The sequence below is a fragment of the Martes martes genome, assembly GCF_963455335.1.
Source record: "Martes martes genome assembly, chromosome: 1".
NCBI lineage: Eukaryota > Metazoa > Chordata > Mammalia > Carnivora > Mustelidae > Martes > Martes martes.
This window is the reverse complement of record NC_137888.1, coordinates 71,726,601-71,798,689: the sequence shown is the minus strand read 5'-3', so window position 1 is coordinate 71,798,689 and position 72,089 is coordinate 71,726,601. Positions and strand designations below refer to the sequence as shown.

The 72,089-nt window shown below is 36.3% G+C and overlaps 1 protein-coding gene across 1 annotated transcript; it reads left to right on the top strand.

Moving 5' to 3' along the window:
- Nucleotides 1–39,166: 39,166 nt before the first annotated feature.
- On the top strand, nt 39,167–58,848 carry LOC308350535 (phospholipid scramblase family member 5; the record flags this gene model as incomplete). The annotated part of the gene is made up of 8 exons (XM_080815915.1): nt 39,167–39,179; nt 44,423–44,586; nt 48,956–48,998; nt 50,251–50,471; nt 52,649–52,810; nt 54,766–54,927; nt 57,346–57,429; nt 57,511–58,848. The coding sequence occupies 7 exons, from the start codon at nt 39,167–39,169 to the stop codon at nt 57,382–57,384; spliced, it is 804 nt and encodes a 267-aa protein (XP_080672041.1). The 3' UTR covers nt 57,385–57,429; nt 57,511–58,848.
- Nucleotides 58,849–72,089: the final 13,241 nt, after the last annotated feature.

Below are 72,089 nucleotides of genomic sequence, written 5' to 3'. Positions count from 1 at the left end.
CCTTGAAAATGCCAACATTTCTCAATTTAATAAGGAAGCAAGCAAAGTTTGTTTTAAAGCAATTTTATCTGGATTAAATATAAGTTGGTTTGAAATTTTATAGCAATTTAGAAATGTATGCATTTACTGAAAAAGTGATAAACTGGTATAGTATTTTCTTTTAGGAAATTAGTTCTCCCAAGGATATATAATGAGGCTCATATTCATTGCCAGTACTGTCAAAATAAAATAAATATGTTTTTGGATTTAGAGAAGTATTCTTATCAAGAGGAAATCCAGGATTTTTACTATGAAATAAAATACCTACCATCATAGAGCAAACCAAAAACGTGACATTATAATGCCCCCTATTGTTTAAAATGTGATATGCATTAGAAATAGTTCCCGAATTATATACAAATAACTGGACATTTTGGTAACTTGTGGTGACATTCAAAGCAACTACAAACATGGGGTGGGGGAAGTCATCTGGACTCTTAAAAGAACATTTCCAAACAGCGATTTAAGATTCATAACTTGAATAATCTGCCCACAGAAAGGAGAATTCTAAGAGCTTCAGAAGATACATATTAAAATCCCATTGTGTGAGAATAACAGTAAACTTAAGTCTATTTTAAATTAATAGGCTTAAATATTTGTCATTTCATTGTAATAATGACCCTAACAGACACCATACCTACCTCCAAATACTCAAGCACCATATAAAAATAGCCATAAACTCAGGTTAACCCAGAGGAAAGAGAAAGATGTGATAGATGGAGTGGCCACATGATGGCAACATTTCACCATAGAAATGCAAATAAGCAAGAATTTGACAGTGGAAATCCCCTTGATTTAAAGAAAGTGCATAAAATAGGAAGTAAATAAAGGCCCACTTCCTCTATAGCACTTTATTACTTTTATAGTACTACTTTACTGTCTCTGTAGTAAAGGAAATATTATCTAAAATCATACCTACTGTCTCTATTTAAGTATGGAGATATTAATTTTATTTTGCAGCTGAGTGTGTCAATTCCCACATGTAATCTGGTTTACATGCAACGCATACTTTATTTCACTTTTACAATGTTCTATTAAATTTAAATTTCAGTGTGTGAAGGATTTGTTAATTTTCTTCTTCTTGAAAGAGTTACATATTATAGAAGATTATTTTAGAGCAGCCCTAGCTCCCTAATCTATTCCAAATCTATAACCCTACTCAACTACTCCCTGAAACCCCTCCCTGGTGGGAGAATCCTAGAAAAGCCTTCTGGACTCCACAGCTGTTCCTGGCATCCAAACTTCAAATAGCCCTAGGGTTGGAGGGAATCTGATTATGCTTTAGTGGAAACACCTATAGTGGAGAAATAAGACATTCCAGTTCTCCTGACAGCTGGACCCAGAGTGGTTTCTAAGAGAATCTTCAATTGTCTATGATATTATTGATAATTAAATAATTAGGTCTACAACATTTAAAAGATCCAAGAGCTAATATTTTATTAAATACTGTGATAAAGATAAAAGCAAGCGATATACTTTTCTACTAAGGAGGTACCCTCAAGTCCCATACTTAACTTTTATATGCAATGGAGGTTAAACAACCCATATTCCGAAGTGCCCTAACATATGTACTAGTTGTTCACGCACTGATCTGTGAGATGATAATGGGTGGTAACTTCCCTGTTCATTAACATATAAACCAAATCAAAGATACAATACTCTTGGAAATTTATTAACATTCTTGTATTCTGTGCTCAGAGAGTAGAAACACAATCCTTCCACAGATGGGTACCCTGAGTCATTAGAAAGAGACAAAAAAAAAGAGCATTTTTTTTTTTTTACAAAATTAACATTTCTATTAGAAGAGCAAACCAACCACCACATTCCCAAAATGCTGCTATTGGTCAGTTTACAATGTTTACAATGAATGTAAAAAATAAGTATAATTAAGACTAAATGACAATTGTTTAACAAGTTAATAATGGTTAAAGAAGGTAGTATTGCATTTTAAGGAAATCATTAGATATGAAATAGTTATGATTTACCACATATCAAGTAATTTAGGCTACCGTGAACATCACAGTGAAATATACATATGTAAATATATATTTGTAATATATACACAAACATATAGTTGAAATTATAAAGCAAAGATAAAAGAAGACACGATGAATTATTTATAAAGATTTTTGTGCTCTGAGCCTATTTATGCTCATGATCCCAAAATCTATAATCCCAGAAAAACTGATGGAACAAATATGGTACAGTGATTCAAACATTATAATAGAGGACCAATTATATATTTGTGAAATAATACTATATTTTCTAGTTACCACTGATGTTACAAACTGTTCCTAAAAAGAAACTTATTTCATGAAGAAAATTTGCATTATTAGTAATTTTCTTTTAATTCATAGGCAAACCAATAATTTTAGGATGCCTGGCTAGCATTGTTCCATGTATCAGTGATCTGTGGAAATATCAATAACCCTAAACTACATGCAGGATAAATAAGCTGTAAAGAAACTAAGGTTAAGTTTTGTATGATGGTCTGTTGTAGGAAAAAGGTGGGAAAAGGATCATAAAAAATTTGCACAGGGAATTTTGTTCATTTGAGAGTGAGAAGCTCACACATATAAACATTGGTACTTATTGGTCATTATTTACTAGTATTACATATGTACTTTGAAATCATTTTAATTATACAAATTATAATTTATATTTTATATTACTTATATATCCTAAAAATAAAATTTTCTCCTAAATGTTATTTCATAAAATTGCTGTGAAATCTCAAAATCCGTAATTTTTGTCTCTGTAACACATGCTTCTAACCACTAGGTGGCTCAATTATGAAAGTTCCCCTTTAATTTTTAAATTATGAATATTTATAGTTCTTTTCAATGTATTATATGAAAGTGATGAAGAGCCAAAGGAAGAAGCAAGAAAACAATATTAGCTAAGTGTTCTATGTCAGCTATTTCATATTAGAGAACCAAACTTTGACCCTAATTAGTGATCACAAAAGCCAATTTATAATGGCCCAAATAAAAAGGATGTATATCGGCCTACATGGCGAGCAGCCCAGGGTTGAATAATCTGTCTGTTCTATTATGTCATTAAGAACCAACTCCTTTTGGGGTACCTGGGTGGCTCAGTGGGTTAAAGCCTCTGCCTTCGGCTCGGGTCATGATCTCAGGGTCCTGGGATCGAGCCCCGCATCGGGTTCTCTGCTCAGCGGGGAGCCTGCTTCCTCCTCTCTCTGCCTGCTTCTCTGCCTACTTGTGATCTCTGTCTGACAAATAAATAAATAAAATCTTAAAAAAAAAAAAAAAAAAGAACCAACTCCTTTGGTCTTTACATTCTGCCATCAACAGATGCAACCTAAAGCAGCTTCTAACCTAGTGGTTTTTAGAGTTACCACTACCTGTCAAAATCAAGTATTTCCTTGTCCATGACCAGCTGAAGAGGAAGAAAAACACCTCTGCCCTAAGAACACAACAAAATCCCATTGTATTGGATTCACTGAGCCACTTAGGTTACACCTCTGTTCCTAAACCAGTCACTGTCACCAAGGAAATGCAATGCACTGGGTGGCTTATGCCTGAGCTCCTGAACACTGACAAGAGAAGCTGGATTTTCATAATTGCCTTGGACGTCTTAAATTTAAACAACTGGACAAATTGCACAGCAGCTGCACGGAGTGTAAAGAATGCACAGATGTTGGGAGGCTGACTGCAATTTCAACTCGCCTGTTAAATAGAAAGGCCATCTAGCCGAAATTACCTGATATCTGCCATCTCATCAATTTTGAGTCAATACCTTTTAACATGTTTTTGTTTAGAAAAGGACTCCTCTTTAAAGGATTTGCTTCTCAATAAAAAGTAGCCTTCAACTCCTGAGCATATGCTTTTACAATGTAGAAAGAGAAAAACATGCACCCGACTTGAGCAGACATGAAGGAAATAAGTCAACTTTCAAAGTAGCAAATATATTTATTTCTATCCTACACACGCAAGTGTATGTATATATTGGTAGACAACTGTTTTTCCAATAATTTAGATGTCAATTATTCTTTCTAGTTAAATTTAATTGTGCATCACTCTAAATTGTATCAAACAAGGTGAGTCATTAAGAGGATATATGAAGATCATTGAGACTTCTCAGTGGTTATCTGGGTGGCTCAGTTAATTAAGCATCAAATTCTTGATTTTGGCTTAGGTTATGATCTCGGAGTTTGAGATCAAACCCTGTGTTGGGCTCTGCACTGGATGTGGAGCCTGCTTACTATTCTCTCTCTCCTTCTCCTTCTGTCCCTCCCTATTCCCACCCCCTGCTTACACTGGCTCACTTACTGTCTCAAAAAAAAAAAAAGTCTACTTGTGGTAAATAGTTTTGCAGGGCACCATAAAGTATTTGAGGTCCAGCTAGTTCTGGCATTTGCATGTAATGAGCACTGGTCATAGTTTTTTTAGCTCCTTTTTATACCTCCATTGCATCTACTATTTCTTCATATAATATTTGCTCATAAATAGTTAACTAGAATTTCTAATCCAAATATTTACCTATTACACAACCATGATTATACTTAGAGCAGATGCATAGGTGAATTTATTTTTCCCGATAGTTTTATTTCATTATGTAAATTTAAGAATAAGATGATGCTAACATTTAGCATTTCACAATAGAAAACTATACAGATTATTAGAAAGAGAGGAGGAAGCCTATACTACCAGTTAAATTACTTTCTTCTCTGTATTGTCAGAGGACTCTCCTATTACCATTTCTTAATCCCCCATGAGAATCAATTCCAATTTTTTACTTCCTTTTTTTCTTTTTTGGTAGTTTACTTGTATCTTTAATTTGCAGGCTTTCACATCTATTTCTTGACTTTTTGTTAACATCATAGACATTATCTATTTATTTCCCATAATGGTTTAATTCAAAATCAGGCGTTTTCTATCTCTTTCTATTTTCTTGACTCTAGGGTGTGTGGGAACGTCACAAGCAAGAAGTAAATTCTTCACACCATTCTGATAAAACTTATATTTCACTGATATTTTGCAAAAAGAACATGTCTTTATCACCAAACAGCATTAAGTACTCTATTAGGTATTTATTCTTAAAGGTAGCTGAGTAGCCCAAAGCTGGCAGTCTGGTGGTTTGTCAAAATTCTGTGGTCTAGTCTCAGTGACTGTTACAGAAATGTGTCCAGAGCCATTCAAGCATTATGCCTATATCACCTAAACTTTTACTTTCAGTTGAAGTTCCAAAGCTGTCAACAAAAAAGGATAATTCTGCTTGTGTTTAAACGGGGGTCAAAGAAGTTATGCTGAGCTTGCTAAGCGACATCCCCAAAATAGGGGGACACCTCAGTCCATCACCCATACAAAGGTATATCAGATGCGGTGAGAACATTCGGGAATGACTGGGAGAGATTAGATTTTTGGAGAGAATAGCCAGAGGTCCATGCAATCTCCCAGTCCTGTGAGGAGGGGGGAAATATGTTTCTTACCCATAAAACAAGCAGGGGGGATTCACCCCAACCACCTGGAGAACATAATCTGGAGTTCACCAGTACTGAAGCCTGTGCCTAGCTCTCAACTGGAGATCAGTGAATGTAAGAAATCAAGCAGGGGTCATCTGAGCATATGAATTTTGATTGTGAGCAAGCACATGCGTGTGTTCCTCTAGGCCACACCGACCCAGGGAGATCCCCAGGTGATGGGACATGAATTGATTTAGAAAGGATCCAGTAGAAAACTTTGACCTATTTTGGGATACAGAAGCTAAAGGAGAGTCTAAATCATCAGGAAAGAATGACTTTTCTATTCTGTGGTTGTGCTACCAAAAAATAACACAGATTCATTTATTGCATTTTGAATTTGACTTTTTGGGGATTGAATTTTTCAATTTAAGTTAGCTTTAGAGTTATTGAAATAACGTAAATAGTAGAAAAGTCAGAGATATAGAACAAAATATATTCAGTGAAGTCTAGAGGCCTCCTCCCCCTTGTTCCATCCTGATTAGATGGGAGATGAATACATCTATAGATATACACATACATTTATGTGATATACATGATACATACATAGATAATACATACACATACCATGCAGAGAGAGAGAGAGAAAGACAGAGATTCTACAGCTCCATAGTATTCCATTATGTGAATACACCAGTTTCTGTTTGGTAGATATTTGGTTATTTCCTGCCATTATTTTTTTCTACCACAAATAGTAGCTGGATTTTAGAGGATGCTCTAGCAAGAAACAGAACTCATAAGGCTTGAAAGGCCTTTGTAAGAATTTTAGAGTTCTGTTTTTTTGTTTTTTGTTTTTTAAGGGTGTCCATAAGCCAAAGAAAAGTTTCAAACAGAGGACTGCCATGAAATGGTTTGTTGTTTTTTTTTTACCCAGGACTTCATGAATTAAAGAAGAGGGGCCCAGGAAGATGACTATTGTATGAATTGCAAAAGCAGGGCTCTGTTAGGAAATCATTTTTATTTATGAAGTATGGCCTTTGCTTACCTTGGAGCCTATAATTTGAGATAATTTCCTAGGAGATCAGATTGGTATGGCCAACTAAATTTTGCAAGGTACTTCAAAATAGGTTTCCAAGAATAAAATTTTGATATTGTATTGCCTGGTCTCAGTGCTTTTATATTTACTTACCACATTTACAGCATGTTTAAAAATCTCATATAGATTATAAATTATTTAAGAAAAATGCAAAGTAAATTTTATATGTAAACAAAGGCTGAAATCTGAAATAGTTTCATGGTTAATGAGAATCCTGAAGGTCATTTAACTTTTTCAGAATCTGTAAAGCTTTTTGGAACCCATGTCATTTGCTCTTCTATGTGCCACATATTAGAACTAATAATGCAATTATAACTTACAAAATTGAACAGTGATACTGCTTTTTTCCTCATAATTTCTTCTTTTTGACTTACATAGTCATCTTCATTGTGCAATTGTATGGATTTACATTTAGCCTCCAAAATAAAATTATCAATAAATATAGGTTCTCTGTCATGGTAAATGCCAGATTTACCACCAGTTACCAAATACTGAACTTAATAAAAGCTCTAACACGTTTTAAAAGAAAATATGTACTGTTTCCAGGCAAAAATTCAGGATCTTTTCTTTCTTTTTTTTAATCCAAGTGGCTTAATCTTGAATAATCTAGAGTAACAAAGAATAATCTACAGAGGATGTTTTGTTTCCTCTTTGGTTTGTTTTTATATTTGCCTTCTTTTGTCTTGTGAAAATGTGTAAATTCACTTTCTACAAAAAAAAAATTTAAGTTACATTTTTATATCCTAGCAACAAATAGTAAATCTTACTGGGATCCCTGGTATATGAAGTAAACCTTTATACTACTACTACTACTACTACTACTACTGGTCTATTTTGAGTCCTGACCATATGCTAGGTGCTATTAAATCACTCTAAATCCTATCTTCTAAAACCCAGTTCCCTAAGTTTTGGAGGTTTGTCCTATAGTTCAGTTCACTGCCTCTGTTTTCTTCTTCTTTCAAACCTGTTCTAGAATTAGGACTGGAGAAGCCAACACAAAAATGATGATACTCTGACTACTGTTACAGCTGTACATATTAAACTGTCTATTGTCCCTGATCCAAGAGTCTCATGTCTTCTGCCAAAATCTATGAAACTATGGGGGCCTGGGTGGCTCAGTTGGTTAAGCCAAAATCTATGAAACTATGGGGTGCCTGGTAGTTCAGTCTGCCTTCGGCTTAGGTCATGATCCCAGGGTCCTGGGATCCAGCCCCATGTTGGGGTCTTTGCTCAGTGGGGAGCATGCTTCTCCATCTCCCTCTCCCTGCTGCTCCCCTTGCTTGTGCTCTCTCTCTCTGCCAAATATATAAAATCTTTTAAAAAGTCTTTTTAAAAATCTGTGAAATTATGGGAGGCTAGTTCAGCTTTCAAATAGATTCTTCACAGTTCTTAACAACAAGACAACTCTCCTACATGAAGAGACCAATAGACCACTTGCAGGTACATTTCCAATGTACTCAATATGGAGTACTGGAAAGGCCAGCAGTCCAATTCCTCTTAGAGAAACAGATGCCTGTTCCAGGTATGGGTTAGGTATTCTACCTGCATGGTTTCAGTAAGCACCAATATCTTGGGATTTATAGATTTCATATGGCATGACATCAGACCAGGTGACCTACTTTGCAGTGAAAGAGATATGGGATGAGCCCAGTACCATGGAATCCAATAATCTTATCACATACCAAACCATCTAGAAGCAGCCAACCTCACAGAATGCTAGAATAGTTTTAAAAGTTTAACTTCAGTACCAGTTCAGAGGCAATTTTCTGAAAGAATGGAATGCCATCCTTTGTATGCATCATATGCATTAAATCAGAGCTCTTAACATGGCATTGTGTTTTCAATGATAAAAATAGACTTAAGAACCAAAACGCAAAAGCAAGAGTCACCCTATGTACTCTTACTTCCAGTGATCCATTGGGAATTTTGTGCTTTCCATCCCTGCAACTAGTCTGTGCAGGAGTAGAGGTCCTGAAACCCAAAAACTAATATGCTCTTACTAATGGACTTGGCAAGAATACCCTTATATCATAAGCTACAGGTGTCAACAAGGCACCTTGTCCACCAGAACCCCTTATGTCTGGGGACTAGCAGACAAGAATGGAAGCTACCATACTAACAGGGTAAGTGACTCTGAGTGGCAGGAGAAGGTAGGGTTGCTTTTACACAATGGGGAAGAGAGTAACACATGTGAAACTCAAGTTTTCCAGTTGAGCAATTCCTGGTACTCCCTTGCCCCGTTGACCAGATATATGCAGGCCCGCGGAAGGTATGATCATTGAGCATTTAGACTCTCAGTAGTGAAGTTTGGATCACACCACCACATAAGTAAACAAAATATGCTAAGGCAATAGGGGAGGGCAGGGAGATTTAGAATGGATTGTGTAGGAGGAAAGGGGTGAGTGAGTACCAGTTGTAGCCCAAGATCAACTGCAGTGTCTGGGGCTGTAGTCCATCATGCAAATTTCACTCTCTCAAGTTTCCCCTTAGGAAGACAGACTGAGAAGAACCATGGAGGAGAGTCTCCCCAAATAAGTATGAAGAAGTAAATCTGCGTGGAACCAGTGGCGGACTCTGGCAGGATGCTTCCAGTCAAAGATGGAACACAGAAGGGTCTCCTCTGATGGGTGAGTTTGGCTCAAGTACTCCTGACTGGGTAGTTGAAACTTTCTTCAAACTGCAGTGTAAAACTTCCCTTCATTCCTTTCCTCCCTGACAGGAGTGAAAACTGCATTAAAGTCTGAAGTCTCTCCCTACCTAATCCAGCCCCTTCCTATTTGTGCCTCTCAGGTTTTCTCCAGTACATTTCTTGCACATCTAATCCCACACTGGTGTACACCCAAACTAACACACTGACATTGTGAATAAGTACATAAAGAATAAACGACTTTGTATTCGGTAAGCCACTAAGAGTAGTGTCAACACTGATCTTCATTGGCTTTCATGGATGTGATCATCATCAATTCTATGAATGTGTGCCAAAAATAGAAACTGACTACACTGACTTGCTCTACCACAGGGCAATTATATAGCTTGCAAGTGACATTTCCTTGTGATTTTCTTGAGCTTAGAGCCAAGATTAAAACTTTTATTATCAAGAAGAACCACCCTCAGGGGGCCTGGATGGCTCGGTCGGTTAAGCATCCAACTCTTGATTTGGCTCAGGTCATGATCTCAGGGTCCAGAGACCAAACCCTGTGACCAATCTACACTCAATGTGGAGTTGGCTTGTCCCTCTCCCTCCCTCTCTGCCCTTCTCTCTGTTCGTGTGAGCTTGCATGCTCTCCCTCAAATAAAAAAGTAAATAATGTCTTTTAAAAAATCTTTTAAAAAGTAAATCTTTTTTAAAAATCTTTAAAAAAATGAAATCTTAAAAAAAATAAAATCTTTAAAAATAAAATCTTTAAAATATCTCTAAAAAAAAGCCCCACTACTTTTGAATGCTGAACAGATCTGGAAACAACTCTTTGCTATAGGCTTAATAATATTTCATTAATGTGACCTAAAATTACAAGGCAAAATTATAAGTACTAATAATAGTACTTACATACAGAACTTATACTGGATGAAAGTCATTCTGATGACAACTAATATTGTTTGAATCACAAATAATGTCAAGCTGTTTTATATACTTCATTGCCAGAATGTAAGATGAGAAGAAATACCTTTATTACCATAGTTTTGCAGGAGATACACGTTGCAAGTTCAAACGAAGTTCTAATAGTCCAAGCTCAAAGGAAATTTCTATATCTCAAAGTTGACTTACCTCTGTAAGTGAGACGCTTCCCCTCAAACTTCAACTGGACATGAATAATCAAGTGCAATGTCATGCTAAGAGGCCAATATCTAGAGAAGAATCTAAGAGGATTCTGTAAGTGTCTTCCATATGTTCATGGGTTAATATCAATATTTGCCAGACCTATCTCTGTGAAAAAACATTTTCAAAGTTGAAATACATAACATCTCATAATAGATCAGCATTGACAGATAAACACTTGCAATTAATTTTGATAACAAGAAACACTAATTTGAATCCCAATTAAGTGAAGTATTATTTCTAAAAAACAATTCCATTCTTCTCATTAGTAGACTTGTATTGTCAAAACTTATCTTAATTATTATGTTTTGAATGTCATCAATAAGCTTTGTGTAATTCTGTTTTCTCACTTGCTATATACTGGCTTCCATAATATTCTCAATTTTGCCTCTTGGCCCATAAAGGCTAAAATATTTATTATCTGATTCTTTATGGTTTAGGTTATCAGTATGAAAGATTGAAAAACAGCAATCAAATGTAAAATATTGGGGTTTTTTGTCCTTGGATTCTGATATTAGTACACACACTCTATTTTCCAATGTTCTATTTGAAAACCATTCTATGATGCCTTCAAATACAAGCGCGTTTGCAACAAAATGGATATGTAAGTGAAAAAGTTCTATGAGGAGTTTCAAAAGGAGGCCATTTAGGGTTTTACAATCCAGTTCCCCTAATCTTATACCACCTGAAGCTATCATTTGTGACTTGACATGAGACAAAGTGTGAAACTGTTCAGCATGCTCCATTGTAGTAGTAATCTTAATATGGTACCAGATGCACTATTAATCTAATCTGTTAATTTAATTTTATCTAAAATGTTTTAGCTGTATTTAAAATATAAGGATGTGTCAATAATGGGAATCTAGAGTAAAATATATGATTACACAGAAATTATGTGTTTGGACAGAACAGGGAGTTATTTACAAATTCTATGTGCCTTGTTCCTAGTTATACTCTGGCATCCTCAGATACTTTCATAAGTTAGTGAGGAAAAAACACTGGGAGTGAAATAAATGTGAGCTTTACACCCAACAGAAAGTTTAATAATATAACATATTAAATGAACTTGTGCTCACATTAATAATCTTTAAATGATATAATGTTAGAACTACGGTACCACTAATAATGAGGCTTATAAGAAATATGCACACCCAAAATGAAGCTTTAAATTAAAAATAATGAGTATTAGTTATATTACTCTTCTAGATGGAATTTCAAGACTGTTATTAAAAGTATAAAACAAATTAGATTGAGATGGTTAATGCTCTTTTTATTATTTTAGAAGATAAATGCTTTGCTAGAATTAAATTCATCTCAAACTTATTCCTTCAGCATGCTAATTAATAGAACAGGATCATGGTTTTGTTAATTAAAATAAGATACCTCCGGGAATTGAAATTAATTTTGATGTCCTAATAGATATCCTTATCTCAATAAATCTCCCAGATGTTTTGTTAACATTATATGAAAGTGGATAAAGGCATTTTTTGGGCTGACTTTGGCAAAAGTGAGAGGGAATTATCCATTTTAGGCTAATCAAATACATGAGTAGATTAATGTAGTTTTTCATTAAGACTAATCTCCATGGATATGTTAGAAAATTCAGAATAAGCTTTCCAACATTATATATCTAAGTCATTTGTTCAAATGTGATCCAGTTTTATAGTTACTAAAAGCTATAACCATCTGGCAGATGTTTTCTGGCCTATGTGAAAAGAGTTGAGGGGCTCATTTCTGTTTCTATTGAACACATGTCCAGGTCACCAGAAATACTACCACAATTTGCACCCTAATTAGCAATCTCAAGCATGTTGTGGGCTACATGGTAATGGAACATGGGCTACTCTCCAATTTTGAGAATGAATCTATTCAGATACAAATAGAAATGCCCTTGTAGGGTCAGCATCAAGAGAGCTTGTGTTTCTGTGTAGTGTAAATTTCAAAAACAGAAAGATGGGTTTTTTGGCCCAAGGTATTCATTTGGTATCTTCCCTAAAAAATTCTTCTTTCTTAACTGATAATTTCCAGATATAATGTAGAACAAAGAGTACGTCATTGCGGTTCTTAACATTTGGGGAAAAACAGACCTCTCTGAGATTCTGACAAAAGCTACAGAGCCTACTCTATATAATTAGTTACATACATATACCAACATTTATACACAATGTCAAAGACTTTACGGAATACAGTTGCCTTAACACAAGTAAAAATCTTAGAAATTATGATCAAGATTTTTCACTGTAATGCATAGGCTAATATCAGTAGTTTTTTTTTATTACAAAAATAAGCTCTATAAAAATATATGGTAAGAATTTTTTACAGATTCAATTAAACTGTGGCTTCTTTCATAACCTAGCTGGAATGGTACCAAAAAATAAATTCTAGATGCTTTCTTAAGTTGGTAGTCCTTTAACATCTGAGGTTATATTTCTATAAATATATTTCTTTGGTCTCAGAAGCCATACATTCACTAAAAGTCACCTGTATTTTACATGAGTCTATTATGTTCATAAAGATCAATGCATACTTTGAAAGTGGGAAAATGAGTAAAGGAAACCTCATTTAAAATCGAGCGGAGAAGCCCTAAAGGGGGCGTTCTCACACACAGACCACTAGTTGCAGCCTGCATTAACAACCAAGAGGGAAGATAATCCTTATCTTGACAAGGAAGCACACTTTCCACACAGTAATTTTATCTCCAGCTTTTAAGAAAAAGAAAGATCTCTCCCAGCCCTGGCAACAACACATTAACCACCATTTACAGTGAACAAGAAACCTCCACAACCTCAAACCCTTGTTCTTCTCCAGTGAATTTTTGTTCAAAATAACCCTCCCCATTTCCTCCTAAAATATAATAAAACCAGTCCTTCCCTTTGTCTCTTCAGACCTGACTATGGTTTGTCATAGCTTGCTTGTTCCCAATTGCAATTCTTCTGCTGTTCCTAAGTAAACTCCTTTTGCTAGTAAAATAACTGACTGTTATATTTTTAAGGTTGATTAAAAAAATAATAAATAGAATATTCTTGACCTGCTAGAAAAATAATTACACAAGCACGAAAATGAAACTCTGGAAGGCAAATAAGAATTTTCTTTTTACATCAAATTTATATACTTTGGTGGATAAATGGCATTTGGGAAAATCCATTCATTTAAGTCAACATTAAGTTAGAAAGAGACGTAAACAGGACAGAAGGAGTTCCTGTCCTTTTGCCACTGTAAGTGAGAGGTGTACATGAGGAAACAGACAGATATGGCACAATGTGGTATGAGCCATGATGGGGAAGGACAAGATGGCACGGTAGCCCTTAGCAGGAAAACCCAAGAGAGAGCTCAGGGTCTCTGGACCTAGGCTTCTGGAGGCCATGTGTGTATTTGACTTGATTCTAAGTCTTATGTCCAGCATGAAGACTGACCAATAGAATGGCACGTAATGGAGATTTTGTGTTGAAAACTGATTTTTTCATTGAGGTGGTGGTGATAGTGTATGTGTACAATTTATGGAACATCAGAGCTTTTGGACTGATCAGTACACTTTTACAAAATTTGTTATATAAATCTAAAGACCAGAAGAGAGGTATGAACTAATATGGATTTGGAGTTGATAGAGACTAAAACCAGCATGTGGATAAAATTGTTCAGGGAGAGAGTATAGGGTGAGGGAAAAAGAGAGAGAGAGAGAGAGAGAAAGATCAAGGATGGGCTGGAATATAGGTGACACTAAAATTAAAAGATAGATAAATACAGAAAATCCCCAGAAATGTAAAAGCAAAACCAGTCAAAGAAGGAAAGTATTTTGAAATAAAGGAGTTGTCGACCCAGTCAAATGACAAGAGAGGTCAAACGAGTAAATTTCAGAGCATTTTTAGGTTTGGAAACCAGAGGGTCTTGTGTTACCTTGGAAACAGTTACTTCAGAGAAGTGATAGGTCTTTGAATTAGGAAACAGAAGTCAGACTGCGCTTGTGTAAGTAAAGAATGGTGATAGTGGGTAGGGGAGGAAGTGGAGAAGGCAAATATTGACATATTTCAGGAAGCTTCTATTCCAATGAAGGCAACAAAGGCTCTGGTTGTAACTGACCCAGACATAAATGGAACAAATACTGCTTCAGATTTTCTTTCATGTGATATTTAAGTGCCTGCACAAAGCATTTCACATAGATGTAAGAAATTCCTGCCAGTAAGGGCAGGTCAATTAAACATTATGATGAATTACTAGAAATGGTTTGTGGAATCACCTTTCCTCTAGGTTTATCTGCCCGAATTACTTGTGAAATGTGCCTGAGGGTAAGGAGATGAAGGACCTAAACCCTGGAGACCCCTTACCACTCTGAGCATTTAGCATTCCTTTTTCCTTCTTTTTTTTTTTTTTTTACTTTAATTAGCCTTCTGAAAAGCAACTTAGAAAGGCCAATGTAACAGTTCTCAGATTCTTCCTAGTTATAAAGAATATAAAATATGAGGGGAAATATTAAACAGAGAGAACTACATGCCCTCACTTTAATTTCCTTACCTATAAATACTTAAACAGTTAAAATCTACTACAATTTTCCCCATTCTTTCCTTGCCATTATTGTTTGGCTCAACTTAAATAATTGTTTTCATTGAGTGAGTTCTCTTGTATGCTAATGTATGCAAATATAAATGGATTAAATCAGCCAGAGAATAAATTAGGTGAAAACTTTTGTTATCCAGCCCCCCCTTTTTTTTTAACTAAACATAACAATTTTTAAAACTGGAAACTCTCAAATGTAGCTTTTTTTCTTTGTTTAAACTAGTAGATTATCTATTCTCCTTTCCTGACACCCTAACAAAAGGGAGTGCTCCTTCTGAGAGAGCCCCTAGGGTCTCCCACTTTAGTAAACCCATTTTACTTATAAACAAAAATAAAAAGTGAAAATCCTGCCATTTGGGACAAACTGGGTGGACCTGAGGCCATTATGCTAACTGAAGTAAGTCAGAGGAGGGCGAATATTATATGATTTCACTTAGAAGTGAAAAAAGATGAACTCAAAAAACAAAGTAGGATGGTGGTTAGCAAAGTCCAGGGGGTGAGAGAATTGAGCAGATGCTGTTTAAAGGTACAAACGTCGGGGGGAGGAGTCAAGATGGCGGAGAAGTAGCAGGCTGAGATGACATCAGGTAGCAGGAGATCAGCTGGATAGCTTATCTAACCGTTGTGAACACCTACAAATCCAACGGGAAATCGAAGAAAAGAAGAGCAACAATTCTAGAAACAGAAAATCGATCACTTTTTGAAAGGTAGGACCTGCGGAGAAGTGAATCCAAAGCAACGGGAAGACAGACCGCGGGGGGAGGGGCCGGCTCCCGGCAAGCGGCAGAGCAATGGGGCACAACATCAGGACTTTTAAAAGTCTGCTCCACGGAGGGACATCGCTCCAGAGGCTAAACCGGGGGAAATACCAGGCGGGGTCAGTGTAACCCCAGGTCCCGCGGGGTCACAGAAGGACCGGGGGTGTCTGAGTGCCGCAAAGCTTGCAGGTATTAGAGCGGGGAAGCCGGCTACAGAGACAAAGCCAAGGAGTGAGCTCTCAGCCCGGGGATACCTTGTGCCGGTCATAGGCTGGGTGGGCTCGGAGCGCGGCTGGAGGCCACGGAGACAGAAGGGACCAGGCACTTTTCTCCAAGTGCCAGCAATTGACTGCTTTCCTCCAGGGGCGACCGCAGGCCAGGGAGGTGGGGCGGTTGGGTACTTTTCTCTGAGGGTGCACTGAGGAGCGGGACCCCAAGCTCTCGGCTCCTCCGGACCGGAGACTGGGAGGCCGCCATCTTCATTCCCACCCTCCGGAACTCTACGGAAAGCGTTCAGGGAACAAAAGCTCCTGAAAGCAAACCCAAGCTGATTACTTAGCCCGGGCCCTGGCAAGGGCGGTGCAATTCCGCCTGCAGCAAAGACACTTGAGAATCACTACAACAGGCCCCTCCCGCAGAAGATCAACAAGAAACCCAGCCAAGACCAACTTCACTCACCAAGAACAGTGGAATTCCAGAGGAGGAGAAAGCAAATCTTATCTGGACAAAATGACAAGGCGGAAAAACTCACCACAGAAAAAAGAACAAGAGGCAGTACTGAAGGCTGGGGACCTAATCAATATGGACATTGGTAATATGACAGATCTAGAGTTCAGAATGATGATTCTCAAGGTTCTAGCCGGGATCGAAAAAGGCATAGAAGATATTAGAGAAACCCTCTCCGGAGAGATAAAAGCCCTTTCTGGAGAAATAAAAGAACTAAAATCTAACCAAGTTGAAATCAAAAAAGCTATTAATGAGGTGCAATCAAAAATGGAAGCTCTTACTGCTAGGATAAATGAGGCAGAAGAAAGAATTAGTGACATAGAAGACCAAATGACAGAGAATAAAGAAGCTGAGCAAAAGAGAGACAAACAAATACTGGACCACAGGAGAGAATTCGAGAGATAAGCGACACCATAAGATGACACAACATTAGAATAATTGAGATTCCAGAAGAAGAAGAAAGAGAGATGGGAGCAGAAGGTATATTGGAGACAATTATTGGAGAGAATTTCCCTAATATGGCAAAGGGAACAAACATCAAAATCCAGGAGATGCTAAGAACGCCCCTCAGAATCAATAAAAATAGGTCCACACCTCGTCACCTGATAGTAAAATTTACAAGTCTGAGCGACAAAGAGAAAATCCTGAAAGCAGCCCGGGAAAAGAAGTCTGTAACATACAAGGGTAAAAACATTAGATTGGCAGTGGACCTATCCACAGAGACCTGGCAGGCCAGAAAGAACTGGCATGATATATTCAGAGCACTAAACGAGAAAAACATGCAGCCAAGAACACTATATCTGGCTAGGCTATCATTGAAAATAGAAGGAGAGATAAAGAGCTTCCAGGACAAACAAAAGCTGAAAGAATTTGCAAACACCAAACCAGCTGTACAGGAAATATTGAAAGGGGTCCTCTAAGCAAAGAGAGACCCTAAAAGGAGTAGATCAGAAAGAAACAGAGACAATATACAGTAACAGTCACCTTACAGGCAATACAATGGCACTCAATTCATATCTCTCAATAGTTACCCTGAATGTTAATGGGCTAAATGCCCCAATCAAAAGACACAGGGTATCATAATGGATTAAAAAAACAAAACCCATCAATATGCTGCCTACAAGAAACTCATTTTAGACCCGAAGACACCTCCAGATTTAAAGTGAGGGGGTGGAAAACAATGTACCATGCTAATGGACATCAGAAGAAAGCTGGGGTGGCAATCCTTATATCAGATCAATTAGGTTTTAAGCCAAAGACTATAATAAGAGATGAGGAAGGACACTATATCATACTCAAAGGGTCTGTCCAACAAGAAGACCTAACAATCTTAAATATCTATGCCCCTAACATGGGAGCAGCCAACTATATAAACCAATTAATAACAAAATCAAAGAAATATATTGACAGTGATACAATAATAGCAGGGGACTTTAACACTCCCCTCACTGAAATGGACAGATCATCTAAGCAAAAGATCAACAAGGAAATAAAGGCCTTAAATGACACACTGGACCAGATAGATATCACAGATATATTCAGAACATTCCATCCCAAAGCAACAGAATATACATTCTTCTCTAGTGCACATGGAACATTCTCCAGAATAGACCACATCCTGGGTCATAAATCAGGTCTCAATCAGTACCAAAAGATTGAGATCATTCCCTGCATATTTTCAGACCACAATGCTCTGAAGCTAGAACTCAATCACAAGAGGAAATTTGGAAAGAACGCGAATACATGGAGACTAAACAGCATCCTTCTAAAGAATGAATGGGTCAACCAGGAAATTAAAGAAGAGTTGAAAAAATTCATGGAAACAAATGATAATGAAAACACAACGGTTCAAAATCTGTGGGACACAACAAAGACAGTCCTGAGAGGAAAATATATAGCGGTACAAGCCTTTCTCAAGAAACAAGAAAGGTCTCAAATACACAACCTAACCCTACACCTAAAGGAGCTGAAGAAAGAACAACAAAGAAAGCCTAAACCCAGCAGGAGAAGAGAAATCATAAAGATCAGAGCAGAAATCAATGAAATAGAAACTAAAAAAACAATAGAACAAATCAACGAAACTAGGAGCTGGTTCTTTGAAAGAATTAATAAGATTGACAAACCCCTGGCCAGCCTTATCAAAAAGAAAAGAGAAAGGACGCAAATAAATAAAATCATGAATGAAAGAGGAGAGATCACAACCAACACCAAAGAAATACAAACAATTATAAGAACATACTACGAGCAACTCTACGCCAACAAATTTGACAACCTGGAAGAAATGGATACATTTCTAGAGACATATAAACGACCACAACTGAACCAGGAAGAAATAGAAAACCTGAACAGACCCATAACCAGTAAGGAGATTGAAACAGTCATCAAAAATCTCCAAACAAACAAAAGTCCAGGACCAGACGGCTTCCCAGGGGAATTCTACCAAACATTTAAAGAAGAATTAATTCCTATTCTCCTGAAACTGTTTCAAAAAATAGAAATGGAAGGAGAACTTCCAAACTCATTCTATGAGGCCAGCATCACCTTGATCCCAAAACCAGACAAGGATCCCACCAAAAAAGAGAATTACAGACCAATATCCTTGATGAACACAGATGCGAAAATTCTCACCAAAATACTGGCCAATAGGATCCAACAGTACATTAAAAGGATTATTCACCACGACCAAGTGGGATTTATTCCAGGGCTGCAAGGTTGGGTCAACATCCACAAATCCATCAATGTGATACAATACATTCATAAAAGAAAGAGTAAGAACCATATGATACTCTCAATAGATGCTGAAAAAGCATTTGACAAAGTGCGGCATCCCTTCCTGATTAAAACTCTTCAAAGTGTAGGGATAGAAGGCACATACCTCAATATTATCAAAGCCATCTACGAAAAACCCACTGCAAATATCATTCTCAATGGAGAAAAACTGAAAGCTTTTCTGCTAAGGTCAGGAACACGGCAAGGATGTCCGTTATCACCACTGCTGTTCAACTCAGTACTAGAAGTCCTAGCCTCAGCAATCAGACAACAAAAAGAAATTAAAGGCATCCAAATTGGCAAAGAAGAGGTCAAACTATCACTCTTTGTAGATGATATGATACTATATGTGGAAAACCCAAAAGACTCCACTCCAAAACTGCTAGAACTTGTACAGGAATTCAGTAAAGTGTCAGGATATAAAGTAAATGCACAGAAATCAGTCGCATTTCTTTACACTAACAACAAGACAGAAGAAAGAGAAATTGAGGAGTCAGTCCCATTTACAATCGCACCCAAAACCATAAGATACTTAGGAACAAATCTAACCAAAAAGGCAAAGAATCTATACTCAGAAAACTATAAAGTACTCATGAAAGAAATTGAGGAAGACACAAAGAAATGGAAAAATATTCCATGCTCATGGATTGGAAGAACAAATATTGTGAAAATGTCTATTCTACCTAAAGCAATCTACACATTTAATGCAATCCCTATCAAAATCCCATCCACTTTTTTTAAAGAAATAGAACAAATAATCCTAAAATTTATATGGAACCAGAAAAGACCTCAAATAGCCGAAGGAATATTGAAAAAGAAAGCCAAAGTCGGTGGCATCACAATTCCAGACTTCAAGCTCTATTACAAAGCTGTCATCATCAAGACAGTATGGTACTGGCACAAAAACAGACATATAGATCAATGGAACAGAATAGAGAGCCCAGAAATAGACCCTCAACTCTATGGTCAACTAATCTTCGACAAAGCAGGAAGGAATGTCCAATGGAAAAAAGACAGCCTCTTCAACAAACGGTGCTGGGAAAATTGGACAGCCACATGCAGAAAAATGAAACTGGGCTATTTCCTTACACCACACACGAAAATAGACTCAAAATGGATGAAGGACCTCAATGTGAGAAAGGAATCCATCAAAATCCTTGAGGAGAATGCAGGCAGCAACCTCTTTGACCTCAACCGCAGCAACTTCCTCCTAGGAACATCGCCAAAGGCAACAGAAGCAAGGGCAAAAATGAACTATTGGGATTTCATCAGGATCAAAAGCTTTTGCACAGCAAAGGAAACAGTTAACAAAACCAAAAGACAACTGACAGAATGGGAGAAGATATTTGCAAACGACATATCAGATAAAGGGGTAGTATCCAAAATCTATAAAGAGCTTATCAAACTCAACACCCAAAGAACAAATAATCCAATCAAGAAATGGGCAGAGGACATGAACAGACATTTCTGCAAAGACATCCACATGGCCAACAGACACATGAAAAAATGTTCCACATCACTCGGCATCAGGGAAATACAAATCAAAACCACAATGAGATACCACCTCACATCAGTCAGAATGGCTAAAATTAACAAGTCAAGAAATGACAGATGCTGGTGAGGATGCAGAGAGAGGGGAACCCTCCTACACTGCTGGTGGGAATGCAAGCTGGTGCAACCACTCTGGAAAACAGTGTGGAGGTTCCTCAAAAAACTGAAAATAGAGCTACCCTACGACCCAGCAATTGCACTACTGGATATATATCCTAAAGATACAAACGTGGTGCTCCGAAGGGGCACGTGCACCCAAATGTTTATAGCAGCAATGTCCACAATAGCCAAACTGTGGAAAGAACCTAGATGTCCATCAACAGATGAATGGATAAAGAAGATGTGGTATGTATACACAATGGAATACTATGCAGCCATCAAAAGACATGAAATCTTGCCATTTGTGACGACATGGATGGAACTAGAGGGTATTATGCTTAGCAAAATAAGTCAATCAGAGAAAGACAACTATCATATGATCTCTTTGTTATGAGAAAGTGGAGATGCAATGTGGGGGGGTTGGCAGGAGGTAGGAAAAGAAAAAATGAAAAGATGGGATCGGGAGGGAGACAAACCATAAAAGACTCAATCTCGGAAAACAGACTGACGGTTGCTGGGAGGAGGGGGGATGGGAGGGGGGACGGGAGAGGGTGGTGGGGATATGGACATTGGGGAGGGTGTGTGCTATGATGAGTGCTGTGAAATGTGTGAACCTGGCGATTCACAGACCTGTACCCCTGGGGATAAAAATACATTATATGTTTATTAAGATAAAAAAATAAATAAATAAAGGTACAAACGTGGAACTGGTAGTTAAGTAAGCCTGGAGAGCTCATGCACAGTAGTGCGTTAGAGTCAACAATACTGTAGCATCATCTTCAAAGTTACTGAGAGATTAGATCTTAATGGTCCCCATCACAAAGGAGAAATAATTATGGGATGTAATGGGGAATGTTACCTTAAAGCTTTGGTGGTAATTATACTGCAATCCATAAATGTACTAACTCAACACTTTGTACATTTCAAGCTTATACAGTGTTATATGTCAATGACATTTCCATTAAGAAATGCATGGAATAAAGATGATCATATGAGAAAAAATCTATTTCAAATTCTTTTTCCCTCACTCTTTCGAGATGTCTTGGTGGCAGGGTCACTTAAGGCTGTCCGTGTAACGGAGTAGGTAGAATGCACATCTCCACGTGCCTGGGCAAAATTACAGATCCCTTCTAGACTCAGCATTGTCTCATCAAAATGCAGAACTCATACAACAAATGGACAGATTATTGTTGCTTACTAATTCCACAAATTCCTCAAAGCTGTTCTCTTGATAAATATAAGACAGCAATCAAAAAGAGAGCCCCAAAAGAATAGACAAATGGGCGGGTCTTAAGAAAGAATCTGAAAAGAATCTGTACCCTGGGAGCTCACATTCTACTCCAGGTTTCTCACTTTCACTTTCTGAAAGAACTGCTTGTGTCTGGTCACATGTTTATTTAATGAAGTGTCTGGCTTAAAATGAGTTAATGAACCTTCGTGGAGCAAAATAAGCAATACTGTTTTTTATGTGAATAGCAAGCTGATTATCGCTTCATCTCTATTTAACTGTAATATAGTCTGAAAGGTTTATGTCACTAACATATTAGAGGTGATTTTGAGTGAATATTAAGATGCTTATCATACAATTTCTTAGAATTTCTCGGCCAGTTTTTTTTTTTTTTTAAGAAAATTTTTGAAAGCAGATCACATCAAATTTCTCTGTTTGAAAGAAAAGAAGGCATCTGAAGTCTCCCCACCGGGCCTCACTCGAGCCCCGAAATCTTACCCTGCCCTTCACACCTCAGAAATCCCAAAGGCCTGTTCTTGGGACATGAGGATTTCCCAAGACAGATATTGAAATGCACTGATCTAGGTAGTCCATTATCTTCTCACATTCCTCTCTTCTCCTAGCTTCCAGTATGTTATGCCTCAAAATTGCCTTCAGCTGAATAGCAATCATAGAACAAGATTGGATCCAAATTCTATAGAAAACACACACAGCAGTTTTAAAATAAAGGAAAAATTACTTGCCTTATCAGTTTGTTGTGATTAACTAAATTAAATTAAATATATATATTTAATTCTGTCCCACAGCATCTAATGCAAAAGATGTCAAAGGCATGTGAATTTCCTTCCCTCCCTTTTTCTTCCTTCAAGCGTTCCCTCTTTCAAGTGAAACAGGACCCTAGCGATGCCCCCAATTTTTTTTTAATATTTTATTTATTTGACAGACAGAAAACAGGGGAAGAGTAGAAGGAGCTGCAGTGGGAGAGAGAGAAGCCAACTCCCTGCTGAACAAGAAGCCAGCCCATGTGGGGCTCGATCCCAGGACCCTGGGGTCATGACCTGAACTGAAGGCAGACACCTAACCAACTGAGTGACCCAGGTACCCCTCAAAGACCATTTTCTACAGAAAATTTATACCCCTGGCTGGGGAAACACAACAAAATGATTTTTACTGTAGAAACAATGACCATAAAGATTTCTTCTTTAAAAAAACAAAACTGGGGGCAGGATGCCTGGGTGGCTCCCTGCTCACTGGGGAGTCTGCTTCTCCCTCTCCCTCTGCCTGCCACTCTGCCTACTTGTGCTCTCTATCTCTCTGTCATATAAATAAATAAAATCTTTAAATCTTAAAAAAAAGAAGAAGAAAAAGAAAAAGAAAGAAAGGAAGGAAGGAAGGAAGGGAAAAAAGGAAAGAAAGAAAGAAAGAAAGAAAGAAAAAGAGAAAGAAAGAAAGAAAGAGAGAGAGAGAAAGAAAGAAAATGGTCTTTGAAAGAATTTTCAGATGGTGAGGTTGGGGACCTACAGCATATTGATGAGACAGCTCCACTTTCTGGATTCCATCTATGTGACCCTGGTGATGCCATGAAATGTGAATTCAGAATAGCTCCTTTTTCTTGATCATTGTGATGCTGTAAATAAAAGACACCATGCATGGAGTCTGGTCAGGTTCCTCATTCTGAATTTTTACTCAAACATAAGGCAGGAACCCATCACCTTGCTGGTGGCTCAGTATACAATGTTGCCATGAGTAAGAAAAGACTATTCACATTGTAGACATGGCAGATTTGTATATTCATTACAACAATTTTTCTGACAGATGAGAATAAAATCCCAATTCTAACAAAATCACAAAAGGTCTGAAGATGGGAGTTACATGACAGATATCTTCCTTTTTCCCCTAAAAATCCATTCTCCGCCCATCTCCACTTAGACCTATTCTGTTTTCTGCCCAGAGAAAAGAACTTACCTGTTCTACAAAACAGAGCTTTTGTGTCTTCTGGCTTCTTGTCACTGGCCAGTGAAGAGGCAGGAGATGAGAAGGTCCAGGGAGAGTGAGGTCAGAACAGCTATCTTCTTGTCTCATCCCTCTCCCCGCAACCAACCCCACGGGACTGTCTCCTTCTAGGTCCCTACTGTAAGACACATACTGGTCCTTGGGGGCCAACTAGTAAACTGAAGTGTGTTCGTCTTGGGTCCCCAAAGCCACAAATTTAAAAATAATGTTTTTGTAAATAAAATTCCTGATCTGGTTCTATATTGAAGGTGCCATCTGTTTGTTATTGGTACTCAGACTCCCAGGGGTCCCACCTTCAATCACATAGAGGCAGTACACGTGCTAGCCCTTCCACATGCGCATGCTCCAAATCCAGGGCCTTAGTTCCACTGATTACATGAGTCCATACTTTCTCCCTCATAGAAGAAATGGAAACAAAGGGACAATCTGGGATGAAGTTTTATGAGGAATAGGACTCTCCTAGAAAACCTAGCACACATGCTTATGTTTGTATTCAATTTAGAAAGAAATAAAAATTCTTAGACATTCCTTTTTATGTGAAAAATACCACTCGAAACTACAGAACAACAAAAATCTTGATTTGATCCTTATTTATAATGGTTAGCATATAAAACATAAACATCAAACCATAAAAAAAGTTTAAAATAATGAATTTTATATTCTAACCCCCAATCCTGGTCCCCTTTTCTTTTTAACTATTTAATTTTTCTCCCTTTGGATGCATTATCAGAAGATATCTTTAAACTATTTAAAATATTCAAATATTATAAATATCTGGAAATATTTATAAAATTATTCTGAAGTATGTTTATTCAGTTTCCTGAATTACCCATTTAAACAGTAGCAATTGACTCCTAACAATAACAAATTAGCTCTTCAATCAAATCACACTTTCTGGGCGCCTGGGTGGCTCAGTGGGTTAAAGCCTCTGCCTTCAGCTCAAGGTCATGATCTCAGGGTCCTGAGATCAAGGCCTGCATCAGGCTCTCTGCTCAGCGGGGAGCCTGCTTCCCCCACTTCCCCCACCCGCCTCTCTGCCTACTTGTAATCTCTTTCTGTCAAATTTTTTAAAAAAATTATATTAATCAAATCACACTTTCTTTCACCACACATTAAATACATAAAGATACAATTGCTTTTATGTTCCCAAGATATCTATAATTTACCTTCCGTTATTTATCCATAACCATGTCCTCTGTGTTTTATCTGTAGGATTATACAAAATGAAGACCAAAAATACTGTTTATAATATCAAGGCATATAATACTGCAGAGCCAAGTTGTATGGGGGGAAAAAGCACCTTAAGCTACTAAATACATGCCACTAAAGAGAAAATATTCTCAGCATCAAGGTCAAATTAATTCTCCTCAGACATTCAATCAATTGCTTAAAATATTGCCACCTGAGTATGCTTGTTCCTCCATCATGAACCATACATTCAGTTATATATAATTTAAAATAAGTGAGAGTTTAAAACGAGCCCTAAATGATACACAAATACAGCATTATTTATGTTAAACTTCCAATGAATTTATTAATCTTAGGAAAAACTGATAATGAGAGAAATCATGGCTTCAGGAAGGTTACCATGGTAACAGTTTGGCTTGGTTTCCATGGTAACAAAGAGTACAGCTGAGAGGCTCAAAGAATCACAATTTCCTTTGATTGGTAGATTCTCAAAAATGATGATTTGGAAAGTGACAGGGGATTAAAAAAGAAAAAGATTTCCCTCATGAAGAACAAGACATTAAGTGCAATAATAGCACATTGATGGTCAGACACAAGACAGGCCTTTGAAATTTAATGAAACATCCCTTTGCTCCTTCATAAAAAAAACTGGACAGAATATCTCAATTTATAACAGCACGAAACTGTAAATCAAAATCACTGCTCCTAATTAACTGGCCAAAATATGTTAAATTGTTTATAAAGAACTTTAAAAAATTAGCATAAAAATACTAGTTGACTTAAATCATAAATGACCCAAAAGACTAAAATAAATATTTTTTACATCTCTGCATTATGTTGTGGGATTTAGCAGGGAAAAAAAGTATAATAGAAATACAGTTATAAGGGCAGTAAGAATTTTAGAGTCAGAGAATATCTCTGTAACTAGTTGCATGTACTCAGTCATAACATTTTATTTTCAACTTGCTTTTCTTCTTGACATGTAAATATTAGTACTTACTATCAAAAATTACACAGAAATTGAAAACTACCAAGGTTACTGGTTAGGAAACTATGGTTTTAAGATCTCTTTCTGCGCCTTGAATCCCATGATTTTAAAATATTTTCTCCCAATTTGAAGGGCATATTGAAGTGTTGCTTAGGCAGGGTAAGAAAAAATGTAAACAAAAGGTTTACATAGCCCCTCCCTACCACATCAGAGTCTCATAAGAAATAAGAAAAATATCTAAGACTCTTCATTTAGATTTCCCCAGCGAGAAGGATGTTTATAAGAAAAATAAAATGAATTCTATTTCCCAGAATTGTGTCCAGCCAGGAGGCAAAGCAGTCAAAGAATTAAAAAGCAAGGCAGATTGTCTGGGAAAGGGGAATGAAGCCTAGTGAAATGGCTACACCAAAGGCCATGGGTATAGACACCTTAACTGCAGTCTCTTATTCACCTTTACCATGCAGTATCCCAATCCCTTAAACTCTAATGGCCACAAGCAGTACACTAATCATTCTGGAAATCATGTGGGCAAAAGCAAGTTTCCAACTGTATTTCTGTCTCAGTGCTTGGGGAGTGTATGGCAATGGCTGCTGGAGGAAGTGACAAGAGAACTAACCTGCCTAATCATCTCAGAAGCAAAGGAGGGCTGTAGGATCCCACTTTACTTGGTATGGAAGGTTATCCACCACAGAACAGAAACAGGATACATAGCAACTTAGAACACTGAGACTTGATACAAAATATTTCACAAAAATGGAAAAAGGGGCCCAGAGACCAAATCCTCTGAATAAGATATCACAGAGTCTAGGCTGAATTCTCCTCTTGACTTTCATGATCAGATGCTACATAAAAGTAACAGATTACAAAATAGTGAGACGTTGAACTGAAGCTCTGTGAATTTCATATCAGGTTGGAAAGGAAAATCATGGAGGATTTATCCACACTGCATCAAAGGAATCAGAAGGTCATGACAGAGATGGATGAAAGAAAGAAGCATGTTAGCACTGCAAAAGGCTATTGAAAGGGCAAAAAAAAAAAAAAAAGGAATAAAGCGGGGAAGAGAGAGAGAGAGATGAAAGAAAGGGAGAAAGGAAAGAAGACACTGGCGGAAGCAGAGAGAGGAAGAAACGGTTGTGTAAGTAAAACAAAATTTTTTAAAAATCAACTTTTAAAGAAAAAGTCACCTAAGAAAGAAAAATCTCTAACTGCTTTTGCCAAAGAAGAATTTAAAGAAAACACAGATCCAAGATATCAATATACTAAGTTTACAGTGGCAAAATAGCTTAATAATAGGAAAATGCAGAGCTAAGGACCAAATTGAGGGAGCAGAAACAGCATTACAGAACACAGAAATCATCTGAAACTAACAGGTAACTCAGGTAACTAGGTTAAAAGAAGTTATATAGCAAAATGAATAATAGGAAAGATAATAGATTCTTGTGACAATAATGTGAACGCAGAGAAAACAAAGTGCTTAAAACAATCAGAAAGAAGGTAATAGAACAGAGCAAGTGATAATGAAGAAACCTAGGAGAATAGTTGTGTCTGAAGTGGAGACCACAACTAATGGAACAGAAAAAAATGTTCTTGAAAGAAATTTTCCTTACATAAAAGAGTATAGGAACGCAAGGATCAAAAGATTACATGCTTTTCTATAGCAGTGTGACAAAACAACCATCTAACATGTGATAGTCAACTGTGAGGCTAAAGAAAGAATTCTTCAGTCATGTAGGCAAGGACAGCAAGGGATTTACAAAGCAGGAAATGCCTATTGTCTTAGGACAACCACATAAATATTTAAAAAAAAATAGAAGCAGAGTCTACAAAGTTCTAAGGGGAGATGAAACATAACTCATGAGTGTTATACCCAACCAATCTGTCAAGCAAGTGTAAAGACAACAGAAAGAAATTTTCAAATATGCATGAATTCATAAAACACAGTCCCAGGAGCCCTTTATGAAAACACAACATGAGGACACATGTAGCCACAAATCATGATACAGTGAAGCTGTAGTAAAGGGCTAAGCACTGAACGTTTTATATATAGAACTAAGACCAAATGTTATTAAAGTACATAGTTATGGAAAATAACTTTATATTTTATTATATACACATGACCAATATGTAAAGTTAGGCTTAAAAGAATAGAAATAGAGTCTATAATTTTCAAGCCAAGAAAGGAAAAGAAACTGCTGGTCTTCTGGGGGATGGCGGTTGTGTAAGAATATTATATATGGTGATTAGTAAAGACTTTGTTTAAAAGTGATATTTAGGCAAAAATGTAAATGAGATGAGGGCGTTAACCTGCAAATATGTTGCAGAAGAATATTCCAATTAGAAGGAATGTTTTGAGCAAAACTAAAGGAAAAAAATCCCAGGTATGGTCTAGAAATAACAAAATAAATAGAGTAAATAGAGTGAATAGACTAAATAGATTAAAATGAAGAGATTAAAATAGACTAAACTAGAGTGAATAAAGGGAAAAGGATCAGATGTGACAATTGAGGTCAGATGGTACAGAGTCTCTCTAGATCATTCCAAGGTTTGAGGAGAGGAGTGATCTGATCCTATGTTTTCAAAGGGTCATTCTTGCTGTTGCATTGAGAATTAACTATTGGGGACCAGGGTAGAAACCGGGTCCATTTACGAGACTACCGCAATAATCCAGTCCTAAGATTATCATGGCTGGACTAAGACGGAAGTAGTATTGGTAAGAACTGGTTGGATTCTTGATATATTTTGAAGAAAAAGTCAAAGAATTCCCTGTATGAAACAGAAGGTATAAGTAAAGAGAAGAATCAAGAATGACCCACAAGATTTGACCTAACTAGAGAGGTAAGATTATCATGGACTAGATGGGTAAAGCAGATTAGGAGTTCAGTTTGAACCCCAGTCTGAGATGTTGTTTTACAAGTAGGCAGTTCAGAAGCATAGCCTGAGCTAGAAATGTATTTTGGGGTAATCACATGTATAAAAGATTAAAGCCATGAGATTAGACAAGGTCACCAAGAAAGTGAATATATGGGGGAAAATGGTTAAGGGTTTAGGCTTGGAGTACTCCAAAAAAGACATTTGAAGGAGGTATCACCAGCAAAACAGTCCTGAGGAGTGATCAATAAAATAAATAAATAAATAAATAAATAAATAAAGCTAAAAAGCCTCTTAAGGAAAGTGTGTAAAGGAGGAGGGTATGATCAACTCTGTCAAGCATTGCCAGTAGGTCAAGCAAAAGGAGAAAATGAAAACCAAAAATTAATGACTGGGTTTAAGAATATAGAAATTATCTTTAACCTTAAAAAAGGTAGTTATTTGTGGAATGGTTAAAGCCAAAGCCTGAATGGAGTGGGTTGGGAGGACATAGAAGGTAAGGCTGCAAATACAGAAATTCTTTTTGAGGAGTTTTGCTGTGAAAAGAAACAGAGAAATGAGCTATGGCTGGCAGAGGAGTGGGTCAAGTAAAGAAAAATTTAATATGGAAGTCATTATGGCAGTTTGTAGACTAATGTGAAGAACAAAAACTTGATATAAGAGAGAGAAAGGAGGAAAATACTAGTTAAGGGTCCTTGAGTTTGCAAGAGAGGCTGAGATGCAGTGCACACTTGCAGGGAGCAACGTGGATAAATTATGTATGGCCACACAGAGGAAGACAGACTATGTGCACGGGGTAGTCACATAGGTGACTACCTATGGTAGTGGGAATTTTTAAAAATCATCTTTTTAAAAAATTTATTTATTTATTTATTTGACACACAGAGAGAGATCACAAGTCGGCAGAGAGGCAGGCAGAGAGAAAAGGGGAAGAAAGTTGCCTGCTGAGCAGAGAGCCCGATGCGGAGCTCAATTCCAGGACCCTGAGATCATGACCTGAGCCGAAGGCAGAGGCTTTAACCCACTGAGCCACCCAGGTGCCCCTAAAATCATCTTCTGATTGCTCCCATTTTCTCAGTGAATTTGGCTGCACAATTATAAGCTGAGAATAGGATAGGATAAAAGGCACTGATGCTAGTTTGAGAAAAGGTATGAAATAGTCATCCAAGAGAATCAATGAAATGATAATCTGGCAACATTGAGAGCCACTTGATTTTGAGATCATAAATATAAAAGTGAAACTAATAATCATTTTTTATGTGCTTTGTATGTGCTTAGGTATAGGCCTAGAGTAGAAGAGTTAGACTTAACCAGGATTTTTTTTTTTTTTGGCTAAGTGGGTATTATGAAATAAGAAATGTGTATATTCAGGGATGTATTTATAACAGTTCTCCATGGAATTTAGGCTGTATGAACAAGAGAATGAAGACATCAAAGGGAACCAATGATGGGTAGGATTGAAGGCACTGGTGTATCAAAAGTTTGTTTCAGTGAAAGTACCGGAGAGAATGAGCCAGAAATAGAGGATAGGACACATGAATTTGACATTATGGAAGGACTGCACTTACTAGTTACAAAAATAGCTAAGATATACCTGTAAAAGATATATCTTCTTTTAAGGTAGACTGAGGTAGAATAGGAAACAAGATCACTGGAGGAAGGTAAAAAGGCATTAAATTTTGGGGATCATTTATGTGTGTATTCTATTTTTCAAGATATAAGACAGAAATAGCATTGGAAAATGTGACAGAGAGCCAAGGTCCAAAATTGTTGAGAAAAGAAAAGCAGTATCAGTAGATCCCCAACAACTGAATAAACTTTGTTCTGTTCTTTCTTTTTTTTTTTTTTTTTTTTTTTTTTATTAAACGCTTTTGCCACTACTTAGGCCAGTTAATGTGTGTACACCTAATAAATTACTTCTAACAGCTGCATGCTATTCCACAGCAGGTATCTATCATGTATTGCTTATACATTGTCCCAGTTAGGGACACCTGAGTTACCTTCAACTCTTCACTGTCATGAGTGTCCCTTTATGGACCTGTGGAAGAATTTCACTGAAGTATGTACTTTAGTATATAATGAAATACTACCAGCTTCCTCTCTAGAGTGCCAGCACCAGTCTAATCACCACACCAGTTAAAAATTAGCATGTTGCCAGGACCTAAAGATCCTCTTGTAGGTCTCTGCCTATTCACATATTTTTCTTTCCTCCCTAAAGGTAACTACAAATCTGGTATTTGCTGTATTTTTTTAAGTACAGTTTTAGTACCTATGTATGCCTTTGGTTTAACCTATTTCAAATTTTATAGAAATGGAATCACCCTATGTGAGCATTTTTTTGTGTGACTTTCTTCTTGCATTCAATGTCACGATCAAAAGAAATACACATATTACATCAAAATAGTTGTAGTTTATTCACTTTATGTGTAATATTTCCTTATATAAGTATGCAACTATTTATCAATTTTTTTTGAGTGAACATTATCGTTGTGTTAAAGGAGGTAACCAACAGGCTATAATCTCTGGGTGACCCTCAAGCTAGTCCCTGACAGAAGTTCCTCATCCCTCCCTAGTCCTTGGAATGTGCATCCTGCTTGCCTTCCCCACAAGACACTGCCCCAGCAACACAGCCTTGAGAGAGTAAGGTATTGGGACCATCTGGATGGTATAGGTGACTAAACCCAGTTAAGACCTCTACATACACCTAAGAATCTGGCAGGAAGGTGCAGGGATCTACTCGTCTTGCAGTAGCCCAAGACAAGCTTTGCAAGTAAATTCCATTGCTTATTCAAACTACCACCTACCAATCAGGAGTGGTCTGCCTCTTCTTTAGTCTCTCCTTGCCCTCTGTGATAGGGCACCAGTTTGCCAACCAACGGTTGTTTCCAATTTGGGGTTATAACGATGGATGCTTCTATGAGTATTCTTACATATATCTCATGCTGTAGATGAGCAAGTGTTTCTTCGGGGTATATACCTAGAAATGGAATTGCTAGGGCATTGAATATGTGTCTCTTCAAACATATTAAATAATGTCAAACTGTTTCCAACATATGGTAGCAAAACACATACTCATAAAAGAGTTAACATTGCTCCATGTCTGGCATCACTTGGTAGTGTCAGTTCTTTTAATTTTTGTCATTCTAAGAAGTATGTAATGATATCATATTCTATTTTTCTCTGTTTACTATTGAAGCTGAGCCCAGTATAGGTCTGTTTGTATAAGATTTCATGGGGATAGATAAAGGTATTCTCATATTATAAGCATATTTTTTGACCTGAAAATATGTACACAAGAGTTCACACTAATTATTTGGAGAGAACAAACTGGTGTGGGAAAGAAGATAACCTTTACTTTATAATTTTCAGTGTAACCTGAATTTGTTTTCCATATCAATGTGCTACTTTTATTTTAAAATATATAAATTAAAAAACTGAAGTTCAAAATTATTTTAAAGTTCACATATATTTAAACAAACACATAAGATTGATAAACAATCTTTCAGCTGCCACCAGCCAAGTCTTTTGCTGGAAAAATACACTAGGAGTCTCATGTCCAATACAGTAGTCACTAGCCACATGTGGACACTGAGCCCTTGGAAACTGGAGAATGCCACATGTTGAAATTTTATGTTGGAAATAGCTGGTTAAATAAAATATATTATTTAAATTAACGTCCCTTGTTTGTGAATTTTAATGTAGCTTCTAGAAAAGTTTGAATTATGTATGTGGCTCAAAATACATTTCTATTGATAAAATATATTTCTGTTGCAGTAGAATCTACTTAGTGACCTGAGAAAAACATGACTGAGAGTTCAAAAGAAAAAAAAAATGACGCAAAGCATAAATATACTTCACTTAGGCAAACAGAGAGTTATTTCTAGATATGCCCCCAAACACCATAGCTTACTCATATAAATCTTATTCAAATCACAACTTGAAGTTAGGAGCATGATCATAATTCTCATCCACTCTTCACAGTTCCTACGTTTGCCTGTAGACAAAATAACAGAAAGAAGATGGTCCAAACAAGAGACAATGCTCTTGGTGACTTGGATTCCATCATTCCTGCAGTTAACATTCCACGAATGCCCACAACAGGGTAGGACCTGCATTAGGCACCACCAACAAAAAGAAAGGACACGAGGGGCGCCTGGGTGGCTCAGTGGGTTAGGCCTCTGCCTTCGGCTCAGGTCATGATCTCGGGGTCCTGGGATCGAGTCCCTCATCGGGCTCTCTGCTCGGCGGGGAGCCTGCTTCCCCCTCTCTCTCTGCCTGCCTCTCTGCCTACTTGTGATCTCTCTCTGTGTGTCAAATAAATAAATAAAATCTTTAAAAAAAAAAAAAAAGAAAGAAAGAAAGGACACGAGTTAACAAAAACAGGCCTTCCTTCTCCACCCCCATTCAGCCAAGCAACATTCTCCAGGTCCTATGGAACGCACCCACTCTTTCAGCCACCACTTTGCAAAGCATGCATTTAAACGCGGGAACATTTTCTGGATGATCTAGTCTATGCAGAGCAGCAGAGGAAACACTAAACACGCACTATGGAGCATAAATTAATGGACTTTGCCTATATGGTTCATGGATATTTGTTGTAATCATTATCACAGTTTCTTGGGAACAGTGCTCTTGGGGGAATCCAGGCTTGCTGGAGCTTATTTTCACGGCTGGGAATGCGAAGAAGAAGATGTGCTGCAGAACCCAGCTGCTGTGCTCTAGCTGACACTGAACTGCAGCCGCACTTGCTGTGCATGTTATGGCTGCTGTCAGGGGAGGCAGCTGTATGCAGAGCACTGCTGGGCTGTCAGCTGCAGCGACCGAAGGCTTTGGTGCAGGATTTTGGTGATGGCTGACATGCAGGCAGATGTTGGGAGGACAAAGTGACCACAAGGAGCAAGGCACAAGGTAAGTATATGTAAAATAATGGTAGAAATCAAGAGATTTTCAAAACGACGAAGTAGCTGTTGGTGGGGAACACTGAGGTCTCTGAAGGTTTTTAACATTCTAATTCTCCTCCATATACTTCATAGCTTCAATTTCGCTCTCTCTCTCTCCCTCTCTCCCTCTTTCTGTCTCTCTCTGGCTCTGTGTCTTCAACTTCCTCTCTCTCTCTCAGATACACGCAAAAACATCCCTCCTGAAGGACATCTAAATAAGTAGTTGTTGATATGCCATATATTTGTACAAGTTTTCTGCTTGTAATTTCAATCTCTTTTTCTAGTAATATACCCTGGAATGAAAGAAGCTGTCAGAATTCCCCCTACTTTAAGATTCTTTAAAGGAAAAAACCATTATGGACTATTAAAAGTTTGCATTATGCATAAGAGATCAGGCAAATGCCTGAAGACAAAGCACAAAAAATGCAGGATACTTCAAAGAACTCCATTCCGCTTAACTTAGTCCCACCTGAAGAAAATATATAAGGCTGAAAGTTTAGGAAGAACTTTTATACACAAATTAAACTTTTCCTTCTGCCTTGGGCTTTACAATCTACTGATTATGGGATGCCATTTGTCCCATGGAGTCCGTGCACAGGACTCTAAATGAGGAGTCTTTTCCATGTCATCTCAGTGAATGGGGACCCCTCTAGATCTGCTCCAGAACCAGCTTTATCTTAGTTTCACAGATTCTTCCCTGTATCCAGGATTCTTTTCCTTTTCTTCAAATCCTTTGGATCAATATCTTTTTTTTTAAAGATTTTATTTATTTATTTGACAGAGAGAGATCACAAATAGGCAGAGAAGCAGGCAGAGAGAGAGGAGGAAGCAGGCTCCCTGCTGAGCAGAGAGCCCGATGTGGGGCTCGATCCCAGGACCCTGGGATCATGACCTGAGCCGAAGGCAGAGGCTTAACCCACTGAGCCACCCAGGCGCCCTGGATCAATATCTTTTTAAATATGCAGAATGAGCGGGGGTAAGAAATCCACCTTTTATTAACAGCTAAGAGGCATGATCCAGTTTACTATCCTTTCATTATTTAAGAAAAAATATCTTACTGGTATTATTTTCCTTTTTTAAAGGAACAGAGGAAAGGAAAATTAGACGTGTATGAAACAAGGAATTGCTCTTTTGAATGATACATTATTGATTCCAGTTAGTTTCACTTTTCAGAGAGAGGATAAGTTACACCATTTTATTTTCAAGAGGTTGTAACTTACTCTTAGTTTTAAAAAATAAAAAGAATATTGCAATCCTATATTGTGACACTTCACTGGCATACACAATCCCCCAGTGGAGGCCATATCATTACAGCTGAGTATACTCTATAATGCTATGCACATAGTAAGAAGTTAATACATGTTTATTGGATGAATGAATAAAGCATTGCCTCAAAAGGACAGATTTGAATAAGTTTGTAAAGAAATGCACTTGGATAGAAAATTCACAAAGTATGGATAAATGGCTACAGAAGTAGGAGGTACACATTCCTAGAAAAAGAATATTCCCCAAGTTTACATTAATAATGTTATTGTTCTAGCCAGTTATTCATAAAATTTGTTATTAATTATTCTTACATGATATATGATATGATGGAAATAGCTGAAAATACAAATACATACAACAAAAGTGTTCACATCACTTAGTTAAAATGTAGTTCAGACTTCTGGATGCTGACTTCTTATAAATCAATATTTTGGAGTCCCTAGTTAATTCCCCCCTCTACTAACCACACCAGTGTTAGAAGGGCTATGTGAAAATGGGAGCACTTACCCATTACTGCTGGGAATGTAAATTGGTACAAGCGCACTGGAGGTCAATTCTCCAATGATCTTTAGTGATACTTAGTAATTTCTTAGTATTTGCTTAGTACTTGGTAAATTCTGCAATGATTCTTAGTAAAAATTAGAATCTTCATACTCCATAAGCCAGCATTTTCATTTCTTGATATATACCTTTAAAAGACTGCCATGCATGTGCATAAAAACCATTGTCTTATATCATGGAAATAATAAAAATTCCCATTAAAAGGACAATGGCCAAAAATGTAATAATACAAAATGTAATAAAATATATATCCCTAATATCCATAAAAAGCAGTAACAGGGAATGGTTAAAAGAAAATGTAACTTCATGTATTATAATGAATTTTAGAAAACATAATTTTAAGTGAATAAAATATGTTTTGGAATTATATTTCAGTAATATTTATATAAATTAATAAAAAATAATTCCCTCTCATTCCATATGTATGTATATATATATTTGATTATGTATGTACATACATATATATATGTTTATATATGTATATATTTAATTTTTAGGAATACATAATTTCATAGTAAAACAAAAATAACCATGAAATAATCCTAAAGCTCATTATTCTCAGTACTTGGTCCTTGGTCCTGCCCCAGACCTATAGGCTTATATGTTACTCCATTCCCCATCCTTTCCCCAGCAGATGCTGTCTGAAGCATAATCCTGGTTTTGTTATAACAGGGAGCTTATCTGCCGCTAGATAGATTTAAATAATGTGTAGTCTCTTCCTTTCTACTGAGACAGTATTTTGGTGAGTCTCTTCAGACATGAGAATTTGAGTCAAGTATCTAACTATTAAATAAATAATGGGGAAACTTAAGGATGTAATATTGAATAAACAGATCTTTGGGAAGATCTGTAATATGTCCTGCAGAAAGGCCATGGGTAGGGGTTAATTGTATATTTTTCCATTTCCTTTTGGCTGGAGCTGAAGTTAGGGGTGGGTATAGAGGCCCTTCTTTTAGAAGGGACAAGGACAGGTGGGGCAGAACATCCTGAGAAAAGGAGAATGTTCAAGCAGCAGAGCTGCAGAACAAAGGCTCAGGAGAGGGTTGTGTCCCAAGAAGGGGCAGGCCCATTGACTTATGTTTTCTGATACTCATTTTTAAGTCTCCTTTTTTGTACGAATCCCACTGTGTGGGCTTCAAGCCCTGGGTTAGGTCTTTTGGACACGCCCACCTTGTATTGACTGTATTTCGTGGCATCAAACCAGCAGACCAGAAAGCTGCAGCCTGATAGCTAAGGGAAACTGGTATTGATGCTGCTTGAAACAGTCCAGGGCTTCAGAGCACACAGCGCAGAGAGGTGGGTGTGAGGGTTCTGTGTGCTGAAGGGAGGTCCGGGCGCTTCCGCGGAGGCAACAGGTGCCAGGAGATGGGGAGGGGGATTGAGGGCGCCATGCAGCAAAGACCACAGGAGAGAAGCCAAAGCCAGCTCTTGGAGCAACACCACCTGGCAACAGGAGCACTGGACAGTAGGACACTCGGATGTCCCAGAGGTCCATCAGGACGATTTGTGAGCCTCTCTTTGAGAAGGGCTGGGAAGCAGAAAGGAATGGAAGGAAGGGGAAACCTCAGGTTGGTATCTGCTGGGACTTTGGAAAGAAAAAACAGTGTCTGTGTTGTTTTGGGGAGGACAGAGAGAGAAAGAGTGAAGAAAGAAAAGGACAGTCCCTACACTACACCAGGTTAAGTGTCCTGGAAGTTCTCCCTTGCAGGTTAAATATTGAAAGATTCCAGGAGTCAGTCATATGGCCATATCCACATACATGGATGGTTGGCCTGTACAGGCCAAAATACATGTTTAATTCACTCAGATTCTCATTTCAAAATTGGTGCTCTGTGGAAAATCAAATTTAATTTGTCCATTATGGCCATAAATTAAAATACCAAGTTTGATAGTGTTAAAACAACTTAGTTTCTTCAGAATAATGTTTCTTTAAATGCCCATAAAAAATAGTAAGAAATCTAGGAAACATATAATTTAATTAAGATACTAATCATATTGGGGCACTTGGGTGGCTCAGTCAACTAAGCCTGCAACTCTTGATTTTGTCCCAGGTCATGATCCCTACGTCTTGAGACCTAGCCCCTCTCAGATGGAAGTCTGCTTGACAGTGTGCTTTCTCTCTCTCTCAAATAAATAAATAAATCTTTAACAAATAATTACATTTATTCACCTTTTCTGCAAAATGACAAGTCAGGTAATGGCAGTTCTTCAACCCCAAATACTTCAAAACAGCCACAACAATAAAAAGAAATATCTCTTTGCCAATAAGAACATAAACTTTTGGCTGTCAACAAGCTGTGAGGCTGACTACAATTTTTCATCATGCTCTATGGCTTATCAGGTCACTTAGCTATTTTTAGAAGTAGACAGTGTTACTTATAATGCAGCATATCTTGGAAGTTCAACCTTTGCAAATCATGCCATCCAGGGCAATTGTCTTGGAAGCAAAATCTCCATGGCTACCTGGTCACCTGTGTTTAGGAAGATGAGCTGTTGAGTCAAGGTGATAATGCTTTTTCTCCCCCCCCCCCCCCGCCCCCAGTATACAATGTAGTTAAATATCACCTGTATGTTTCCATTAACTTTGTGAGGTTATTGAAGGTTTGTATTTTCAGATGCCTCTGACTGAACAAATTCAATTAAAAATGAAATTATAGATTTATTTATTATAATCATAAGGAATAATTCTCTTCTTGCTTCTTTGCTTTTGGGGGAGAGAACATGAAGAAATCCTGAGAGAGAAATAATGTTAAAGTTCATTTTCAAAATATAAAATATTGTGTTTATAACTGTCAGAAACTTACAGAGGATGGAATAATGTATCATAGACTCTGGCCCAGGAGATTTCTAGAAACTAGAAAAATAGAATATTTCTGATATAATAGTGAAAGCAAGGGCATATATATATATATATATATATTCATTTGAAGAAATATTAAAAAAACAATAACTACATGAATACAAGACTCTTAAAATGAGTATTGCATATTTTCCTTTCCTCTTTTTATTATTTTCATATTGTTCCTTCAGACACCGAGAGTATGATGATTTGAGTAGCGTTTACCTTTGCTGATAGCTTCATCTCCCCCTGTTGTCCAAAGTGATAAAATACATCACTCCGGATACAGTAAGGCACTCGCTTCCTCTGTTATTTGTAAGCTGACATGAAGTAGACAGACACCTTCTGAAGTTTTTATGCATGCTGTGTTTTTTCTCCTTGCTGCAACAAGAAAAGCCTTTTCTTTTACCCAGCTGCCTTTGAAGAAGTGACTCGAACATCTTCATGGCCTCTAAAGGTAAGAGTAAATATAGTTAGCTAATAAATTTTTCCTTATTTATGACTAAAAGTACTCAGTTGTAGGGATTTTACAATCAGTGAGGTTGACACTTTGAAATCTGTCATTTATCAATTTTGAAGACTGGAATTTTTAACTTCAAGGAAAGTGTTCCATTAAATTAAAAAAGAAACACTATCTGATTGAAGGTAAAAGTTAAGATATAAACAATGTTTTAGTTATCATGAATATAAATCTAGTGAATTAATAAGAAAAGCTGCATAGCAGAATTTAGAAGGGCAGTATTTAATACCAAACACAAGGACAGGTTGATATTCCAAGTTTAAAGGGATTTGAAAAAAACTTTTCACACATAAGTTAAAAAGTGTTAAAGTACAGTTCGGTATTTTTAAATTCCCCATTTGTTATGATATAGCCACTTACAAAGAATTCAGTATGTGGTGTTGGTAAATTCTAATAATTTAATGAACAAGAAGTAAATATTACTGAGTTATGAAAAAAACTCCCCAAATTCTTTGACAGTAAATAATATATAAAAAAGCAAACAGAAAATAACTAATCTAAGTAAGCAGATTAATTGGGGACTTTGTTGGACAGGAAGCTGGGCATTTTTCCCTCAAATTCCTAAAACTGTATAAATATCATTAGTTCTGTCTTACTTTAAATAACTTCTTAAAAGACAAGAGATATGGTTGTTTTTGAAGGCAATAAGTTTCAATCTCACTAAAAACACTTGTGCAATTTATAAAAATGAGATTATAATGTGTTTCATTCCATTATCAGAACAAACCATTAAATTCTAGCCTGTAATAAAAAGTTTTAGCATGAAGAATTATGATTAGTATAATTGGCAGAAACCTTTTAACTTAATTACAAATAGGATAATAGAGTCCACCAAAAAAAATCCACCACTAAACTAAATTAATGAAGCTTTCAAAGAAGTACATATGCTTATTTGCTTTCTTTATCAAAACACACTTTGGGATGCTATTTAATATGGAACAAAGAAGGTAATCTTTTCATTTTCCTTCAACATTTAATGTACACCAGTCCCTGAGTATCACGGAGAAAGCTGAAACAAATTGTAAACTATAGACATGAAACAAAAAAATCATGAATTTTAATACATGTGCCTCATTTTTATATTTGAAAGCCAACAAAAAAAATCTTGACAAGCCTTTTCTTTCATTTAAGACTGACACCAACACTTAATCCGAAACACTTCTTCACTTTATAAGAGTTATAGCAACAACCGTAGCCTGTAAGGTAAAGAGTTGCAGAGTATGTGAAATATTTATAAGCTAGTTATACATTTTTAAAAGAGTAGATAGAAATTCAAAGCCAGATAGAAATTCAAAGGCGTTCCTTCTTTAACTGGTGGTCTGAGTCTTTGAAGAAACTTGTGACTGGAAAGCATAGTAAGATCAAAATATGATTAATCTACCAAAAAAAGCAGTGATGTTCAGTAATGATAAAAACTCACCACTAAACTTAGAGGCAAAACTTCAGGTGGAAAACTAATACTCCTGCAACCTACTCAAATTATTTAGCACATGAAGTGGGCAGAACATCTGTTAGAGACTCTATTCTATTTAAAGGAAATGAAAACAAAGCTGCCTTTTGAATTAGAAATCTGGTTTGAGAGGGCAAATCAGATTATCATCAATTATTTACCTAAAACATTTTGGTAGACAGTTTTCTTCAAATATGTTGCAGGACCTTATTCATAACATCATGAAAGTCTTCTGGCTCACGAATGATAGTGGCAATTATTATTTCCCAGGGAATACAGAGTCATTGGATATTTCACACATTTTGTGGGCAGTTGAATCAGCACCACTAAACCAGAGCACAGTCTGAATACTGGATGCCATTAGAAGTGAAGAAACACTTGTGTGGTCTGAAGTCCCCTGATTTAGTATAAATAAACACAACTGAAGAACAAGTTGGTCCCAAATTTTAAGTTTGAGAAAGACGGGAGTTTCCAGGATGATCTAAACTGAACAGAAGCCATCTTTTTTTTTTTTTTTAATTTTATTTATTTATTTGACAGACAGAAATCACAAGTAGGCAGAGAGGCAGGCAGAGAGAGAGGGGGAGGCAGGCTCCCTGCTGAGCAGAGAGCCCGATGTGGGGCTTGATTCCAGGACCCTGAGATCACAACCCGAGCTGAAGGCAGAGGCTTAACCCACTGAGCCACCCAGGCACCCCAGAAGCCATCTTTAAAAGTTGTTCCAATATGAACTGAAGTCTCAGAAAAGGAAGCAAGTGCTGTCACCATGGTGACAAGAGTTTCCGGCTGAGACTCCAGTCAGACTTTTGACATGATCTGCCCTGGGCCCCCAGTGCATCACTGCTTCTTGACCTGCTTTGAGGTCTAAGGACCCAAAGACCTGCGTCCAGAATGTAGAGCCACTTGCAAGACACTCAATAATCTGTATTTTGTCACAGCAGATATAGCTTACAAGATAGAGCTGAAGTAATTTGCTAATCTTTCTAACAACACAACTGACGAGAGAGAATCTAATGATCTTCTGCCAGCTATTATTAGATATCGATCCCTGTATGTGTTTTTTTTTTTTATTTGAAGGATAACATGCATACAGTCCACTGCATAAAGAGCATCAAACTTAAGTTCATGATTTTTTAAAACAAGGATGCGCTTGTGTAACCACCAACAAAATTACGATATAGAACATTTCTGGCATTTCATAAAGTCCCCTTTTTGGTCAACAGTCATACACCTTCACAGCCAGGATGAACTTCTATCCTAAATTTTATCATTAAGAACTGGTTTTCTCTAGATCATAAATTCGCCTCTATTTTTCTCTGAAAGTCAATGACAACTGTGCTTTTGGCACTAAGCTAAAGAAAGGATTGTTTGTTCCGTGTTACTATTTCCAGCTAACCTTGCCGTTTGGGTCCTCTCCCAAATTAGACATGGTGTTACACAGTCTTCCTCCCCAGTTTGCTGATGGAGGTTCCGTTCAGGGCACCTTCTCCACTTCTCCAAGAGGAGGAGTACTCGAGCGGCTATGCTTTTTGTCTGCCCAGATCTGAGAAGTTCAGGATGGGTCCTGTGGGACGGAGCAAACTGCTGATATTGGTGTGGAACTCTATTTTATTTATCTAGTTATTTATAACTAGTTATCTAGTTATTTATAGATTTACTTATTTATTTTAGAGAGAGAGAGCAAGGGGCGGGGGGCAGGCAGAGGGAGGGAGAGAGAGTCCTGAAGCAAACTCCCTCCTGAGCACAGAGACCCAACGTGGGGTTTGATCCCAAACCCTGAGATCATAGCACATGCAGAAGTGAAGAGACAGCAGCTTAACCAACTGAGCCACCCAAGCGCCCCTATATGGAGCTCTATTTTAATGAGGCCAAATGACAAGTTTTTTTCCCTATGGTCCTAACGCTAAAGCATGTCCAAATTCGAAATGTCACAGACCAATACAAACTTAAACACCTATCTTCATCCATTCCTACAACTTGAAGGTTAAATAAATAAATGAATCACCTGGCAATTGGTTCTCATTAACACTACATGTATACACAAACTTAATGAGCTGATTATTACTGCAAATGGTTTATGTCAATGTCCAAAGGACGATTACTTGGATGCCCATGTTCCTTCACCAGTTTGTTTTGGCTTTTTTTTTTTTTTCAATCCCTCTCCAAGAACTCATTCAGGCTATGCTTGAATTCTCTTAATAGTGGGGAATTTACTATCACCAAAGGAAACTCAGTCCTTTCTTCAAATTTATTTTTTAGAGATTTAAAAATTCTGAAAAATACACCCCCACAACTTACATGAATTCGGGAGAGATAAACCATTCTAATCTACTGTGAATTATATAGATGTCACTCCAACTTTAGTATAAGTACAATGAGAGTACTTACTCAAATCTGTGTGCAGCTGTTATAAACTTATCCTTATAGCAGACCATTTTTCTTGTTCTTCCCATTCATATGTCTTCAGAATAGTGTGAATTATTTGTTTTCATAATGGCCCCTCTAATATTTGAAAACACCTATCACAGATCTTGACCCATACCTACGCTCAATCTAAGACAGTATAGTGTTATCAAACTAAATGAATGCAACTGTGAGAACTCCAATAATTTATGGATTAATAAAGATGAGGAATAAAAACTCTGATAGTCTTTGAAAAAAATGGTATCTAATGAGGGAGAAATCTAAAAGGCAATCATGCAAAAAGAAAAAAGAAAAGTGATAGTAGAAAGGCAGGAATTTGTGATTTTTTTAAAAAAGAAGATTTTTCCACACATTATTACATCTTATGCATAATACTACAGTTTCCAGACTAATGCAGGATAAATAGCAAATATCTACATTTTAATCTAGCAGATAAGTGGAATTAGAACATTTTTATCTGGCAATAATATAGAAAACAGGTGATTTAAAATCAAAGCCAAACATTTTAGAATTCTGTAAATATTTTCTGTTTGGATGTTTTTATACAAAATACTGGGAAATCAAAGCTTCATTAGATATTATACTGCCCTTAAGCTCATAAATTAGTTTGAATGTTCTCCTCGTATGTAGAATTAACCCATTAGTTCTCAAAGTATATGGTCAGAGCAGCAGCATTAGCTCATCTGGGAACTTAAGAGACATGCACATTCTGAAGCCTCACTCCTGCCAACTCCTGAATCAGAAACTCTGGGGTGGGGCCCAGGAATCTGTCTTTTAACAAGACTTCCAGGTGGTTGTGGTAGAGCCTAAAGAGTAAGGACCACTGAATTAAACCTAGCCACAGCAGTAGGATTGATCAAAAGAGACAAAATATTCTCAGCAATTACAAGGTACCCTCATAGTATCTGAGGAAGGGAGAATACGCCTTGAAACTGGTAATTATGGTTCAAAACTGGTATCTATGTTTATCTTTTTATGAGTAGAGAACATCTAGTTCTTTTTACCATTTATTTTCCTTTTGGAGTTTATAATTTTTCAGCTCTTTGAACAGTTTAATGTGCTTTCAAAAATATATTTTTGTGGAATCATTTATTTTGCCCAAATTACCCAACATTTTCATACAACTTCTATCAGCTGTCTTCGCATTCCTTTTTCTCTGGCTTAGGGGTTAAGTGAAGGCAACAGTGAGTAGGGAAAATTCAGGAGATTATTGACCCTCTGAATTCAGAAGTAACAAGTACTATGAGAAAAACTCAATGAAATAGCCTAAATGTAAATATGGGCTGAGATTTTCATTCTCTTGCAGATGCGCAGAACCAAAGAAGTAGAGGTTTGCCTGGCTTTCTTCCTGGAGCTCCAGACCCTGACCACAATTTTCAGATCTCACTTCCCAACCCAGGGAACCAAGTGTGGCAGCCAGCAATCCCTCCACCAGGCAGTCTCCCTCCTGGTCTAGAATATTTAAGCCAGGTGTTTTTATCTCTTTATTTCTACACACGTTCACCCCTTAAAATGAATACAGACTTGGTTTCTTGCTTTTCAACCACAGTTGAAGAACTTCAACAAATCACTTACTGAAATGAGAAAAGCAGTATAAATTATGAAATTATGAAAAAAATTATCTCTATTATTTAGGAACAAATGTATTCTTTTTTATTCCCACTTCTATTATCCTTATTTATTTGGCAGAGTGATGACACTAAACATTTTTGATGGAGCTGTTTAGCACATTTATCCTCCTTCTGCTCATTGCTCAAGGTATAAGCAAATGTATCCTCAAGGAATTGTCTGACACATCTAGTCACCTACAGCTATTTAATTAAAGAATATTTATTGAGTACTTGCTATCATCAAGACATATAAAAAGCATAAAACCTAGGCCCTCTCACCTAAACATTCTGCAACCTAATCGGCATGCAAAAAATGTTGACAAAAAGTGCAAGGCTATGTACTAAAGCCAGATAAACACACCATCGTAATGTGTGCAGGTGCGTAGAGGAGAGAAAGGTTGTTAAGGATCTAAGTACACAGGAGAGACATCAGTAATGATCTGAGAACTCAGCGTCTTCAACTGAATCTCAAAAGGTAGCTATAAAGGCAAGGGAAAGCAAATTACCAAGTTAACACCATTGTCTTTGATACTGTTGCATCTCCAGGCTGACTTGCTTAAAAGATTATATTAGTATTAGATATAGTCATTGGAGGGTGAGGAGTGATTCAATCCTTATAATAAATCAATCAAGAAATACCATCGTCTGAATTATGTGGCACATAAAGAGCCATATAAATATATAGATATAGATAGAGATATAGATATTTGTTGCTTTTGTATTTTATCCTGCAAAAGATTAGAAATACACTAATATTGAGATGTCAGCACATCTGCTGCTATTTTCAGCTTCTTTGGCATTCTTTCAAACTATAAAGTCTATCTCCTTTATCAAAATCAAATCTCTGTGTTAATTCCCTTAAGGTACAAGAGATTTCTGTTATGCCTGATAGGGTTTAAGCTGCAAGCAGCATATGTTCCTGGGAAAATGTTTATAATTGCAGATGCCTTCTCCAGAAACCCACTGGCAGACAAATGTACTTCAGAGACTGGAGAGCTCAGGGAGATATGTAAAAGAGCTGGAAAAGCTAACCTACCATCTTCCATCTGCAGAAAGGATCAGCTGTAATAGCTGACTAGAGTTGATTAACTGCTGCAAGCTGTTTGGGAATGTTGTCAGACAAGGTTTTGCCAAGTATAAAAGTGATATACCAGTGCCAGAGGGCTGAGGTTTGATGATCACATATGGTCATCACATATTCTTCTTCCATCCATGAATGATGACACACCCGGAGCCAGATGCTTGACATGAATACATTTCTTTTTTTACATTCCATAAATAGAGATATGAACCCATTGGCTTCAGTTCTAAAATGAAGTCAATTTTCCAGACATATACCTTTGGTAATCTTTTTCAGAAAATAAAAATAGGCCACAAATTGGTGAATAGTTTATTTCAAAGGGAGAGGTAATTTATTCACCTTATTCTAAAAGAACACTTGCTTACTTTAAAGCAGTGTACTTATAACAGGATAAATGAGCATTTTGAATGTTTTATACCACAAGTCTGTAAGATATATATATATATATATATAATGAATTTTCTGTTAAATTTTATCTAAAAACCATAAGAATGAAATAAAATCATGCGTATTTGAAAATAGTATATCCTTCAATAAACAGGAAATATTAAAAAATACAAAAAAATCCTTCTAAATTAAAAAAATCAAAGTTAAAATGTAAAAACTCATTTATTTGCCTTTAATCAAGTCCATCCAATGACTAATGAAAATCTTGTTTCCATTAACAATTTGAAAATAAAATTTCAGGTATGTATATAAACAAAAATACATATATACATATGTATATATGTACATGTATATATATGTAAATATGTATGCAATATACATATATATGAATGTATATGTGTGTATATTTGTGTGTGTGTATTTACACCATTCATATAGAGCTAAACCTAAGAATAAACTAGAGATTCTCTCTCTGGATTAACATATTCATAATAGTCAATATCATTTTATCCTATTAGTGTCAAATGATAATTATTAGAATTTAGTCACCTACCTGTGGGTAGGAGTAGTGAGTTAAATTCTACAAAGACACATGTGTAGATCCAATTTATTTTGAAGTACATATATTTAATGGAATCACTGATACCTGTAAACCTGATAAATTATACATGAGAATTTATTCTTAAGCTATATATCCAAAGCTTTCATTAGATTTTCACTCTATGGTTTTCATACTTCAGTGCTTTACTTGCCCTGATATTTCAATATATGATCCAATCTGTCTAAAGTTGCCAACAATTCCTAGCCCATCATTTAATAGCCAAGGATGGAAAGGACTCATTTGGACCATAGTTTAGAAGTGCCCAGGACTACTTAAAGGAAACTATGAGAACAAAACAAGACCCTCAAATCCAGGGGCTTTGCTCACAGAGATAGATCAAATCAAATATTATCACAAAGATTGGGGCATGTAAAAGGGTAGACAAACTAGGAAGAAAAGGTACTCAGAAGTTCCACAATATCACTTAAGAATTGTTTATCCCAGTTCCTAAGATTAGTTTAGTGATGCCAATACAAACAACTACAGAGTAGAAAGCATATCAAAATGGGTGGCAGGCAGTAAGATCTGTGTCTGAATCCCTGCCCAACAATTTTACAAGTTCTGCGATCCTGGGCCAACTACTTACTCCCTCTGGGATTGTTTCTTCATGGATAAAATGTAATGATATCTACCTCTCTGAGTTTTTATGAGGATTAAATCAAACACTATATCAAAATATCTACCACAGTGACCACCTCCTGGTAGCCACTAAATAAACAACTGCTATTATTAAAAAGCAGAGGGGTACGACTTTCCTTTCCAATGTGCAGTGGATCTCAATTGATAGTCTCTAAATTTCAAGACTAAAACTCAATCGATGCCACTAACATTAAAGTTCTTGGATTCAAACTTTAGTCTTGCCCCCATCATTCTTCTCCATACCTAAGTTACCTCTAACGGACCCAACACTAAATAATCGTGGATATCCTTTTTGACTTTTCTCTTCTCTCAACTCTCCACTTGCCTCAAAAGAGAACAGAACAATAATACACTACAAAAGACTGATTCTAATATTCAAAAATTGCCATTATTGTTAAAATAGGTTTTAGAACCTCTTAAATCATAAATTATTTATGGAAAATATTTTTTGTGAACCTTAAAAAAAAAAGGCTACATGAGCTCATTTAAGGATAAGATTTAAATAGAGGATGAAGCATTAGTTTTACCTGCACCTCAGGATATACAAGGAGAATATAGGAAGTAATGTAACTTCAGATTTTCTGGGTTTATGATGCCCAATCAATGCCAAATATTACTAATGACATTTCAGTTAAATGGTTACCAGGGAGTTTATTAATGTTAAGGGAGAATAAAGTAAAATTCAGAGGCAAAATACAACATGAAGTGTTGGAGAAGACAATAGTCTTCATGGTTCATGAATTTATCTTAGCGAAAAATAAAATTCATTCCAAGAACATATTTTAATATTTCCTTTAAATATTTGCATTGTATACTTTTAAATATAGCCATTTCTTAATTATCTATGGTTACTTTATCTCTGTAAGCTAACTTCATTTTTAATTACATAAAGCAGATTTTATTATGTCAGCTGTTAGTGGCAAAACTTATTCTGCTTAAATGGAGATTGTGTAGGCATCAATAGGATTTCTCGTGGTTGTTTTTTTTTCTCATCCGGAGGAAGGTATGAGTGAGAACAATTTATAGAAGGATCTCTCTCAGCTTTAACAAAGACATTTTATTTCTGTGAGGAATGAGTTGAGAGTGAAAGAGGATTTAGGCAGGGTGGAGAGGGGAGGCCACACGTTCAGACCATTGCTTAAAAAAATGAGTTTAAAAAAATGAGTTTAAAAAACTTTTAGGCATTATTATTTAGAGACTGTTTAAAAATCTTCAAGTATTATTTCCAACAGTTACTCTTTTATCCTTTTATCACAGAAGAACACAGAGTTAACTGCAGTTCTTATTCTTATTCTGGGCAATTCTGCCTTGGGATTTTCAGAGCTCTTGTAATTTTTTTATTTTTACTTGAATACAAAAGATACCTTTTTCGTTATAAAATGTGAGCTGTTTCAACCACTTCCTAATGGAGAACATGAAAATTACAGAATTTCATGTGGTGAATAGGTTGATAGTAATATCTCCAAAGGGTTTCAAAGTGTGATGTAATGCTTTTTATTTCCTTTATGTCATTCTTTACAGTTAGACCTGATAATTATACACCAGCAGGTGGAGCTTCTTGGAAGTAAGTATATTACATTCTATACTTATTAAAACTGTTAAAAATATTTTAGGCTTCAGAAATTTTGTTACATTTAAATACATCATAAACAATAAAGTTAAATGTTGATAAAATTAAATAAAAAAGAACAGTAGGTCTACTTTTTAAAATAAATATTGGAAAGCAAATTGTTAGTCTGATACAGATAAACATAAAAGCATAAAACTCTCCAAGTCTTTAGTAATATTGTTAACAGGGATCTAACATTATTTTTATTTTAAAATAATAAAAGATGTTTGATCATTTCCATGCTTGTTAATAATGTATTTTTTTTAGTAATTTCAGAAATGGAAATCAAGCTTGAAACTAAATAACAAAAACCCATTCTAGGGGCGCCTGGGTGGCTCAGTGGGTTAAAGCCTCTGCCTTCAGCTCAGGTCATGATCCCAGAGTCCTGGGATCGAGCCCCGCATGGGGCTCTCTGCTCAGCGGGGAGCCTGTTTCCTCCTCTCTCTCTCTCTGCCTGTCTCTCTGCCTACTTGTGATCTCTGTCTGTCCAATAAATAACTTAAAAAAAAAAAAAAACCATTCTACTCCTGGAACTAATATTACACTGCATGTTAACTAACTGGAATTTAAATAAAAATTTGAAATAAAACCATAAATAAAAAATAAATAAATAAATAAATAAATAACAGAAACCCATCTAACAAAATTCAATGTTTTATCATTGAATCAGTGATTCATCAAATGGCTTGTTATTTAACAATACACAGATTTACAATGATGACTAACCAAATACAAATTGCTTGAGTATTTTTTATTCTTAATATTCTATACATATCTAAAATATGTCAAAATTGTAATAAGCAGATGGCAGGATGGCACGCAGCTGTAGATATATAGCCAAATAGATCCTAAAACAAAACCATTACTATGCTGTGAGTTGTCCCAGTAAATTCCACAGCAATGATAGAAGGATTATTTCAGGATTCGATTCTTTTCAGACTTGCTTCTTCAGTTGAAAAGCGGCACTATGTGTTCCAAGTAGGTCATATATCTGGAATCAAAATTTAATCATTGCACAGCTTTGTTCTCAGTACTTTGATTTCCATAGCTAAGCCCTCAAATTTTAGAGCATGGAAGTAGATTTGCATGAAGAAGTTACCGTATACTTAATAATTAGTCAGTGACTCCGTTTTCTTTTCTTTACTTATTTAAAGATTTGATACTAGGCAATAGCATTGTTTTGATGAATTATTTTTTCCTCCCTTAGTGATACTTGGCACTGAGACTTCCAACAAATACGAGATTAAAAACAGCCTGGGACAAAGAATTTACTTTGCAGTGGAGGAAAGCGTCTGCTTTAATCGTACCTTCTGTTCCACGCTGCGGTCTTGCACTCTGAGGATCACGGATAACTCAGGTCGGGAGGTGATTACAGTAAACAGGCCTTTGAGGTGTAACAGCTGCTGGTGCCCTTGCTACCTGCAAGAGGTTAGTCATGGGCTGGGCGTGTACTTTTATTTTTCTACATTTGAAAAGATTAACAATTATTTAATAAATGGCACCCATCTGGAGCCATGAGGCAATTCACCTCGGGATTGTTTGATTTAGTAAGTTGCTCCTTTAGGAGCAGAATAGCTTAAGGATTTGGTGATTCACTAGCTTCTTTTTGTTTTGCTTTGTTTTCTTTCCAACCAAAAACTCTAGTGGCTTCTGGTGAATGGGAAAAGACAGCTAATGTGTCATGTAAATAGGACACATCCTCTTGAATCTCTATTAGGCACATAATTATAATATCTATGAGATCCACCATTAAGCAAATCTACCCTTTGCATTCTCTGACTATAGCAAAGCTCAGAAAGGGCTGAGTAATATTAAACCCTTCCAAGGTGTTCTCTTGGTTAGGTATTACTTTTCATACAGAATCTCCCATCCCATTCATCCATTTATGACAAACTTCGAACGGGAACAAAAACTATGTTATTGTTCTGAAGGGAATCATTTAATTATTTTAATATATAATAGATTTTCATCATTATCTAATAGAGCTACAATAATAACTTTCACTGACATAATGCAGTTAAGTCAATATGGAACATTCACTTACCTTAATCTCTTTGATATCATAACATCTGTATGAGCTAGAAAAAAATACGTTTTACTCTCCACATTTAGGAACTGAGAAAACTGGGGCTTAGACATTGGAAGTAACTTACACATCCATGAAATATCATGAGTGGGGCTTGATCCATTGTCCTTATTCAAACCCCAGTTTCTCAAAAAAAAAGTAAAAAAAAAAACCAGTTTTTCTACTGACGACCTATGTTTAACTACTCTACTTGGCATGATGAGAAATAAATATCAATATGAATGGGGTTAATTGAGGAAGTTTCTAGCAATACATATTGAAGCTAATTCTCCAACTATTTATAGGCAGTTGCCTGGTTAAGTGATAAAATGGAGAAGGTAGTCATACATGGAGTCCAAATCTTCGTCCTCCTACTGAGGATATTTAAGATTTAATATGCTCTAAGATGGTATGGTCAGTATAATATATCTGTTTGAAAGTTTCTGATAATTAATGTTTTATTTTATAGTAGCCCAATGTCACATAAATGAAAAGATGCACCTTGATACCCATTAATAATTTTTAAAAATGTGGTCAAAAGCAAACCAGTTATTTTAAAAATGACCCCAGAACAAATCTATATAATTCTTTCTTTTCAGTGTTTTTTTTTAATTTAAGTATAATTGACACACAATGTTACATTACCGTCAGCTGTACAACTTAGTGATTTAACCAGTAGATCTACATAATTCTAAGCACTCTTTGAAACCACCTCTGGTGATCCAAGAACACTAAAAGCATACACATAAGACTATGAACTTAATAAATTTAAAAAAGACAAAAGGTAAACAGATTATGAGTTGGTTTGATTTAAAAGCAAACAATTTTCCTTATTTTTACCCACCTCTAGTTTATTTCACAATGGATTTGATTTGACTACATAAATATGTTGAAGTACAATATGATGAAAAATAAAGAAATTAAGGAAATGAAGGTAATGGGGTAAAATACTAAAGTCTGAAAATGCAATTGTTAGTCTGTAACGCTTTGGAAGAAGTGAAACAGAAATCAAACTGGTATGTAAACCGGTACCTTCACAAGAAGCATTTGTTTTTAATTGAACACAGAGAAGCTTGAAGTTGACAGCCTGAAGGGTAAACAATCATGAATAGCTAATAATTGGTAAGTGAGGGATAAAAATAGATGTGTGTTGTGGCAACACAGGAGAGGGAGTAGATTGGAAATACCTCATGGGAAACAGCTTCAGTGCCTGACCAACTGCCACACTCAGAACAAAAATGGCAAAGCCAGCGTCCAGGGTCAGAAGACAATTCTGGGATAGGTTCTCTTCAGGGAAGAAAGATTAAAGACATGGACCTTCAGTGAATAATGCCAAGCATATCTGCAGAGTGAATTTCTTTGTTTCTATAAAATAATGGAAAAAAAATCCACTGCTGTGTTTCCTTATAGCAGATATTCAGAATAGTTTGTAGAATACAAAAATAATTTTATAAAAGTTACTGTTTAGAAGTAAATTGACATTTTAAAATTAAAATACAATAACCCTAGAAAAATCTTATTTTATTATTATCTCTTACAGTTAGAAATCCAAGCCCCTCCTGGTACTATAGTTGGTTATGTTGCACAGAAGTGGGACCCCTTTCTGCCTAAATTCACAATCCAAAATGCAAACAAAGAAGATATTTTGAAGATTGTTGGTCCTTGTGCACCATGTGGCTGTTTTGGTGATGTGGATTTTGAGGTATGAATGACAGAATGAAGGATGTTTTCACTTAGGTCCTGATTTTTTGCAACATAATTCAATTTTAAGATATTCAAATCCTGAAATATCTCTGAAATAAATTTAGAAGAAATATACTTGTGAAATAATGTAATAAGCCCATATTCTACATGCCAATAATAACTCATAATTTCAGAGATATTAAGAATTTTTTTAAAAAACATGCTAAAACTTTTTGATGTGTGTGGAATTACAGCACCCATGGTACAAAGCAAATACATATAGTTTAGAATCACCCTAAATTATATCTTCTTTCCTGTAGCTCTGGAAGTTACATATCCCAGTTCAGATCTCATCTAAAAAGCACCTTCCATTAAAATATCACTAATTTAGAAGCTATGGCCGGAAGACCTGCTAACTTCATTTTGTAAAATAATCTACACTTACATAAACATAATTTTGTAAATGTAATGTTAAAAAAGCAATAGGAAGTTGCAAATTTGGTTGTAAGAATATGAACTATCTTAACTGCCTTTCCTAGTAATACATTTTAGGTAAAGCAGATTGAATTTAAAGGGTATATTTGCTATTCATTCCTTTTTTCTTTACATATTCATGTATATCCCATCTAGGACGTTCAGTTTGAGGGACTTCAGGGAACACTGTTCACCCAGAATATGATGTAAATTCTGCAAAGTGAGCTGTTCTAACTCCACTCTACTCTAAAAGGACTTGGCATGACTCTCCTAAGACTAAGGATAGGCTCCTCATTCAGTGGGGAGTCTGCTTGTCCCTTTCTCTTTCCCTCCCCGTGCTCTCTCTCTCTCTCAAATGAAAAAACAAACAAACAAAAAAACTAAAGGATAAAAATGTGCCCTATGATTAAGACTTGAAAATTTTAGTATTGGGACACATGGGTGGCTCAGTCAGTTAAGCATCTGCCTTTTGCTCAGGTCCTGATCCCAGGGTCCTAGGATCAAGCCCCACATTGAGCCTGAGCCCATGTCAGGCTCCCTGCTCAGTGGAGAATCTGCTTCTCTCTCTCCCTCTGCCCCTCCCAATGCTCGTGTTATCCCTCACTCTCATACTCTCTCCCTCAAAAATAAATCAAATATTTTTTTTTAAATTTTAAAAAAGTTTTAGTATTTGTAGTAATGAATGTCCTAAGTAACTTTCTCTATTTTATATCTTCTCTCGCCATACAGGAAGTGAAAGTTTATACTGAATCACTTTCAGCCTTTGCATGAGAATCAGGGCAAGCAAAATAGTTGATAAAGTTTAATTGTAGATGCCTTCTAGCTGAGAAGGACTATAGATTTTTGATGTCAAACTGCATTTCCTGTGTGATATATTTGCCCAGAGAATTTTTCTTTTTTAGTGAAAAATAGGACTTGGAGTTAGTAATAAAGGAATGACCTGGTAAATATTTAGTATAATATAAAAATGAGATTAAGCAATGGCTGATAATATTTAAGTATGTTAGTAGTTATAAAATCTTAGCAATAAAAATTTAAAAGTTTACAAATTATACCTAGAAGTTTCTTCTAAAAATCTTATCTAAAATCTTTAGTAAAAATACTTTCTTTTTTTTTTTTTAATAATTGAAGAATTCAGGTTTGAAATCTGGACCTCAGGTAATGGAATTACCTTCAAGGTTAGACCATGTAATTGAGTCTATGTACCTGCTGCCATCTTGTGGTAGCCTGGCCTCAATTATTTGCAGCTATTATATTCTCAATCTGCATACAAAAAGAAAAAAAAAGGAATTAGGATGAATTAGACAAGTGTCAGAAAAGCAATATTCCTGAAGAGTGAACTATAAAGTTAAGTCTACAAACTTTATGCTTATATAAAGGAATGAATGCCATGGAATTGTCACTGATGATAAATAAAATAATTCATCTCTCTCTTGAAGCAAACATACTTAAAACCATTTGTTTCGCTTAGATTTAACATCTCTTATTTTCTTTTCAAAGGTGAAGACAATTAATGAAAAGCTTACAATTGGGAAGATTTCGAAATACTGGTCAGGTTTTGTAAATGATGTCTTCACCAATGCTGACAACTTCGGAATTCACGTTCCTGCAGATCTAGATGTAACAGTCAAAGCGGCGATGATAGGTGCTTGTTTTCTCTTTGTAAGTATGGTCTTAAAGAGTATGAGTGATTTATTTCCCTTTTCTTGTTAATCAGTATGGAGCCAATCTCATTGTACACAGCATCACTTTACCCCCAAGGAGGATTATGCATAGAAGGCTACTTTGGGACCAAGTCTTCAGAAGTCAGAATTCAGGCATTTCTAATAGGCAGCCCTTCTCCACTGGCCCTCATACACCCTCTCCCTCAAGAACTGGTGCCCTGTTACATCCTACTCATCATTTCTTCAAAACCTTAGTTACCCTTCTCTTTTGATTTCAATTTAGATTTTTCACTCATTTTCGCTTTCACTGAAAAATATGTAATTAGCACATTATTTATCCAGAGTAAAGTTCAGGACTGTTTCATTGTTTAACAATGAATTAAGTGACATTCAGAATGTGAAAAGTACACCTGTCTTGCCCTTCCAATATGAACATGGACACATGGATTCAGTGGGGTGAGTTAATATGTATCAGCTTCCATTATTACAAAGATATTATGTCTTTGTCCCTTTTTTTCTAACTTAAAACTCCATTAAAAATATTTTCTTCTTGGTGTGGGGATTAGTGATAGGAGAACAGAAATCAAGTGATACCTGTGCCAAATGCTCGGCCATCTCCTGTTCATGATTTTTCCTCTAATATCTCCCTCATCGCATATCATTGTCAATGCTCTGCAAAAAGTCATGGCATTTTAAAATAAACCTACATTCTTTCTCTCATATTTTGTTGTTCTTCAGGGTTTTAGGATCCTAAATCTTAAGGTTATGTTAATGTGTGCTGTTGTGGAGGAAAAAATGGCTTTATCTACTCAGCTTTTTCTAAAGACACTTGGGAAATAGATTAACTAAAAATAATTCCCTAGTGACATTGCTGATAGATACTTAGAGTTTAATACAGAATATATATTTTTCCAGAAATTTAACTTATTGGTTCCCTATCACTGGTAGAAGGTAGAATTCATATATGTGTAGTGCTAGGTTTTTATACTTACTAAGTAGTCACTTACCCTCAATTCCCATTTGCATCTATAAAGCTAACCAGTTCCAGTCTTGCCTGTGACCTAATATTACTTCCATTCCTATTCTCCTCTATATCCACGTGACAGGGTTTTAAATTTTCCATTTCCTGCTCACCTTTCCCATTTTTTTGGTAAGATTTTATTTATTTATTTGACACAGAGAGAGAGAGAGAGAGAGAGAGAGGAGTACACAAGCAGGAGGAGCAGTAGAGGGAAAGGGAGAAGCAGGATCCCCACAGAGCAGGGGGAGCCCAATGTGGGACTCCATCCCAGGACCCTGGGATCATGACCTGAGCTGAAGGCAGTTGCCCAACCAACTGAGCCACCCAGGCGCTCATCACCTTTCCCATTTTTGATCATTCAGCACTGCAACTACAATCCCTCCAAACATGCATGCACACAGATGCGCACGCACACACACGGCTCTTTTCCCAAAACCTTAATTTGGCCTTTCTGATTAAGCTCTGCACTTAATGTTTATATTTAAAAAACAGATCATCTTTAATCTGCCCTACCCACTTATATTATCTAACAGGCTGGCAGTAAAAATGTACTATCAACAATTTGCTATGCACTATAAATTGGAGAAGCTCTGATTCAGATAACAGCCCAGTCATCAAAAAAATAAATTTTTAACTCCATTGTTTCAGGGAGAAGTATACTTACTGAGAATATTGAATGTTCCCAGACATTTCTTTTTTCCCCCTTTTTTGGGGGGGTGCAATATAGCTTTTAAAACAATTTCTCACATGTATTTCCAAGATAAATTACTTACTTCTACATATAATTTGATAGGAAGAATTATATTTTTAATTTTTAAATTCTGTCCCCATTTTGTTACCTTGTGCTGACAGAGAGATCTTTGGAAAACTGCTGATGAGAGAATATTCACTGATCCAAACAGCAAAATTCACAAGTACTAACCTAATGTTTGGTCTCCTCTAGTTTGATGCTAGCATTCCATAACACATAGTTCTAACTACCCCTTCTCAAAATCCTCCTGTTACAGTTTTCAGTACTTCTGAGATGACTATCTAGTTACTAACCACATAGTCCATGATGATGTATGTAATACTTGCTCAAAAGTCAGTGTCTGTTGCAACTTCCTGCACTGACACAATGCCCTGCAAAGCCTGCACTGTCTTGATCCCCCAAGATTTTGACTGATGATACCCTGTTGATTCAGATAAGATTTCCAAGTAGCTTGTATTCTGAAAACTAGAAAGTATCCTTGAGCTTAAAACTTTTTGATTTTCCTCCTACTGCTAAATCACATGTTGCTGCAACACCTCTGGGAAACATAATTGCTTTATATAATCAAAGCTTACATGTGAGACTCCAGGTCTTAACTATTGCCTTTCTGTAAATGTACTCATATCCACTTTATTTATTTGTAGGATTTTATGTTCTTTGAACATTCACTGGCTGGATTATAACAAGCAAGATGACAAAAACAATAAAATATGCAAAAATATATTTCAGTAAGTAAACTTTAAATGATCTCTTTCCCTTTGAAGATGTCTATATTTGACGCTGTCTAACTCTTTTTCATTTTCTTCTAGAAATCCCTTGGGCTCTGGATTTCATTTCTAAATGGTTTGCGTATTTGCTTTTTTTTGGTAACAAATGTTAATTATTACTTATTAAAGCATAATGTAATGAAGCAATTATCTGGTTGTATATGCATGATAGCTAACGACAAGATTACTGGGCTGAGCACAGGGTTGCTTTGAGAGATTGTCATTCTTCTTTTTAATCCTTTTGAAGTTATCGCATGGGTAAGCATGAAAGATGAGAACTAAGGCTTGCAGCATCACTGACGAAAATTCAATGTTTAGAGAACACTTTGAAGTTTTGCTGGTACTAAGGCTGGTTACTAATCAAAAGGACTGGATTTCTAAAATATTTTTTCATAAGCAGGCTTTTGACTTTGTTTATTAATCTTATTGTAGTGAGACATTTTTATTTTATATCAGAAAAGCTGAAAGTTGGATAAGTAATATGCTTAAAGATGAGGAGGAAGACAGATGAAATCAATTTGTTCTAGTGGTAAGGAACTAATATTTCCAAAAGGAAGCCAATATTTACAAATCAAAGTATGCTGTAAACACATATGCACACTGGAGATTTAAATAAGCATATAAAGAGACTTCTCAGTTAGCAAAAGCAGTGATACAGAGCAGGAACTTTATCTATTTACAGTGAGTTCAGTCAAGAAAGGGATGTAAGGCTCTGAAAAATGCACAATTCTGTGACTTAAAAATAAGCAAACAAAAACAAACAAATAAAACCTTAACACATGAGGCAAATGCAGAAGTCAGGGCATATAGTCAACTCAATTAATTAATGCCTTCTGCTTTAACGTTTTTGGAGTCCTCTAGAGAACTACATCTAGTTATCTGTTCATTCCAAAGCCCACACAAGAAGAAATTTTTAGAATTTCTTTTTAAGAATGATTATAGTTTTTCCCTTTCCAAAATGAGGAAACAGACTTGTTTTAAGCAAAGCAACATGTAGCCACTTGGACTCTAATTTAGAGTCATATAGATACTACCCAAATTTCTATCCACTTAGAAAGATGTTTAAAGAAACTACACGGCAATCCCCCACTTGGTTACAGAAATGTGTTCCAAGTATCTGTTACTAAGTTAATTGTTTGGAATTAGAAATCTCTCATCTAGAAACAACACTGTGTGTGTCAGTTAAGTTCCCAAGACAGCCAGCAAATAGCAATTTGGTCCTGGGGTCAGGGCTCTAGGTTGTAGAAGATGGAAAGGGAAAAAATCACCTTTTCTGAGAGCGCCCTTCATTGGCATGCTGAAACAAACTGTAAAAGGTTCACTAGTAGAGCAGAATAGTGTAATAAGAAAAAAAAAAATAGTTTAATAAGCACTGACACCAAAAAAAATAACTATGCTTCAAACCCAGTCTTTCTCTTGGTGGTCCCATCCATTCTTTCAGTGTCATGGGTAGGACCTGAGTGTTGGAACAGTACAGTCACAGAAGCAAATGGCGGTCCTGTGTGTGATAGACATTGTCTCGTGTCTAGCTTTGCTCTATGCTAGTCATGCATCTGTAAATTGGTCCTATAGTCTTTCTCAACCTCAGGTTTCCCATGTGCTACTTTGGAGAGCAGCAGTGACTGCAGTGATTCCTCTCCTTCCCCTTCATCTATTTTAACTAATGTTTAACTAATGTGTGTGTGACTTATTCATAACCACCTAAGGAAGTGTCATTTTTAAAGCTGATGCTTCTTAACTAATAAGATGGAGAAAAATAGCCAGCATTTTCTGAGGGCTTATTACAATGCTTCATATGAATTCCTGGTGGGGGAACAAAATGCAGTAAAAACAGAGGAAAACTGGGCAGTATGTGGAAGCCTGCCTGGCACCCTATCATTCCCCCTCCCCAAGTTTTCTCCTTAAAGATGAACCCGCGTTCATAGCTTCTTATACTTTTTATTTCTAAACTGAAAGATTTTTGTAATTTATGTCAAAACAGCAGCATTCAACATTCTCATGGTGGGGCAAAATAGGAGAAAAACACTACTTATAAATACTGCATTTTAACATGTCAAACATTTGGGTTTAAAAAAATATTGAAATGAATCCTAAATCAGTAACAAGTTTAAAGTGCCTACTTCTAACAAGACTCCCTAAAGATAAAAATCCTTCTTAGAATATAGCACTTATTTCAAAGTTGGCTGTATTATATATTATATAACAAAAACCTGCTGTAGTACTTTGCTCCTGAATTGCCCACTACAACAAATTAAGATCCATCCTGTCTCCTCTTCCTCATTAAAGGTGAAATTGATCTCTACATGTTTTCTGTGCTCTTTTTCTTTTTTCTTCCCCACCAAACACGAGTCCATGAGAGACTAGCAAGAATTTCACTCTTCAGTAATATTTTCAGGAAAAAAAAAATGTAGTTCTAGAATGAGGAGGGTCCTCTGTACATCACAGTTTTCTGGTTTACTACCTTCCCTTGGCCCCACTACCCTCTCAGAACACAGGCTCCAACCCTGTTTATTCTGAGATATACCAGGAAAGACATGGCAAGCTTCAAATGCTTTTCTTTCTTTCTTTCTTTCTTTCATTCATTCTTTCTTTCTTTCAAGTTAATAAATATCTACTGACCCCCTCCCACATGCCAAAAATATAGTACCACCTTCTTTGGTGGAGTTTATAGTTCAAAGAGATCATTATTAATCCAAAAATGGCATACACAAAGGTTAGTCTTAAAACATAAGTATTTACAGGAGATGGACAAGGTGCTAAGTAGGGCAGGGGTATTTGACTTGGTCATGTTGTGAGCAAGTAATGGGAGATTTAATATACAAAGAATAAGTGGAGTAGAAGGAAGAATGTGTTTGGCTTAGGTCCTAACATTTGCAAAAGTTCTGTGATGGGGGAGGAGGAGGACATGACAATCTCATGCGACTTGAAGAAGGCCAGTGACTGAAGTTTAGGTAATGGGGTGGAATATGGTACAAGACGAGGATGAATAGGGCCTGGGAGCCATGTTAAAGACTCTAGACTCTGTCTCATCAGCAAAGCGTCTGATGAAAGTTCATAAGAAAAGAGTTAGCTGATTAAACATTAGATTGGGGGGAGTGTAGGAAAGGATGCTCATGAACCAATGAGTAGGTTACTAAAGTAGTTTAGGTGATGGCTATTGGTAGCCAGGACATGTGGCACTCACATGAAGGAAAAGAAGTGAGCAGATTCAAGATATATTTAGGGGACAAAATCACCATTAATTGATACTGGGTGGAAATTGAAGATTTGAGGAAGAAAGGGGATTTCTAGCCTATACCACTTACTGACAGAGAGAAAACAAGAAGAGGATCTGGTTTGGGGATAAAGAGCAGATTTAAACATACTGATTTGGTCATTCCTTTAAGTCTTCCAAAAGGATATGTCAAATACGCCAGTGGGCATTTTTTCAGCTAGAGTATTTCTGAAGAGAGATGAGTATATAAGACATATATAGAGACCCACAGAGATCTGAATAATTATTGGTTTACTTCAAGGACACCCCTAAAAATATTTTAAAACATGCATGGTCAATGAGTGTATTCATTCTCTTATTAACTAATATTTTACAGAGTTCCTTCTATATACTAGGTGTTAAATTAGAGAGTGGAGATACTATGCTAAGTGGCAATTATTCCTACTCTAAAGATGCATTCAACAAATATTTATGATGCTGTTATTACGTACTAGGCATGACACCAGCATGAAGTTCCAGCCAACAAGGTGCCTGCCCTCTTGGAGCCTATATTCTAATACAGATGGACAATAAACCAATAGATAGCAAAAAATACCACATAATTGTAGGTGATTGTAAATACTGATAGAGGCCATCACTCAATATCTAAAACAATAAGGTGAATTTATTGCTTGCTTGAGCACGGGAGAGCTGAATTTATAAGATATAGCTTACAAGCAAAGGAGAAAGCTTACACAGGGTTTTGGAAAAGTGTGAGGTATAGAAGCTGGAGTGTTTCCTTTAGCTACAGAAATGTGTTTCCCAGAGTAAGACTGTTTCTGACTGGCTGACTCTCAAAAATGTTCACTGCACTAAAACTGTGGCTGATTACCTGATTTTTCAAAAGTAGATTGCAGGGAATGTTACTGAATTTTTTCATACATGTGTGCACTTTCGTAATCAATCACTGATTAAACAAGTTTAATACTGGTTTTGATTGTTACTCATTGCTATGATGAACAATCAGTTTTTTCATGAAGAAAAGTAATTCAGAATAAAGAAATAGACAAAAATGGAGCTACTGTTGCATTTGAGCAAAGAAAGGGGAAAAGAGCAGCAATTCATTAGAATATGTGGAAAAACAGAGTTCCCGGCAGAAGGAAAAGTGAGTTCAAGGACTCAGAGTCAAGAGCCTATAGGGCAACTTTGAGAAATCCAGGTAGCCTGTGCAACTAAGGTATGAGTGGCCAGGGGCTAGATCATACAAAGTCTTGCAAGGCAAGGTGTGGAAAAGGAATTAACAAAACTTGATTGGACATGAGATGTAAGGAGTATTAACAAATCAAGGATAAGTCCCCATTTCTGTCCAGCCCCAGTCTCTGTTGTGGGAAGCTGAAGGAATGGCCACACCATTCACCATAACTGGTACAATACAGTGTTACAGGTGCAATGATAAAAGAATGTACATCAAGGCATAAGAACAAGGAAGCACTTAATGCATTTAGGGTGAGAGATTAGAGCTCTTAGAGAGTGGATAACAATGTGTGAAATGAGTGTGTGTCCCCCTGCCCAGGTGGGGTCAAAGTCAGGAAGTGAACACCCAGGAGAACATCCCAAGCCAAGAGCAGGATGCCTGGCTGGCTCAGTCAGGGGAGCACGGGACCCTTGATCTTGGGGTTGTGAGTGTGAGCCCCATGTTCAGTGTATAGTTGCTTAAGAAAGAAAGAAAAAATGCTACACCAAGACCACAGCACAAACACAAAGGAGTTAGAAATAGGGTAATTATAATCAAGAATGAAGAGACCCTGGGGCACCTGTGTGGCTCAGTTAAGCCCCTGACTCTTGATTTTGGCTCAGGTCATGATCCCAGAGTCATGGGATTGAGTCTTCCATCAGGCTCCACTCTCAGCACAGTGTGCTTGTCCCTATCCCTCTGCCCCCACACCTCAATCTTTCTCTAGGTCTAAAATAAATAAATAAAATCTTAAAAAAAAAAAATAAGAATGAAGAGGCCCCATGAGTTGAGGATGCATATAATGAGACTGGCCCTTGCTGAGCAATGAGGTCACCCCTTCCCACTCAGCTGTGCTGCAACTGTCCTCCCATAGTAGTGCTACATCATGATTCTAAGAATAGCTTCTCCTCGATGTGTTTTGTCTATACTTGACCAAAGCATCTTTTGATAGCATTGAAAATTATTTAGAAGCTAGACGGAACTCAGAAACTGAGTCCGAGTAAACCAACAGGTACTGGAGAAAAACAAAACAAAAAAGGAACAAAAACCTTGAATATCCTTCCCTATCCATACAACCTGGAAGAAGGAAATTAAAACTCATTAGATAAGTCACCCCCATTTCCCTACAAAAGAGAGGTTTTGATAGGTGATGGGAAACATCAGAGTATAGCTCAGCAGTGTACAGAGCAGTGCACTACAATTCTCATTCATTGAGGTTTATTTATATACATTTAGATTTGTTGTTTGGAATCAAAATGAGGATAAAGCATAGTGAATGATATAAAATATTAATACTTCACAACTGACTCTTATTGTAACATTCTGCTGTAGTTTGGTTATTAAAATGAGGGGGGAAAGAACCTATTGTTTATAATATTTTGAGTTCTCAAGTTTAGCAATTTTTTATATAAACTTTTATTTTTTTTCTAACTTTTATTTTTTATTTATTTTAAGTATTTTATAAACATTTATTTCTTTTTTCTTTTTTCTTTTATTTATTTTATAAACATTTATTTATTTTTTCTTCTAACATCTGGAATCTGTGGATTATCTTAAAAGAAGAGGCCTTTTTAATAAAAATTTGCTGAATGCAAATGGATTTTGTTTATTTCTTATGCTATGACTTTTTTGGTCAAAAAACAAATAATCATTGTACTTAGTGACATGTATTATAGCTTATCCATCTGTCTAGGGGTTCAACTGAGGCATCACAGATTTAAGTAATTTAATTTATGTAATTTAAGGAACCTATGACTTATTTTAAGGAGAAAAAATAAAGTAAAAATCTTTCAAAAAAAAAATCTTGTCAAAGAAAAGGAGATAATCATACTAGGTTTCGTTGACTGAGTCAGTATTTTATGACTATCTGCCAAATACCATTATAAAAATAATTGAAAATGCATTTCCTTGGCATTTTCCACTTAATTATAAATATCAAGTTTTTAAATGATCAATTACAATAGAAATATAAGATATTTAAAATACGAAAATTTGTTATTTTCTTGGACACAACTAAACATGATTAAATGATTTGTTTCATGAAAATATAAAAGCTATGGGCGCCTAGGTGGCTCAGTGGGTTAAGCCTCTGCCTTCAGCTCAGGTCATGATCTTGGGGTCCTGAGATTGACCCCCATGTCGGGCTCTCTGCTCAGCGGGGACCCTGATTCCCTCTCTCTCTCTGCCTGACTCTCTGCCTACTTGTGATCTCTGTCTGTCAAATAAATAAATAATTCTTTAAAAATATATATATATATAAGCTAACATTAATGAGCATGTTGTAGATAATATGCTCAACTTCTAACACTCAGTTCTCAATGCAATGCAATGCAACAACACAACAAAATGATTATTATAGGCACAAAAGCACAGGTCTGGAAATTAATGCTCAGGAATTTTAAGTAACTTACAAGTTTCACAGCGCCATTAATTTTTTGCTACATTCTATGGTGAAAATATGAGTGGACAAGAAATGGCAAAGAACAATTTTTTTAATAGGGAGAAAGAGAATTTATTTATTTTTTTTTAAGATTTTATTTATTTATTCGACAGAGAGAGATCACAAGTAGGCAGAGAGGCAGGCAGAGAGAGAGAGAGAGGGAAGCAGGCTCCCTGCTGAGCAGAGAGCCCGATGCGGGACTCGATCCCAGGACCCTGAGATCATGACCCGAGCCGAAGGCAGCGGCTTAACCCACTGAGCCACCCAGGCGCCCCGGAGAAGGAGAATTTAGAAACCTAGGAGAGAAATGTTGTCCTCACCCTAAGGTCTCAGTAATATTTTCAACACTATGTGCTATCTCTGTTTGGGAAAGCAACATCTACACAACAACTTAAAATCTTTCATTCCCTGACAGTATAACTCTGGCATCCTCTTTGTGGATACATGTATTACTAATCTATATAACAATTAAGAAAGTAATGGGTAAACCTGGAAAAAAAAACTATCTGAAAAAAAGTTTAAATTTTATTGGAGTAATTTCTATAAAACTTTGTGAAACATAAAAGATTCAGAAAATATTTCCTGGTATCAATGAATGATAAAGGCTATTTTAGTCTATCATTTAATTGCTTGTTCAAAATTAATTTCAGCATAATTATATATAATGTCAGTATTCATTTTGGTACCTATATCAAGTTCACACATGCTTGGAATGTTTTAAAATATATTATTACATTTTTAAGTATGTTTAAAGCTAGCAGTAGAAAATACATAGAAAGACTAATAGAGAAAGTAAACAGTTCTTACTTTTTAAATAAGCAGTTCAAAACCCAGTTATATACTTCTGGGGAACATGCCTTTAATAAGTCTTTCATGCTGCAGATGGCAGCAACGCTTCACTTTATCAGTTCTGCTTAGCTATACCAGCAGACACATGGAAAGACAAATTTCTATTGAGTATTCACTTTCTTCTTTCTATAATCGGTAAAAAAAAAAAAAAAGAAAAAAAAAGTACTGATTCTTTTTTATATAGAAGGGTGAAATTTGATGCCATTTTTCCTATTAAACAAGAAATAGACAGGTTTTTATGTGTTTATTTTTAAAGATTTTATTTATTTATTTGAAAAAGAGAGAGAGAGTAGAAGTAGGGGGAGGGGCAGAGGGAGAAGCTGACTCCCGGCTGAGCAAGGAGCCAGGCAGATACCACCCAGCACCCTGAGAGGCAGACGCTTATCTGACTGAAGCACACCCAAGCACCCTAGATGGTTTTATATATGCATTATGTGCAACACAAAGGTTTAGTAGTTACTGTTTTTGATGAACACACTGAATACATTTTCAATTAATTCAGTGAATGCATATATTCCTATATTTCCAAAAAAACTGAGTAACATTCTCTTATCAAATAGTTAAATAAAGGCAACCATGAAGATTAAGCATATAATTGAAAGTAGGTTCTCAAGTCTGATTTGCTATTCCTCATTTAAAAGCTAAATGATCACTACATAAAATCTAAAATTATTTAGAATCATGCAGGAAATCTCCTCACTTTGAGAACTTGCATATTGCATCTTGATCATCTTCACAGGAAATGTATAGGCAAAGTTGAGGCACATACACGGACCAAATCTCTTCAAGCTTTGGTGATTCCATATCACACAAGGGTGACTAGGTCTGATCAAGGATGCCCCACCGTTTTTAAATAGGCTTTTCAGATAATAAAGCAATAGGAACACAAAAGTCATAATGAATATTCTGTCCAGAATGGTGCGAGGAGAGGAACAGAAGTGGGGGAAATGCAATGTAAAATATAAAGAAAACAACTTTATCTTATAAGTGTGATTTTTCAATCCAGTCTGAATGTAAAAATCACATTTTTAAAAATACCAGTATGGAGAAATTTTTAAGTACCAATGCCCAGCCTCATTCCAGACCAATTGGAACAAAATCCCTAGGCGTGTCTTCTGGGTAATGTATTCTTTATTAAAAATCTTCCCAGTAGTACAAATACACAACCAGTGTTGCAAACAACTTCCTACTCAAAGCTAACGAAATAGTATATACTTTATTTTTATGTCCAAAGTCCAAATGCGGCATTCAAAATCTTCAGTGATCTGTCTGTGCTTTACTTATTATATAAACCTACCACTAGTCTGAGTCCTTTAGAGTATAGCCATGTTTCTCTGGGATGCCTGAGCAGATCCTTAGTCTATTGTCCTTAACTCAAGTTTCCAATTTACCGAGTGATTGCAAAATCATAATAATGGTAGTAATATCAACTATATATTGGTAGAATTCTTTAGAGTATTTCAAAGCAATCCCACACATATGAATGACCCGAGCTGGGCCTCACAAGAAAACAGAGGACTTTAGTTGTGCATAACTTTGGAGATGACCAGGTAAAACTCCCCTAAATTAAAATTATAGGAAATAAGAAGTAAAAAAAGTAAATGACTTTCTTTACTTCATGTCCACAGATGCTTTTATCATACCAGATTTTACCTTAAAAGACTATTAATAAATATGTAAAATGCTCAACAGTGATGAATTAATAGGTTATGATGTATATATAAAATGGAATTCTCTCTTCTTAAAATTAAATTGTAAGTCTGTTGGATGATAGAATACATAGATACATGGACAGATAGGATAGAAAATATCTATATTATAGTGGATGAAGGAAAAGCAAGCTACTTTGCAAAAGTATGCAGAATTATGATCACTTTTTTATAAAATCAAAAATAATTACATGTGGGTGGGTGTGAAAAGACAAAAGAGAGAGAAGTGCAAAAGTTAAAAGTTTATTTGCTATAGCAAAAGCACAGGTATGCAATCATAAAAGTCATACAAAATGTTTTTAGTTATATGTTTGAAAAGCATGACAGCCAGAATGAAGGTCTATCTTAGAGACCTACATCTGTGTGAAAACTAATTTTTAATAGTGATTATTTCAGGGTTAGGACCAGCATAATGAGGTAATTAATTATTACCTTATATATTTTGGAAATGTTTGAACAAAACCCATTACATGCATACATACATATAATTACCTCTTGCCCACACACATACAATAGTTAAAGTGCAACTCTCTTAAAAGGAAATTATTCAGATTTGCCTCGTAAGAGAAAATTAGTGACTTTTTTTGAATTTATACAACAGAAAATTTAAGAATTAAAATTAAGAAAAAGAATAACTCATTTTTCCTTTTTTTACTGCTAATCTTTTCAACTGTGTTCAAAATGAGCCCATCTTTTATGCATATCTATTTCAATTTTTTATTGATTTATTTGTCATAATGTCTAACCTATAAACATATATCAGATTTCCTGGGATCTATGACCCTGTCCAACATATTTTAATTCTAGGCTGTCAATATTCCCCTCCACCTAATTCAATAATAGTCTGATTTGAGATGACATCAATGATGTGAGCCCTGGATATAGGAAAGAAATAAATATCCTTGGGTCAAATTACTAAATAGGACAAAACTTAACACTCTGAAATAACTTTGTATCTAATTTATTAGTAGTACACATTATAATATTTTTTATTACTAGTTTATTTTCCACTCACATAAGAATGCAGACAGAAGAGAAGTTAAGGAAGGAAGTTCCTCTCTTACTGGATTAGTTTAGAGGTGATTTGAGGTGAGTTTTGAGGTGATTATGGAACATCGTAGTGAAAAATATGGACAGGTATCTGTCAGGAGAAAGCTCTATTTCAAAGGTTTAAGTTTGGGACCTGAAGATATTTGTGAAGATAGCAGAGTAGAAGGGCTCTAAGCTCACCTTGTCCCATGTTTATAACTAGGTATCACGTACATCTGAGTAAACAAATGGGAGAGTGATCCGGAGACTGGCAGAACAAGCTCTCCAACTAAATGTAGAGAAGAAGCGGCCCCAGAGAGGTTAGGAGGGGCAGAAATGGTGGGTGGGAGTTGCCTGAAGGAGGGCGAGAACTGTAATCATAAAGAGAGGGAAGCATCAGGGAGCCCACAGGGGAAAAATGAATCCTCATAACTTCTGGCCTTGAAAACCAGAGGGGCTAAATTCTGTGAGTTTATATAACCAGTTGGACTTGGAACCTGGAGTTATAAAATCAGCTGACTCAGCCCTGGTGAACCCGGAAGATAGCTGGGTCCCCACCCTTAAAGAGACAACTGCCCAAAATGAGATAACATAGAAACAACAGCTTGCGCAACAGAAGGGACATCTGACTTCACAGCACACTGGGGAATTCTCTCGGAACAAAGGAGCTGGCAGGTGCCATTTTTCTCCCTCCACTCCAAGCATAAACACAGGGCCACCTTCTGAGAGGCGTCACTGCACAGGTACTTGTTAACTGTCCTGCTACCCATGCAACCCACACAGGAATTCTTCTACTGGCCCTGTGTTTATTCTCCATGAAAATTTTAACTCTGCACACACACCCTGCACCACCATTCTTCAGGGGATCCAACCGGGGACTAGTGGCTCAGTGCAAATTTGGCTAATATCACCAACCCACTCGTGAGCTCTCCTGCAGCCATGTCCCCTCAGAGCCATCTGACCTGGGTCTCACTAACATCACAGAGAGCAAGCACAGCCCACAACAGGCAGAGAGTCCACGTAAGTGCCTAGACTGAAAGGAAAAGTGACTCAGACATAAGAGCAAATGAAAACAATACACATAGGAGACTCCCCTAAAGCACTAAGTTTTGATGGATGGGGGACAGTGCACTTCAGGGCACTATAAGACCTCTTCTTCATAATGTCATTATGTTCAAGAGCAGAAGATGTAACTGACTTCCTTAACACACAAATAGACAAAGAGAATTAGAAAAAAATGGTGAAACAAAGAAATATGTCCCAAATGAAAGAACAAGACAAACTCACAGCAGGAGATCAAGTAATATACTTGATAGAGATTTAAAGTAATAATCATAAAGATACTCACTGGACTTCAGAAAAGGTTAGAGGGCATCAGTGAGACCCTTGGCAAAGAGATTTTAAAAAATAACATATCAGAGATGAAGAACTTGATAAATGAAATTAAAAACAAAATGGATGGAATAAATAGTAGGTTTCAGGAAGGAGAGGAAACTATCAGAGACCTGAAGGATAGAGTAATGGAAAGCAATCAAGATGAACAGGTGAGAAACAAATACTGCATAAGGAGAACAGACATGGAGAACTCAGTGACTCCCATCAAGCATAATAATATTCACATTATAGGGATCCCAGAAGGAAAAAAAAAGAGAAAGAGGGGCAGAAAATATATTTCAGGAAATAATAGCTGAAAACTTCTTGAATCTGGGGAGGGAAATAGAGATCCAGATTTACAAGGCACAGAGTTCCCCCAAAAAATTCAACCCAAGGAGGTCCACACCAAGACACATAACTAAAATGGCAAAAATAAATAAGTAAATAAAAAATAAATAAATGGCAACATTTATTTTGAAAAGTTAAAGGTTACAAAAGAAAAGAAGATAGATATAAAAAGGAAACCCCAAAATGTTATCAGCTAATTTTTCAGCAGAAACTTTGTAGGCCAGAAAGAAGTGCCTCAATATATTCAAAGTGGGAACAGGGAAAAGTCTATAGCCAAGAATATTCTAACCAGCAAGGCTATTATTCAGAATAGAAGGGGACTAAGAGTCCAGGCAAACAGATGTTAAAAAAATTCATGACCACTAAACCAGATCTACAGGAAATGTTAAGGGGAACTCTATGAGTGGAAAACAGAAGCCATAAGTAAGAGTAAGAAAAATAGGAAGCACGAAAGCAAAATAAAATTAAGTATATCTATAAAAATCGGTCAAAAGAAGCACAAAATAAAAGGATCCTTTTATTATGATAAATATTTATTATGATAAATATGATAAATAATCCTTTTATTATGATAATATGATAGCCAAACATCTGAAACATGGAGGGGAGAGGAGTAAAGAATGAGTTCAAAATTAAGTCACCATCAGCTTAATATAGACTGGTATATGCATAAGATGTTATATATAAACTGAATAGTAACCACAAATCAAAAAACAGTAATAAATATGTGAAAAATAAAGAGTAAAGATCCAAGCATATCACTACAGAAAACCACCAAACCATGAAAGAGAGAAAGAAAAGATCAGAGAAAAACTACAAAAACAGCCACTAAACAAGTAACAAAATGGTAATAAATACATATCTATCAATAATTACTTTGAAAGTAAATGAATTAAATGCTCCAATCAAAAGTCACAGGGTGACAGAGTGAATTAAAAAAAAATAATAATAAACCTGGGACACCTGGGTGTCCTCAGTTGGGTAGCTCAGTTGTTTAAGCATCTGACTTTGGCTCAGGACATGATTTCAGGGTCCTGGGATTGAGCCCCACATCAGACTCTGCACTTAGTGGGAAATCTGTATTTCCCTCTTCTTTCTGCCCCTTCCCCTGTTCATGCTCCCTCGCTATCTCTTTTTCTCTCTGTGTGTGTCAAATAAATAAACAAAATCTTTAAAAAAAGAGAAGAACCATCTATATGCTGCCTATAAGAAACTCAATTCAGACTTCAAGATACATACAGCATGAAAGTGAATGGATGAAGAAACATTTATCATGCAAATTAATGGCAAAAAAAAGTCAGAGTAGCAATACTTATTGGACAAAATAGACTTTAAAACAAAGTCTGTAAAAAGAGACAAAGAAGACACTATATAATAATAAAGGGAACAATCAAACAAGAAGATATACTAATGAAAATATATAGGCTCTCAACATGGGAGCACAAAATACATAAAACATTTAATAACAAACATAAAGAAACTAATTGATCATAATACAATAGTAGTAGGGGACTTTACATTGATAGACCAATCATCCAAACAGAAAATCATTAAGAAAACAGTGGCTTTGAATGACACACTGGGTCAGATGTACTTAATGGATATATTTAGAACATTAATTTCAAATGCACATGGAATATTTTCCAGAATATATCACATATTAGGCCATTGAACAAGCCTCAACAAATTAAAAAAAAAAAAAGTCATGCCATATATCTTTTCTGACCTCAACACTATGAAACTAGAAATAAACCACAAGAAAAAAAACCTGAAAAGACCACAAAAAATGGAAGTTAAACAACATTCTACTCAACAATGAATGGGTCAACCAAGAAGTCAAAGAAAAAAATCAAAAAGTACATGGAAACAAACAAAAATGAAAACACAACAGTTTAAAACCTTTGGGATGCAGAAAAGTTGTTCAAAGAGGGAAGTTAATAGCAATACCAGCCTACTTCAAGGAACAAGAAAAATCTCAAATAAACAACCTAATCAGACACCTAAAGGAGCTAGAGAAAGAACAACAAACAAAACCCAAACCAGCAGAAGAAAGGAAATAATCAAGATTAGAGCAGAAATAAATGACATAGAAACCTTCTAAAACTGAAGCAGGAAGAATGAAACTCTGAACAGACTGATTACCAGCAAGGAAATTCTATCAGTAATCAAAGAACTCCCAACAAGCACAAGTGTCAGACCAGATGGCTTCAGAAGCAAATTTTAACAAACATTTAAAGAAGAGTTAATACCTATTCTTCTCAAACTATTCCAAAAATAAAAGAAGGAAAACTTCCAAATTAATTCTATGAGGTCAATATCACCCTGATACCAAATCAAATAAAGACATCACAAAAAAAGAGAACTACAGGCCAATATCTCTGAGGCACACAGTTGCAAAAATTTTCAACAAAATATTAGCAAACAGAACTCAACAATACATTAAGA